This window comes from Choristoneura fumiferana, chromosome 15 (genome assembly GCF_025370935.1).
Source record: "Choristoneura fumiferana chromosome 15, NRCan_CFum_1, whole genome shotgun sequence".
NCBI lineage: Eukaryota > Metazoa > Arthropoda > Insecta > Lepidoptera > Tortricidae > Choristoneura > Choristoneura fumiferana.
This window is the reverse complement of record NC_133486.1, coordinates 8955757-9011247: the sequence shown is the minus strand read 5'-3', so window position 1 is coordinate 9011247 and position 55491 is coordinate 8955757. Positions and strand designations below refer to the sequence as shown.

General features: G+C 38.6%; 3 protein-coding genes across 6 annotated transcripts; 1 reads left to right on the top strand and 2 right to left on the bottom strand.

Annotated features, from left to right (window-relative positions):
- The first annotated feature begins 870 nt into the window (after nt 1-870).
- LOC141435661 (pyruvate dehydrogenase E1 component subunit alpha, mitochondrial-like) lies at nt 871-6129 on the top strand. The gene is given in 6 exon segments (XM_074098399.1): nt 871-1029; nt 1303-1401; nt 2336-2378; nt 2381-2514; nt 4787-5005; nt 5622-6129. Coding segments are annotated over 6 exon segments (795 nt in total). The 5' UTR covers nt 871-873; the 3' UTR covers nt 5766-6129.
- A 4251-nt stretch (nt 6130-10380) lies between these two features.
- On the bottom strand, nt 10381-42510 carry Mdr49 (Multi drug resistance 49). Of its 3 annotated transcripts, none has more exons than XM_074098392.1 (26): nt 36126-36237; nt 32120-32299; nt 31791-31833; nt 30693-30886; nt 29436-29580; nt 28461-28561; nt 28077-28248; nt 27855-27979; nt 27580-27769; nt 27176-27397; nt 26565-26806; nt 26280-26367; nt 25482-25690; nt 24837-25006; nt 23749-24008; nt 23154-23305; nt 22311-22425; nt 21689-21938; nt 20985-21108; nt 18507-18578; nt 17203-17365; nt 16351-16545; nt 15651-15860; nt 14762-14908; nt 14218-14326; nt 10381-12258 (listed from the first exon to the last, which is right to left on the bottom strand). In XM_074098392.1, exons 1-26 carry the CDS (start codon nt 36149-36151, stop codon nt 12125-12127), a joined length of 4038 nt encoding a protein of 1345 aa, XP_073954493.1. In that variant the 5' UTR covers nt 36152-36237; the 3' UTR covers nt 10381-12124. The 3 variants fall into 3 exon arrangements, with proteins under 3 accessions (XP_073954493.1, XP_073954494.1, XP_073954495.1); XM_074098393.1 differs by lacking the exon at nt 36126-36237 and adding an exon at nt 42331-42510 and having other exon boundaries at nt 10382-12258; XM_074098394.1 differs by lacking the exon at nt 36126-36237 and adding an exon at nt 32851-32977 and having other exon boundaries at nt 10382-12258.
- Nucleotides 42511-49075: 6565 nt separating this feature from the next.
- Nucleotides 49076-54786, bottom strand: Ndfip (Nedd4 family interacting protein). Of its 2 annotated transcripts, none has more exons than XM_074098213.1 (5): nt 54724-54786; nt 52983-53119; nt 52032-52164; nt 51184-51369; nt 49076-50083 (listed from the first exon to the last, which is right to left on the bottom strand). In XM_074098213.1, the coding sequence occupies exons 1-5, from the start codon at nt 54770-54772 to the stop codon at nt 49980-49982; spliced, it is 609 nt and encodes a 202-aa protein (XP_073954314.1). In that variant the 5' UTR covers nt 54773-54786; the 3' UTR covers nt 49076-49979. The 2 variants fall into 2 exon arrangements, with proteins under 2 accessions (XP_073954314.1, XP_073954315.1); XM_074098214.1 differs by having other exon boundaries at nt 54730-54785.
- Between the last annotated feature and the right edge of the window lie 705 nt (nt 54787-55491).

Genomic DNA, 55491 nt, shown 5'->3' with positions numbered 1-55491 from the left:
TCCACAACCTTCGACAAATCCAAGATCCCAACAGAAGTAAAAGTAACCAGACAGGAGGCTCTAGAGCTGTATGAAACATGGTCCCTAATCAGACGAATGGAGACAGAAGCTGGCTAATCTGTACAAAGCTAAGAAGATCTATGGGTTCTGCCACCTCTACGTCGGGACAGAAGCAGTCGGTACCGGCATCGTCGCTGCCATGAAGCCGACGGATAATCTGATTACATCTTATAGATGCCCACGGTATAATCCAGTGCTCTTAGACTAGAGAAAGATCATCATAATGATGATTATTCTCCTCCTATTCAATAGGATGTAGTTTAGACTGAGATGATGATCTCAGTCTAAACTACATCCTATTGAATAGGTCAATCGTACAGCTTATGGTAAATTGCAAATGTTTATTGTTTATTTATTATTTTGTAGTAGTGTGTTGTGTACCTAAATATGTTGATGTTAGTACTCTTTAAGTAAATTAAATATTTTCTGTCCTTTTATCTTTCCATTGCTCTGTAGTGTCTATTCTTGTTTCTGATGTGAGATGACCTATTATATCAGTTGTTCAAAAACAAATTGTAAGAGATACCTCCCAGGGATAAACTTGCCTTTGTCCATCTCTTTCTCTTATTAACTGTTGATTTCATGAGTTTTATGTACAGTGACCTGCATAACCCCATTAATACATAGGTATTTAGTTATCTGCCACAACGGGGCGTGCAAAAATATCAGAAAAGTTATTCTGTCGGCCCTAGAAATACAGTCGTAGGTAATTTACATAGATAGGTACGTGCTTTCTTGTGTCAGATAAATGGTACTGGTAGCTGTACAATAAAGAGTTATACAATACAATCCATTACCGTCTCAGGCTTCGCGATGATGTTTCAAAGGCAGCAAGGCAAAGACGGGCCGCGTCTGGTGCTGTCTGAGCTCACAGGCAAGGCCGACGGTCTTATGGGGGGCAAGGGGGGCTCTATGCATCTCTACGTGCCGCCGCATTTCTACGGTGGCCAGGGTATCGTCGGTGGGCAGGTATGGACAGAATACTGTATTTCAGTTGTGGCGACTTAGATATCAAATAGATACTTAAAGAATTATAGATGAACTGCTACAGCGGTTAAGTTTCTCAACTCGGATGAATCAATTTAATTAAATTTTTCGTTAATTTGTAACACCAACGCTTGCTTCATGGACGAGCGTTAGTAATAGCACAGAATAAATAATAATAGGTACTACGTAGAATAGTAACACACATTACGTGGTGTGTAAAATAAATAATGTTGATATGGTCGTTTATTTATTTAGGTGCCTCTTGGTGTTGGTTTGGGCTTTGGCCACATGTACACTGACGATTGCGGAGTCTGCTTTGCGCTGTACGGCGACGGAGCGGCCAATCAGGGGCAGGTACGAAACATACCTGTGTTACCTGTGTAGTGAATCCTAGCGCCATCTAGTGAACAAATATAGAAACTAAAACATCTTGCATCGCTCCATCGAATTTTCTCAACTCGGACGCATATTATATAGTACATGTTCCGACTCTCATCTTTAGGACTTCGATCCTCATGCATAACAACTGCATGGAGTGCCTTCTATCATGACCTACCTACACCAACACCCCACACATAATTTATTCCTGAATAAAAAAATCGTTAAGTTATTTTATTGTGTATTCGAATAATAATTCCAATAATATTTTATTCGAATGATGTTCATGCCTGCTTGACAGTAACTGTGCTGTGTTTAGCTTGAATGATTTTGGCGCAATATCGCTAGATGGCGTTAGTATCGTGAGGTCCGTTTGACGTACGGCGATACTAACGCCACCACCAACGACCACGAAAGGGGCTCAGGAATGTGGGATGGCAGCCAGCAAGATGGACGGACGATTTGGTGCGAGCGGCTGGGAAGGACTGGATGCGGAAAACTCAGGACCGCACATAATGGTCTAAAATGGAAGAGACTTACTCAGCATTGGGTAGATCAAGGTTGAAGAAGAAGAAGATACTAACGCCATCTATCCATATTTCACCTGTCAAGTAGCCCTCATATCATTGACAAGACAAAAAGTATGGGATACCGAAGTGATCATGATCAAAGAAACTTACAAAAACATACTACTTACTTTTACTTACTTTGATTTTGTATGTAATCTTATTTAATGTGTTTTGTGGCAATACATAAAAAAAGAAAGTAAGAAAAACATTTATTGCTCATAAAAAAGAACCACATATCAATGAGAAGGTACATGCTCAGCTACCTAAATGTTTTTTTTTCTCTTTCTTTCAAAAACAAAGTAGGTATATGTACCTTATGCTTGCCTACTAATTAATTTCAGGTACACGAGTCCTTCAACATAGCATCGTTGCTAAAAATACCCGTGTATTCGTATGCGAGAACAATTACTATGGCATGGGCACGGCATCGGAACGCTCTTCGTCCAGCACCAACTATTTCCAGGCTGGTAGAGTCATTCCTGGCATCAGGGCAGACGGCATGGACGTCATTACTGTCAGAGTAAGATTCAATGTCGCAAATACACACAGTGCATGTAACCCAAGCAACTTAGAAAAGTTGGAATACCCCGACATTATCATTTTAAAGTTCAATATCTCACAAACGGCTGAATCAATTTAATAAATAAATAAATATAAATATTATGGCACACTTGACACCAATACGGTATTTGACTATTTTGTATATGTTTTATAAATTAAAACTACACAATGCCTGTTATCGAATAGAAAAATAATTTTTAAGCTACCTTTCCAAATAACAAAGTTATAAAGGTTTCAAATTCAAGATTAGACAGAGAAAGACATACTGGCATGTGACGTCACACGCCAGTACCGCCATACTTGCTGCATAGAGAAAAGCGTTTGAGAAAAAGACAGGTATATAGATTTTTCAAAAAATCACTATAAATCTAATCTGCAATCCCCCTGGTGTTGCAGGTGTCTATGGGCGGTGGTGATCTCTTATCATCAGGAGACCCACTTGCTCGTTTGCCATCCAGTTGAATAAAAAAAAAATTTTTTTTCAACCGATTTAAATTTTCTCTTCGCTAAACTCTATCTGTATATCTATATTTGCATAATAATATTAAGATATGGCAAAATCAGGAGTTGTCAAATACCGTATTGTACCTAGTCCCAAACGTGTCCCAAACTAAGCAAAGCTATGGATACTAGGCAATGGATAAACATACTTATATAGATAAATACATACTTAAATATTAAACATCCATGACCCGAAAACAAACATTCGTCTTATTCATGCAAATATCTGACCCGGCTGAGAATCGAACCCGGGACCTCAAGCTTCGTAGTCAGGTTCTCTTACCACTTGGCCACCCGGTAGTCTATAGCTAAAAACATCGACATCTATGTACCTTACGGCACTAGACTGCCTGTTTGGAGCAAAACGCGCGGCGCATCAATCGTCAATATTACTTTGACTCAACCCCTGTCACGCACGTCAACAAACTATAGTGAACTGTTCACAAAACCGCGCTGTGAACTAATTTTGTTTGCCGTTTTGACGTAAGGAACATGCAGTCTAGTACATAGCTAATAGTAATGGCTAAAAACATTCGCGAGCTTTCACATAAAAAAGAACCGCATTGATATCGGTCCTTGCGGTACAGTCACCAGCATTAATACGAGTATCTGCCACAGCGGAGCGTGCAAAAATATCTGACACGTCCTTCCGGCCCTGGAAATAGAGTCGTATCCGATATTTATGCACGCTTGTTGTGTCAGATATTGATGCTGGTGACTGTACTATCCTTTACCTACCCACGGCTTTGCCCAGGTGCACAATTAATTAGGTCCGATTCCGATAGAGTTGAATTGTACGTCTAAATCCAGAATTAAACTTAATCCCGACGGGAATTCACAAAAATTGTGGTTTAAATTTTAATTTCTACTTGTAATTTTTATGGTTTTATTTAAAATATATGTACCTATGTATAATGAACAACTCCTAAAACAAATATTTACTACTTGACTAACTAATATTATATAAAAAAACAATTAAAAAACTAAAACTAAATACAAACTAAACTAATATAACAAAGTGAAAATCTCGTCTAGATTTTCTGCTTTTCTGTCTCAGGCAATGATCCCAAGATCCCACTGGCCGCATTACCTCGCTGAACTGTTATTCCTAATCTTTGCGAGTTGTAAGTCCCAGCCCTGGGGTCTAAACCATACGAGATGACAGATATTTAAAAAAAATGTTGGTGTCTTCTGACCATGGTCCCATTGTCTCAAAAGCAAGCGCCGTAAACTCATGATAGTTTGATTAAAGCAAGTATTTGCGTCGCTTGTTTATCTGAGCTTGTTCAGCAGCCGTCCCAGCTTTGAGCGCGGTGCTTTGGATGTGAGACGCGGCAAGACTGTCGACACACGTCGCGTCCCACTTATGCGCTGAGAATCTAATGCTAAAGATGATGCTGATGATGGAGATGAGCTGGGGTGCGGTTAAAGTGCGACCTGTAGTTATCGACCCGGATTGAATAACAATAATGTACGACCTGATACTTCAAACACTCATGACATTGTTAGAAGGGTTGACTAACAGACCTCAAATGGGTTCACTTGATTATTACGAAGTCGTCCACTAACCGCACCCAAAAGCTGTAGGTAGTCAACATGGCATTTCTTAAATCAAATAAACAGTGTGAGTCCTTGTGACCGGGTTACTACAGCATAGTAATTAGCATCGGATATGTATTTATGGTGATTTCTATGTCTCAATCATGTTTGTTATTGCATTTCATTTGCAGGAGATAGCAAAGGTAGCATCAGACTACAGCCGTTCCGGACAAGGCCCTATGATAGTAGAGATGCAGACCTACCGGTATTACGGGCACTCGATGTCGGACCCTGGAGTGAGCTACAGAACCCGAGAGGAGGTCCAGGCGGTCAGGAAGACCAAGGACCCCCTGAACAAGCTGAAGAAAATAATAGTCGAAAATAAACTGGCAACGGATGAGGAGATCGAGGTAATGCCTTAGGACTTATGATTTTTTTGTGTTGTTACATTATTATTTGGGGTGCCAGAAGATTAAATTGATTCAAGGTACCAGTACCAATATTTGACACTTAGCGTGCATAAATAGTGATACGACTACTTCTGGACATACCCGCCATTGCCATCCGTCCTGTGGCCAGTGGCGTAGCTAGGTGGTCAATGGCCCCGGTGCATAGAGAAAGAATTCACCCCCTCTTCCAACGTACATAGCTTGAACTTATATATTGGCCTTCAAAGTTATAGATAGGAATAAGAATAGGATACAGTGAGTAGAACTTATCCCTAGCAGGCTCGAGGGTCAAGCCTGCTCACAAGATTTTTTTTCCTCTCTTTTTCTTTTATGCTCCTCTCTTTTCAATTTAAAGCTTAGATTAGAGGGCCCCTTGAGCTCCGGGGCACCTGGCCCTACGATAGCTACGCCACTGCCTGTGGCACCCACTCTGTGGCATTTTTAGCCTATCGCAGTGGATGCATTCGGCTGACGTGGCCAGCCCAGTGCCACTTCAACCTGGCAGTCTTTTTACATGTCTTTAGGCGTCGGTTGTTGACGTTAAACATGTTTTATAAATATTTGGCCCATTTTGTAGGAAATAAACAAGAAAGCAAAGGCGGCATGCGCTGAAGCGAAGAAGGCCGCCGAGGCAGGCTCCGAGCCCGACGCGAAGGAACTCTATACACATCTCTACGTGAAATACCTCGAGCAGCCGAGGAAACGCACCTGCGTTGGATAGTATCTCCAGATTTTATCTATTACCTTGAATAAAATGGTCCAAATTTAATTTTATCGGTCACAAGGCAAAAAGTCTAAAAGTTTCGTTATTTGAACAGTGTTCGACGTGAAAAGTTAACTTAAAATTTCCTTGTTTTTGAAAGATCGTAGTGCAACGGTTTTTGAGTTAGTGATCAAGGAATGGCAACGAAAGTGTTTTTTTTATTGAATTGTTTTTTTTTGTTTTTTTTTTCTGTAATTGTTGTGATTATTATTATTTTCTACTTTGATAATATTAGGTATATTGTTTATAAAATGCAAATGAAAAAAAATTTAATGTAGGTAATGTTTTTATATACTTCGCCTTTTATTTTGTTATATCTTTTACAGTGCAAACTGTTTGAAAATAAAAACAATATGAATTTGTACCTATTGTTTATTTTTTTACTAGCCTTTACTTAACTTTACATGTATGTAGGACTTAGGACAAATCATTGTAAGTGCTACCATACTCGTACATGTAAATCCGCTGATAGTACGATAAACTGGTGTAATCTGGTGGTCGGTGGCAGGACGGAACTTCTCAAATGGTTAGGCTGCGTTCCTCAAGTGATTTATTTGTTTATTTATTTATTTGTCGACAAAAAATTACAGCATTACAGCTGAAACACTAATGCGCTGTTAAATTCAAATTATAAAAAAGTAATTGGTGTGTTATAGTTTCTAAACGAACTGTCACTTTGAAAAAAGTGAGTTCGACAGCTCACTCTCACATTCGGTCCCTCCCAGCCGACACACGCATTAATATATAAAACTTATTAAAATATCACGAAAACAAGAAAATAAAACAACATCTGAAGACTGAACACAATCTTTTATTGAAAATACTACAATAGGTACACAAAAAGACATATAAAATACACAAAAAACACATACAAAAAATAAACTAATTAGGGATTTTTTAAAGTTGTCTTCGTCGCTACCGTAAAACGACGGTGTGGGAGTATGTGTTGTGAGGAATGTGCTTGTCATGATGTCCTAACCTCGCACAGCCAAGCTCTAGTCTAGTGGAAACAGTTGAGCGGAGCGAGGATAGGTAAATAAAGCGTTTCTATTGGTTCATGAAAAACAAATTCTTCGCGACGCACCCTCGCACATCTCTGGTTGAAACGCAGCCTTATAACGACATTGACTTGAAAAATCGGCACGGAAAAGTTGTTTCCTGGATGACAAGTAGGTACAGTGGGGGTAGGAAAACCTTCGTCAGTTATTAAATTGATTCTCTTTCAAAGTCATAGACTCTTAGTACGTTTTGAAACAAAGTACTAAGTAGACAAAGTTAGCAAAAAGTATAGTTCGCTTCGGGCGATATCATGAATATAGTTTTAACGCATTCACTGCCACCGACGCATATATGCGTATTCGGAACTTTACCCAGTGCCGCTGTCATAATCATAATTATTCATACATCTTTAACGCACATGTGCGTCGGTGGCACCTGTGGAAGTTAGGTGGCAGTGAATGCGTTGTTACGTGGGCGTCAAAGCGAGGCCCACGACGTGCAACTGGACTTTGTGGAATATATATATAGGAATTTAAATAAAACTCGGTGAATATGTATATGTTATTTATTAGTAGATATACCTATTTAACAGAATAGTACTACTACAAAACGAACAATTACAAAAATACATCGACATCACAAATCAATATTTGAGCACAACGTCTATGGAACTATGTTATTCGTCTATCAACAGAGGTTGTTCTCTTATTGCTACTAGAAAAATGCATACAATTATTGGTGAAACAGAATGAAACTGAATATTGTCTTGTACAATTTCATTTTGAGTAATTTATTTTTCTTGATACACATGGTTCACATTTTTCGAATAAGCAAAGCATAAGCCAAATAGCACAAATTTATACATTGGTCCAGTTGGCTCTATCATGCAACTTACACCAACTCTGCAATACATTAGCCCAATATTTACTTCTACATTGCTAAAATTGGGATTATTCGCGCTATTTCCTCTGGCTGCTCCTCCGATGGAACCATCGCGTTTTTTTCGCACTAATTCCTTCACAAGACTTGAAACAAGAACTGTTTTGAACATGAAACTATCGTGAGACTCACTCATATTAAATTATATGAAACATGTCGAGCTAAACTCGATTTAAGACGTGAGTTATCTGTTACAATATAATTTAAACAAGAACTGTATTTTTTTTTCGCCTTTGTTCCTTTCGCATTAACAACTTTTTATCTTCAGTTCGTGCAAAGGAACAAAGGCGAGAAATTAAACGCAGTTCTTCCTTCAAGTCAAGTGAAGGAACTAGAGCAAAAAAGAAACGCAAAAGGACCATCAAAAGAAGGAAGAAACAAAAAAGAAGGATCATCGAAGGGACAAACAAAGGAACTGCCGCGAATAATCCTAAAATCGTATAAACTATAGAACTGAAATTGTACAAAACAAACAAAATGTAATGTTGACAGAATGAAACCTAAGGTATTGACGGATCCGTACATCAAAATACACGTTATTTACAATTTATAAAACATATCCATACATTAATATCTAAGTATACACGTTATGAAAAGCTATATAAAACACTGGTTAAGTAAGCAAGAACTCTAGTAGGTAAACAATTTTATACATTTTCGGCTAATTTTTTAGGACAGCGCTAGTTTAATACAATTTAGAAAAAAAATATATAAACAGAGCCACAAGTCGTCAAGCCGATTAATCAGAGCTTGTTGCAATAAATGGTGTTATAATTTGTTCAAATCAATTATTTATATTTTAATTATTTAGTGGTAACTTGCAATCAAAATCTATCATTACATTAAAAACGAAACAATACCATTAAAGCACACACGATATACCTACCTAGTCAAATAATTTTTGCGGTGCTTTGGAGCAATTGGTTAGAAATTCTACAGATAATTAAAAAAAGGTACTTAAAGGGAATGGTACAAGGAATGTCGGGTAGGTTGGAATAGGAACACAATATTTTTTGATAATAGCTACTTTAGGAAAATATACAGGAATTAGTAGAAATAACGACTCGCATGAATAGCTCAAAAATTTGAGCACGCAAGCTCCTACTCTGTGTATTTCTGGTTCTAGTGGGTTCAATAACAAATCGTCTTCATTTAGCTTTTAGTGCATTCGAACTTACGTAAGGGACAGACAGGGTTAAGTTATGATATTATTATGTTATTAATGGGACACGAGGTTCATTCTTCTTATATCATTCCAAAATGGACAATTACTTGAAGACTCAAAATGCCTTGCTTTTGTTTAGTCTCGCGTGATAGCGAGTGACCTAAGAATAAAAAGGTTGCAACTTGAAGGTTATTAAAATGACTAAAGACTCTATCCATTGGCGTATTTAGGGTTATTTTTCAGGGGGGAGGGGGGGGGGTCTGTCCTGGTTTTTTTATTATAGAATTTCGAATCGGTAGCCCAACATCATGTGGTGGGCACTAGATCATACTGGGGTGGGCACGGCCCACTCGTCCCCCTCGCCTATATTATGACTCTATCAAGTCTAAAATAACTTAAATTAGGGGTAAGTATTAATAAATGTTACGTGGAACCTATACACTATTTATTAGGTCACATTGTGGCACTCGCGTAGTTTTATAAAGGCACAATAGATGGCGCTTAACGTATTAGTGATGCAAGTCAGTGTGTCGTAATCGTACTAACCTTTCTTTGGTTCAGAAATGACGGATTATTTCATTCTAATAGGTAACTTGGTTGTACTCGTAAAGTGCCAATAATTTTTCGGTGGATAAGTTATACAGAAATGACTACGTAAATAAAAAGGTTATTTTATGAAAAAGGTTATTGTACAAAATTAGATAGGTAGAGACTATTTTCGGACCACTTCTATTGAACTTAGATAAGGCAATTTAATACTTAAGGATCACTAGCGAAGAAGCGTTTTCTTGAATATGGGACGTAGTTCTGCAAACAGGAACCAACCCACACCTGCCCCCAAAGTTTAGATAAGTATGCAACAAGTTACTAAAATGCACCTTCTATCAACTCGATAGAGTGCATTTCAGTAACTTGTTGCATATACTTTTTTCAACTTTGGGGGGAGGTGTGGGTTGGTTCCTGTTTGCAGAACTACGTCCTACATTGTAAATCGCTATGTATGTATTGTCTACAGCATAAGTCTTAACAGTCGAAATTAAAAAAGAATCGAGTACCTACTCGAATACGCGAATTTATTGACAAAAGTATAAGCACGAGCGTGTTGAAATATTTCTAGACTGTTTCCCAGTTCAAATACTTTTGCTACTAAAATAAAGTGTCTTCATTATTTACTAGTTGCTGCCAGCGACTCCGTCCGCGTAGAATTCGTTTAACGCTTTCCCGCGGGTACTACCTATGCAATTTTCCGGGATGAAAACTGGACGCTGTTTTGCAAACATTACTAACATAGTTATAGAATGACATTGTATGCTAACAAAACTATGGATTCTTGGTGATCTGAATCAAACGATTTTATTTATTATTATTTATTAGCAATACTGAGTCAACCCACTGTCATTTTGCAATACAATATTCAATTGTCAACTAAAATTATTTTCTAAGGGTTGAAATTGTATTGCAGAATTAATCAGGGTTGACACACTATTGCATAACAGCGTCCAACTACCCTATGGTCTTCCCCGGGATTCAAAATATCTGTATACTTACTGAGTTTCATCTAAATCGGTACAGCAGTTTAGACGTGAAGAGGCAACAAACGATCAGACTTACAATTTTTCGCATTGTAGGATCAAAATTTAAAACCAGTTGACGAACCTTTCGTTTTTTGGCACTTTCAGTTTCTGGCCAAGGCTAAGGAACCGGTAAATTAATGATTACAGATTACCCTTATTATGTCAATCCCTGGCAAACTTTGTACCTCAAATGAGCTATATGCCACTAAAATAAAGTTTACTTTAGCTTTTTAAGTACAGGTGAGTACCTGGTAAAAGTATTAAGGAAAATGGTTGTTGATTAAAAAGATTGTACAGCAACGAAATATTTGGTTACCAAATTATAGGTAGCGTTGCGTGTTTTTTTACAGTTACATTTACGGCCGTATTCACTTGGAACTATATAGATAGAAGCAAGAGGTTAGAAGGACTCTCATACTGAATTTATACCAGAGGGCTTATTATCTAACGAACTCTGAATCACTATCGTTTTCACCTCTTCTTTAGTAAGATGAGGATAGATAGAGATGGTAGGTAAATGAGCATTTCTAAAAAAGTTTGTACATTTGATTTGCGACTCCGATTTGGGCAAAAATTTGCAGGTAGATAGAGTGAACGATACTGAGTTTAAATAACATAGTCTCCCGAAATGTCCCAATTAATTTGTATGGAAAGTTCCTTTTTTTACCGCAAATCCATAGAGTTTTGGTAACAAAAAAGGAAATTTCCATACAAACCAATTGGGACATTTTGAGAGACTATGTTATTACGACTCAGTATCGTTCACTCTACATACCTGCAAATTTTTATCAAAATCAGAGTCGCAAATCAAATGTAAGTACAAACTTTTCTAGAAATGCTCAAATACGATCACGAGTACAAAAACATTACACTACTGGTGAGAAGCTTATCACATTCCACGACGCTTTTTCTCTGTTCATTACATGTGCTGCGAGATAACCACTGTGCGGCTATAGCGTCTAAATCCATTAATTTCTGGCCTACCCTCATCTTATGCCGTGTGGCAGAAAGAAGTGGTTGTGGTACCAAGTGTTTTAGAGAATAAAGTCTCTGGTCAACGCTTCGTTGCCCGCCCCGCTGTACAGTCAGCAACAAAGATATGAATACAGCCAAAGTGCAAAAATAAGTATACACGGCCTTAATGTTCAGGCAATAAAGTCCTGTATACATATTTTTGGCACTTCAAACGTATGTATATTTTTGTTGCTGACTGTATACACTGGCGTCTACTGGAGAGTCTTTCCAACTTCTTTCGTCTATTCCCTGGTATTTATAGGGTAGTGGCTGCTGTCCGCCACTCCTTCTGCGCAGGAACTTTATATTTTTCCGGGATAAAAAGTATCCTGTGGCCTTCCGAGGGGTTTGACCATAAACCACTATATCCATACCAAATTTCGTCTTAATCAGTTGAGCGGTTTAAGTGCGAAGAGCTAACAGATAGATAGTTATTTACTTTAGCATTTATAAATTAGGTTGGACAAGGATTTTGTAAGGCTTTTATAATACTCATGTTAGATAGGGAATAAGTAGGTGCTAATGTTAGATAGGGATAAAGATAGCAACAAACGAAACTTCCAGACGAAGTCGCGGGTAATAGCTAGTCTATCCATTTCCACATATAATCTTGTTGGATACTGCCACTACGACTCGTGTTCTTCAGCCTGTAAGTTCTCGTCGCTTTCTTCGACGAAGCCACACTGTAGTTCGTACAGCCTGGCGTAGATGCCTTTCAGCTTTATGAGCTCCTTGTGTGTTCCTGTCTCGGCTACCACGCCTAAGGAACAAACAATAAATACAGTTATAATTCCACCAACGCACCTCACGCCGAATGTCTAAGGGCCAGTACAGACGGACTGACCGTTTCGAACTCAACTAGAGTTCATCCTCAGATTTTTTCGTTCGTTAGTGTAACTTCTGGTATAGGTAAAAAACTTAAGAAGATGGTCTGTTGTATATGTTGTAGTGCACAGAATTGATATGGGACATCGGTCTTTGGAAAGAGTCTCGGCTAATTTCGGGTTCGTAGATCGTTGTCACACACTACTTATGTGACGATTGTCAGTCGTTGTACAGGTGCAATAGAGTAGGTACGGACGTATTTCTAGATGAAAATATATAATAAAGAGTTGTTGAAACCGCCTAAAACTTTAAATTGTACGATGGCATCTTTAGGAAAAAGAGGGCACTATCCTTTTTCTAGTAGTTCCAATTGCAACAGCTCTCTATAGATATTCGAAATTTACGTAAACTAATTAAGTCCATAAAGGTGCAGTATTTATCTATACTAATCTATACTATTTTTACGTTTGTTACGAATTTACTCAAAAACTACTGGACCGATTTGAAAAATTCTTTCACTATTAGAATGCTAAATTATTCCAAAATGCCATAGGCTATATTTATTAATAGAAAAAATAGGGTTCCGTACTAAAACTACAATAATGTAACTCAAAGTGTAAAAAAAGCTGCCATAAAACATCTTTCATCGCATGCGCTGTAGAAACTATTGATTATAGAACAAAAAATGTTTTACGATATTAAAGAATACATCAAGATCTACAAAAAACTTAGCGATACTATATGTTCAACTATTGTAGTTATGTCACTATAACTACTTTTTTACATTTTAAAAGTTGACAGAAATGACGATTAAAATCAGACCATGTTATTCATACCTTTGTATTAATCCTTATCCAAATAAATAATTTCATATTCAAGACGGTTTCAATACCTGTAGATTACTTTTTGAATTATTCAAATCGGACATTTCATTCAAAAGATATTACGAAATTAAAAATATCAATCTAACTAAAAAAGGCATTTACTCTACGTTGACGCGCCCCGGCTTCGTGCGTGTCGGGTGTTGATTTTGGGAAATTGAGCTGAAAAATGTGTGTGAAGTGCCCTTGATTAGAGACCTTTTTAGAGATCTGTGCCCAAAGGGTAATAAAAACGGGACCCTATTACTAAGACTCCACTGTCCGTCTGTCTGTCTGTCACTAAGAGGCAGTATCTCATGAATCTTGATAGCTAGACAGTTGAATGTGTATTTCTATTGCCGCTATAACAACTAATACTAAAAACAGAACAAAATAAATGTTTAAGGGGGGCTCCCATAGGTACAACAAACGTGTTTTTTTTGCTCGATATTAATAACGGCAACAGGTACTTAGTTGCTTGAAATATTCACGGAATATTTATTTGTATAAATGTACTTACTTTAAACATAAATAATTAATTTCAAATAAAATAAATATTTATGGTGGGCTCCCATACAGCAAACCTGTTTTTTTTTTGCTGTTTTATGCTAATGTCTTATTTAGTATAGGTACGGAACCCTTTATATGAGAGTCCGACTCGCACTTGGCCGTTTTTTTTTTTACTTTGCCCGTGCGAAGCCGGGGCGGGTCGCTAGTCTAGTTTGATATAAAACGTCACTTATCCGAAGACCGATGTGCAATCTTTATCACCGGGTACTGTACCTATACGGACACGTTACTACTACGTACAACAGGTCATCTTCTTAAGGTTTTTTACCTATAGCATGATGAACGGTTTCTGATATAAGGCTATAATAATAATAATAATAATAATGGTGAACGATTGTGTTGTTCTAATGATGATTTGTTGCATAGATGTAGCTATCATAAGGTCGTGAGCCAAGTACCTACCTAATTGTAAGTAGTTTGTTAGTTCGTAAAATATGTGTCCTGAAAGCATGGTGGAAACTAACCTTTATCAATGACCACAATCATATCCGCGTTTTGGATGGTCGCGAGCCGATGCGCGATGATGAGACAGGTGCGGCCCTCGCTGGCGCGGTCCAGGGCTTCTTGCACCACCTGCAGAAAGGGGGGTTACAAGTTCAGTCAGACCATATCGAAAACACAATCTGAGACATGGATGCACAGAGAAACCAGAAATAGAGACCAGCGCTAGGAAACGAACTCAGGTCCTCAGCAATCCGTGCTGCGTGCTATAACCCCTACACCACCCCTATAGCCCCTCGCACTCCTGCAACACACCCGTAATTCAGCTTAAGTTATGGATGTTCATGGGCGGTGGTGATTGCTATCCATCACGTGACCCGCCTGCTCGATGGCCCCCTATCATATATTACAAAAAAATGTTCACGGAGCCACAGATCGATATAGATCAGGTCTGTGTACGGAGCAGATATATACTGAACCTGACACACTGGGTAAATTTTGTGTATGACTTTGCATAAATGAAAGGGCTAGACTGCCGATTTACCTCACTAGAGGTACTGTACTGACCTTTTCGCTGTGCGTGTCGAGCGCGGAGGTCGCTTCGTCCAACAGCAGCACGCGCGGGTTGCGCACGAGCGCGCGCGCGATGGCTATGCGCTGCTTCTGTCCGCCCGATAGCTGTGACGCGCGCGCGCCTATACGCGTCTCGTAGCCCTGCACAAACAATAAAAGTAGATTTAGTATTAGTACAGTCAGCAGCAGAAGGAGATGAGCAGTTGTCGTGCTCAAAGTGATCTAAACAAAACACTCTCTTATTACTTTGACAGTAGAGTCGTACACGTCGTAAAGTAGATAATAATATTCCATTTTCATAAATTTTCATATACGAAGTTGAGTAAGATCCCCGTCGATATCGAGGCATGGAAACGGCAGTGACGGGTACGGACGGGTCTAACGCGCTGACGTTCGCGATCGCATTCACCATCTCTTTCTACCCTCTTGTTCTACCGAGTGATGGAAAGAAGAGGTGAAAGCGATTGTGATTCCAAGTGTATTAGACAATAACGCCTCGTATTTTACAGGGGTAATAGATAGCATGGTCCCCAACCGCTGCAGTGGCAATTTTTGGTGGTGCTTGCTTAGTTACCATCAGTTGATTCACCTCACTTGCTCACTTGCGTGTTTTCCACCCTGTTTCCTACGTCAATAAAAGCAGTTTCGCTCGCCGCGAACACGGGCTCATCAGAAATAAGCAAGACTAAACTGACCTTCCCATTGAGTTCCATCATGGGATGGCCATCGAAACAGGCAGACTGAAGAGAAGCTGGCGGAACGTCTTGGACGCATATCAAGTAGTGGCAGGAGCATGCTCTCGATGGGGACGAATGACAGAAAAAAAGGAGAGGCCTTTGCCCAGCAGTGGGACACTTTAACAGGCTAACAAAAAAAAACTGACCTTCGGCAAAGCAGCGATGAACGAATGTACATTAGCTTCTTTGGCTGCCGTCACGATTTGCTCGATGGGCACCGTCCGGGTGTTATCCCCGTACGCGATATTCTCGGCTATGGTCCGGTCGAAGAGAACTGGCTCCTGGGACACGATGCCCAGGTTGCGCCGGAGTGTGGTGAGTCGCAGGTCGCCCGTTATGCTGTAGTCGTCCATGTACTGGGGGAGAAATAGTGAATGTATGATCGCATAGAAATAATGAGAGAAACAGAAAGGTTTTGAAAGAAAGACAACATTTATTGGTGACATTATAAGAGGCAGAAAAAATGAGTCCTAGCCTCGTAAGATCCACGTCAAATAAGGATTTTTAGAATTTGAAACTTACTTATACCAATCAGTTAGGACGTTGGGGTTTTGGAGGATAGGAACAAATTGTCCCAAGAGTCCCAACTCAGCATAGTGCCGATCTTATGGCTGGTATAGTCTTCCGTTGGGGCATATGTAACCACTAAAATGGGGCTATGTAAAATCAATGTAGCCACTGTCACAAGTCCCTTTTAGTGAATTTGCACGGTTTGTACCCCATAAAATAATAATTTTAATAAGTAACAAGCTACACTAAAAATTTTACTGATCAATAAATCAATGCACGTCTGCACGTCAGCTTTTTTTTCGGTTATACGAGTGAACCCTTGTGTTTCGCACTTACCACCATGCCATCCTCGGGGTCATAAAGCCGCTGCAGCAGCTGTATGAGGGTCGACTTCCCGCAGCCGCTGGGGCCGACCAGCGCGACCCGTTTCCCGTCCGGGATCTCCAGGGACAACCCCCGGAGTACTTCCACTTCCTGCCGCGTCGGGTAGCGGAATTTCACGTTCTTGTATTGGAGTTTGCCTTTGGCGACCTGTTTCGTGAATGGAATTGGAATTAAGTAGCATTCGTATTCATAATGAGGCCATCATCATAATCTCAGCCTATGTACGTCCCACTGCACTGCAGGGCAAAGGCCTCCTCTCACAACGAGAGGACTTGGACCGTAGTTCCGGATTGGCTATTGTAATTTGTTAACCTGAAGCGCAAAATATACACGGGACGGCAGCAGGTCGAGAGCGGGTCGGGTCGTCGGGAGTGCGGCAGGTCTATTTACCTGCCAATGAGCCCGCCGCGGAGAGAGTAATGCTTGGAGTTTCTTTACGCGATAGAATCCGGAATACGGAAATTCATCGACATAGCTGTAAAAATATGCAAGTTGAAGTGGCAATGGGCGGGCCACATCGCTCGAAGAACAGATACCGTTGGGGTAGAAAAGTTCTAGAGTGGCGAACCGGAAGACGAAGCGTTGGCAGGCCTCCCACTAGGTGGACTGACGACATCGTGAGAATTGCGGGTGGATGCAAGTGGCGAGTTGCCGTTCATTGTGGCGTTCTAAGGGGGAGGCCTTTGTTCAGCAGTGGACGTCTTCTGATTGATGAGGATGAGCCCGCCGCACTCCCGACCCGCCCCGCACCCATCCTGCGAGTGTTTTGCGCTTAAATCATCAGTATAAAATAAAAACACTCACGTAGTTTTCTTGCACGGCGGGCGCATGCGTGCTTTCGATGAGCGGCTTGCGCTCGAGTTGCATGAAGACCCGGCCGGCGGCGGACACGGCCGCGCCGAAGTTGGGCGCGAACGCCAGCGCTTGGCCCATCATCCACGCGCCGAACACCAGCGCCTCCGAGACCCTGACACCAAAGTATCAATCACCATCATCATATCAGCCGAAGGACATCCACTGTTGGATATGGGCGGGCAAGCATCGTTATCATTATCCGTGTTAAGTATGGTTGGCAAAAAAATAAATACACATGTAAACAGTAAACACACATAGCAAACGAAATAGTATATATGTCGGCGGCCGATCGTAAAATCCGCCAGATCACGAAATTCCTAGGCATATCGTGAAATGCCGCCATTTCATGAATTGGCTAAGGGACATCCGCGATATCGTTCAAAACTCACCGTTTAGCGATTTGCCTAGTGACGTTTAGGCAGATCATGAAATTCCTTGGCATATCATGAAGCGCCGCCATTTCATGATTTGGCCAGTTTAGGCAGATCATGAAATTCCTAGGCATATCATGAAACGCCGCCATATCGGTTCTGGCACTTCGCCGGCCGCTGCCGCGGCACGCTCGCTTCGCTCGCTCGGCTCGTGCGTCGTGATCACAATTAATACTAACCACTCCTCGCTTCGCTCGTCGTACCTAAATTTTTCTATATTTTTCTATATAAATAAATAACAACTAGTGAATACTTCATTTATCAACAAAATACTAACCTCTAAAATACGGGCAGACGTCCATGGTTCTTTCATATTGTGCACAGAATCCGTTTGATTCACATAAAAAGAACGGAGCTGATGTTCAAAAGCTTCTTTTGCACTTATATTTTGAATTCAATCACTAGTTTCGGTTAAGGATCATTTTGTTGCGACGCCGACATTTTTCACGCGCTAAACAAACACGACCGGTCAGCTGGTCACGGCCGCCATTGCATACACAGCGCCACCAGTGGCCAAAAAAGAAACTATTTTACGATGTGCCCGGTATAGAGCTAGGAATATCGTCGAATGCGTTGCTCTAATCGATCTGCCGTATTATTTCTCAGGCACATCGTGATATGCCTGGCCAACGTTTAGGCATATCATGAAATGGCGGCGTTTCACGATATGCCTAGGAATTTCGTGATCTGGCGGATTTTACGATCGGCCGCCGACATATACATGCACATCTTTTGAGAAACCGAACATTTTGGGAAAGTTGCAATCTTGAGCCCAATTATCAAATAAGTAGGTACTTTGTAGACATTTTTTTTATAACTCACTTGATAACATTCTTGTACTCCACCTCCTTGTTAGCGACTAGATTACCTCCGTACCACAAAGACACTGCGTACCTGTTACAATAAGACATTATACATCATAAGTTTCATAACCCAACCTTGTTCGGTTTCGGAACGTTCCACCCTTTTCCCAAAATACCCTTTCCTAAATCCTACGGTCGATACGGTACGCCAAAAGACCCATTTCTCATAGCGTCCGTATACCATACCCATAAGACCCGTTTCTCTTCTCGTAGCATCCGTATGCCATAAGATCCGTTTATTTTATTTTTTATAATAGTCATATTAACCTCACGGTGGGGTGAATGTAACTATTACTGCTCTCGTGGAACAATAATAGTTATTTATGATACAAGTGCGGAAAGTAGGCAATTCCCAACGAGTGGCGGAGAACTTGAAACACGAGCGAAGCGAGTGTTTTGAGCCGGCACGAGTTGGGAATTTCCTACTTTTGACACGTATATCATACAACGTTTTACAATGCATTAAGCGAGGAAAAAAATCGAGGCAGTGACTACATCATTTATTTGCCATACTCCTTTTACTACAGTAGCAGGCAGTAGATATACATACCGATATGCACGCCAAACCAAAATCGTTACCGTATACACTTTATTAAACCAACTTTCATAACAATCATTGACTCAGAAGATTAGAACAGCTACAGCTACTAATGATAGGTAAAGGAGACTTTGTTTTAGTATCGTGATTTTTTATGATTAATTATTAGCCCTTTTTGCTTGACATTTTCCACACTTATATTGGCTAGTCCTTATCTACTGCACGCTCCTATATAATGCTAAATATCAGTGCAACCCGTGAATAAATCCGTGTAATAGTTAATTATCATCAAGTATATGTATTATGTATCTAATCTACCAGCTGTTAACAAAAAGTTACCGTAAATCTGAGATTTTTAGCTTTGGAACTGTAAATTAATCAAAATGGTTCACTAATTCTAATAGATAAAAGCAAATAAATAAGAATAAGACATACCGGTAGATGTTATAAATATCCATGTGTGTAGAAGTAGATTATTCTATCAATTTAAGATGTTTATTAACTTAGTTATGTATATTATAGTTCACATATTTTGTTCAGCATTGAGTTTGTCACTGACAATATGTGCTTCGTGAAGGACGTAAGGCGGCGTAAAGTCAGATATAAATTCATCATTAAACTCTTCATTTTAATTTACTCATCAAAAATTAATTCACCGGACTGAACTTATGGACATTACTTTGGCGGGGTTTCATGACAGGCGCGAACGGGTAACCATGATTGGTTCGTGCTACGTCGTGCGCGCGCACTGGAAGCTCATTGGTTAACTTTCGAGTGCGCGCGCTTGACGTCGCACGGTCCGAATTGGACTCAAATTTATTTCCTTTTTTTTCATAACTTTAGACGGAATTAAAATACGAGTTTACATGAAAAAAAAACTAACGTTCTCTTTTCTGTCGTGATTAATCTGTATTATCTTATCAGTAAATATTCAGTTGGTTGCATCAAACGTTTCTTATTTGTTCAAAGCCTAACTATAACGACTCTTTAGACTTATTTTTTTAACAATAGTTTGGACATAATTTGGCAATTTAAAAAGTTACTTTACCGCACAAGTGCGGTAAGTAAAATCCATACAACTTTACTGCACACTTGTGGATGCGTGCAGGAATCACTAATTTCTATGGATATGTTGACCCACGTCAAGAGGCACTTTCCGAGCACGTGCATTGTAAAATAAATTATTGGAAAACCTAAGCCTGTTTGTAGTCTAATTGAAGTAGAAATCGTTCATTGAAATTTTGTATAGCTCATGGTAGAGGGTGGCAAAGTTATTATAAGTACTATGTTTTATAGTTGCTTTACACAAACGCGGAACTTGAACCACGGATATTGATGAGGAATGTCTCATCAATGTGATGATGAAAGTTACGCTGATGAATCAGCTTTTGAATTTCTGGAGTCAAGAGTTTAATAGGGTTTTGGGATGCTAAGTACTACAAAAATTCGAAAACCGAAGTTCGTATCGTACCGTCCGTCTCACTCTCGTATTAAACAATATAAGTTTCAGCGCCAGTCAGCGGGACGGCATGATACGAAGTTCGAATTTTGCACTTAGGGCCAGATTATATTAAATGAATTCACCCATCAATCGTAAGACGTCCACTGTTATATGTCCATAACGGCCTCCCCCATAGACCTTCAGCTACTTCAGTTGGAAACGGCCTGTCTTCCCCGTGAATTGATCTTCAATTCACGCTGTCTCTGTTCATTTAATTTCATTTCATTTGTACTATGTACGAAATGCACGCATGTGTAAGCAAGCCCCCTGTTACGTATTTGTGACAGACATTTTTTTATCTGTGAAATGTGTTGCCAGCGCTATCTTTTTTAATTTGCCGCTATGATGCCATGATTCGCTGGTCAGGTCACCCTTTCCCTCCATAGCCCCGTGCTTACCCGGCCACAGGTGCCGTCTGCCCGAAAGAGAAGACGCATCCGCGCCAGCGCAAGCTATTGCGCGCAGTCTTGCGGGCCTCGGTACCAGCTTTGATGTAGCGGTTGATTATGCCTTCCTCGCCGCCTGGAAACATATTTCCTTACATCAGTAACAACAAGAAAAAAACACAAATAATCTAATCTACAGTTCTTTTTTATATTTGTTCCGATCAAAAGCAAAGTTATGCACCGCTCATTGTAACGTTTGAATTACAATTTTTATTTCTACGTAATAAGAGAAAAAGCTCTATCCATGCAAGAAGGGGAAAAAGCGCTTTTCCACACAGATTTCGAAGAAGAAAGAGAAAGAAAGAGAAAAGTATTATGTGTGCAAGATAAAAGAAGAAGATACAAGGGGTACAAAGCACTTCGATATTTGGAAAAAAGCTGAGTTCCAGGAGGTTAAACGGACAATGCATCACTGATACGAGTATGTCGCATAAGACAACAGGAATTAAACAGAGATATGGCAGATAATAATGGTTATGGCAGATAATAATGGTTTCTTGAACTTATGTTTCCAATTTTAGTTTGCAAATGGCTCTCAAGTCGCCATAAATGTCTCTTGGCTTACCTAAAAGTGACCCTTGAGACAGACTAGTAACCCAAAAAACATTTATAGGCAAAAAAGAGAATGAATATTACTTCCTATTGATATTACTTACAGAATGCCGACACAGTTCTGATATTCGTGATGGCCTCAGTGGCTATCGTCGTGGCTCTATGCGATGCCTTCAACACTTTGCTGGCTCCTTCAGTCAGCACCCGTCCTTCAAGTACCACAGCGCCGATGACCATAGGCACGGAGACCAGAGAGACCAGGGTCATTTGCCAAGTGAAGTAGAGGGAGAGGGCGATGCCGATCAAGATCGTGGCGCTCGCCTGCATTAGAGCGCCGATTCGGGTACCTGTGGCCTGAGGATCAGTGAAAAGGATGTTATGCCCCTCCTCAAGGCGTCTTCAAATTCTTCCAAAATATTTCAGCATGTACTCCTGTGTTTTCGAGCTCTTTTTAATTGTGGTTAACAAACGTTTCAATATTGATGTTCATTGTTTACCGCATCAAACCTACACAATGTAAAAGAATTCGATGAAAAACTATTACAGCCAGGGGCATACAGTCAAACTAACCGAATAACCTCCTAAACTATTCAAGAAGACTTTGAATCCCTGTAACAAGTCCTAACCAACATTCTCGCAAAAACATCATTCAAGATGAAAGTACAAAAAAAAGTAAAGGAAGAAATTTAAAGGCTATGGCTAAACTAAACTGTTTCAATTTCTCACCCCTTGCACTGCTGCGGCGTCAGCAGCCAGCCTAGAGCAAAGCGCGCCAACACCGTTTTGAGGATCGTCGAACCATCCAATCTCCTGCCGTAGCATAGCTCGAAAAGCAGCCACCCTTTTGGAAAATAAAATGGAAAATAAAAACAAGGAAACAGAAGGCTGAATTAGTACTTAATGTATTTTCCTACTTTAGAATAGAATGGACTCTTCCCGTGGATGTTGTAAAAGGCGACTCAGGGTCTTAACGTGGGAGTGTGTAGTAGCGCTCTCTATAGTCAACTACGAACTAGCTACGATCTCCAGAATTTCAGTGTCGAAGGTCGTTGCCTTGGAAACTATCACATTATTTTTACAAGAAAGTCGTCATGAAGGTTCACTAATGATCCTCCCCAGCAATTTGTATGGAAAGATATTTTTTATTAACTGGATCTTTAGATTAGAAGTTTGATTTAAGGGGTAGTAGACCTTTCTACTCGTATCTATCTATTCTATATACCTATATGAATCACCGAAATGTATGTATGCCCATAACTTCCGATCGACTGCACCGAATCGGAAAATTCTTTTTTTGTTATATTCGTTATTATGGCGACAAGGTTTGTGCTAATCAAAATTTAAAACAAAAGACTGGAACGGGGGCGAAGCCGCGCGCAACAGCTAGTTTGATGTTTGATATAAATTTTAGCTTTAAATGTGAGTACCTCCACGAGTTCCTGAGGAAGTGTCTTGACAGACGGACGAACGGACAGCAAATGATCCTGTAAGGGTCCGTTTTTGCCAATTGAGGTTATTGAATCCTAAAAAGGTTGAAGTTCTCAATCTGATTGTTCCTTTTTTAATTACCGTAGTCGAGCGGTCAACCGCACGCCGGTCAAGTTGAAAATAAAGATTTGGAAGAAGATTCCAAAACCCGTCAGTAGACCCACGGCAAGAAACAGCACTGCGATGAAGTTGGTCTCGCCGCGGACCCAGTCTTCGTCCTTGCTTTGTAACAACTAGGGCATAAAATAATTTTCTGTTAAAAATTACGTTTTTAATACAAACAAATTACTGAATGTAGGCACTTTTTGTTGGCTGTGATTGCGACGTCATCCAACTTACAGGTCGATTCACAAGGGTCATTGCTAGCCCAGAGACCTTTTGTCTAACGCACTCGATAGTTTACACTATTTCTTTCTACCACACTGTATGAGATGGGGGTAAAAAGAGATAGTAAATGCAATAGCAAGCGCCAGAGCATTAGACAACAATACAACACAGGCACAACAATATACGGGCAAAGGCAGGTTTCGATTTAATTTTTTAACCTTGGACAAATGCAGGCGGCAATAAACGGCCATATCAACTCAATCTATGTACGTTGTGTTTCACAATCTGAATGGCAATAAATGGATTAAAACGACATAGCTATAGCTATTAATTATAACTAATGACTTACACCGTAAGTTTCACCGAAAAGTATAGCGAACATTGGAAAAGAAGAGCCCACAGCAATAGCCGCGATTATGCCAACCACCATTAAATATTTCTCAGGTTCGCACAGCTTCAATATCTGCCATGTGGAGGGTTTGAACTCCTTTGGTTCTTTGTCTTCCTCTACCACGCTTTCTTCAGAGCCCGACGACTCTATGGAGGCCGTACTTTGAATGGATTCTACTGATACTAGTTTCTTGAGTTTTGGCCTGTGCATTTTCGCATCTGGAAAAAAATAATTCATCTACGATTTATGTTGAAAGGCGATAAACTTGTACTTGCCATGCCATCCATCGTGCGCGAGAAATCTAATTTTAAGCATCTCTTTAATTTTCTTTCTCGTAATGCTATTAATATTATCAATGTTTAAAGTTAGTTGTAATGTTGTAAATGGGACGTATTCGTGCGTTTTGATGATGTAGATACGTGAAACGCTGACTTAGATAGTTTGAAAATGTCGTCAATCAACTAGAAACTGTAGGACGACTCATCCTACAGTTTCTAGTTGATTTTCATATTTGTGCCAATGTGAATGACTTAGCTAAAGCTAAACACAATGTGTGTATGTGTGTGTGTGTGTGTGTAAACATAATGTCGCAATTCAATTTAGTTTTTTATTGCTGCTTGCTGGACTGATTTTTAAGGGTTGCTTTTGTTTGATTTAGGTTCCTAAGTACTTCGAAGACTAGCAATTAGGCAGAGGGAACATATCGTCACTACTTAAAAAAACTCGTAAGTACCTCAAAATAGATATTTTTTTTTCGACTTTATGAACATTATGTCAAGGTTACATTTTGTTGACATATTGATTTTAGATACGAGATTTTTTCAAAGTAGTGACATGACGATATGTACTATGACGTCTATGACATCACATGACACGGCACCCATAGAAAGTCCATACTAAATTTAATTTTTCTAGAAAGAGGTGGAATACAAATTTCATCCGTCATTCATTTAATTTGCCGCTAGAACATTGTAACAGGGACCTTCTTTTCGGCTCTCTATAATTATTCAGAGAAAAAGTTATTCAGCGCTTAGCAACACACTTACGTTTGACCATATCAACATTAGACGAAGGCGGTGCGATGCTGGGCTCATTTTCCAACACGAGCTGATAGTACCTGCCCTTCATTTTGAGTAGTTCCTCGTGAGTGCCCTCTTCAATCACTTCGCCTTTGTCGATGAAAACTATTCTGTTTGCATTGAGGACTGTAGCTAATCTGAAAAGTTACCCCAAGGTTATTGAAGAGAAGAAGCATAGCGAACTTCAAAAGGCAATCATCAAACTATTCGGCCCAAAAAGTATGAGCATGTTTGGGGGAGATAACTCTTTTTAGGATATAGTAGAAAAAAAAGCCGTGAAATAAAGATGCCCAGCGTAAAAAACATACATAGATGTCAAAGTCAAAGTATTTTATTTGTTAAACAGGTAAGGTATAACTCGCGTTAATTTGTTATCTATTCTGAAAATGACAACATTTAAATTGTCTACCTACGCAAGATGACGGGCCTTGAGTAAGTCCTAAATTTATTAGATCGTGACGTGACTACGGCGACTGTACATGAGGTTCGAATGCATTTTCATTGAAGTGTAGCAGTAAATAAATACATGTTTCCTAGCATCATTGAATCTCGTTGATACAATAAACTGTACTCAAGCCGTTTACGAATAAACTTATCTTACTAGGTATCTACCTGTGGCTCACCATGATGGTGGTACGTCCGTGCGCGGCTGCGTCCAGGGCCCTTTGCACCTTTGCCTCGCTGTGGGAGTCCAGAGCAGATGTAGCCTCGTCAAGAAGCAGGATCTTGGGTCTCCTCACCAGCGCTCTTGCTATAGCTATCCTTTGTTTCTGACCTCCTGATAACTGGGCACCTCTTTCGCCTATTAAAGTGTTGTAGCCCTGTAAAGGGACACGATTTTGCTATGGATTGTTTTTTTTGACTAGCTCGCTCACTTTATTTGACATCCAAACTCAAACTCAAACTCTCAACATTTATTGACATAAAAAAACATACTCACAACAAAAACACAGTAAAACATAAATAGAGAGAAAAATTTGAAAAAAACATAAATATAAAGAAGAGTAGAAAAAAAGAAATTAGTGCTGAGTGTGTGAGTGATGTGACAGCCAAATGCTGCTGACTGTGACAGCTCAGCATGTGCGCTGTAGCCCTGGTGTGTGATGCACTCAGCAGCATGTGCTGTAGCCCTGTAACCAGCTTCAGCGCTGGAGCTGGTGAGTGTGCACCCACGTAACTGAACGCGTAATTATTGCGGGAAAAGAAAAAACAATATATATATTATATATAAAAAAACCGCGGGAACTTGGAACTTTCTCGGGATTGAAATAATAATGTATTATCGGAGATAGAGGAACTTTCACTTGGTGAAAAAACTTTTAAATTGATTATAGGTACTGTTTTGGTGAGAAGGGAGTAGAGTTTGACTGACATTTATTGACACATTACCAGAAAATTGTAGTTACTCACTTCCGGCAGATTCTTGATAAAGTTATGACAATATGCTTGTTTCGCTGCTACATATATTTCCTCATCAGTACAAGATGGATTACTCATTCTATAAGAAAAAGAATATCAAATTTTCAAACGTTCACGTACAGCTCTAAAAAGCAATCCACAAAAAAGCGTTTAGAACCTGCATTGTGACCCACTGTAGAAACTTTTCACAAAAAAAAATCATAGTGTCGTCGGATTGCTTGATAAGGACGTTCTATGGTAGGTCAGGAAACAAATAATTCTAGTACACCACATCACCTGATATTCTCCATAATAGTTCCAGCAAATAGCACAGGCTCCTGGCCCACCACGGCAATATGATTCCTGAGATGCCTGACATTGATTTCTTTCAGATCTTTGCCAGAAGCAAGCACTGTCCCTGCGTCGGGGTCATACATCCGCTGCAAGAGCTGCAGGACGGTGGACTTGCCACAACCACTTGGCCCAACCAGCGCTACTGTCTCGTTACAGTTTATCTTCAGGCATATGCTGTTTAGGACCTAATCAACATCAACAACTTGGTATATTGTGCTTCATTTATTGTTAAACATAGCGACAATTTCATTCATATTAGTTACCTACAGTATTTTTTCGAATACTCGTACTCGTATGTTCGTTATTTATCTTGCTCTCTCTAGCTTCAGTAAATTTCAGTAAGCTAGTTAAGAAAGCAAGATAAATACGACCTTTTCCGGCAAATTACGACGGTAAAACATTATTCATACATACATTTAAGATGGACACCAGTCAAAAAATAATAGCATCTGTTTTTTTTTCAATAAGGTCTAAGATGCTGGAAATTCTTACATTATCTTCTGTGATGTATTTCAAAGATGTAATGTCTAACTTCTAACTTAAACTTGACTCACCATAACATCATTTCTCGCTGGATACCTAAAGCAAACGTCTTTAAGTTCCAAATCTCCGTCTAATACTGGTTTAGTGCCTTCAGTCGAAAGGCTGTCAATGGTAGGCTTTCTGTCAAGAACTTCAAAGATGGCACCAGCTGATGCTCGCGCGTTTGATATAGCTTCAAGATGAGGGGAAGTCAGGCCTACATTCTGTGCCCCTTGTAGTATACTGAAGAATATCTAGAAATTGTAATAGACTTCTTGAACATTACATAATGCGTATAAGGGCTTCATAAATTCAAGGTAAAGGGAGCTTTTAAACCTTGAAAGACCATAAATAAACTTCAGCTGCAGAAGTTAACAGAAGGTAATATATATTTGTCTAGAACTGTGTCCGTGGAGATATAAAACATGTCACTTACTATCATGAGAACAGCAGGCGTATACACAGGCGTAATTTCATGTCTGCTCTCCAAGATCAGACCAACACCATACCAAAAAGCCAAAGCATAAGTCGCGTATATGATGAGCCACATCACACCACTTCCTATCCCGGAATACATTCCTTTTTTACTGCCAGTCTTTTTAGCTGGACTAAGGCGGACTTCATATCTGGAAAAAGAGCCGTGTCAAATCCTAAATTCATTATCTAACAAATGAGAACAGCTGTACTGTTTTTATTTAAGTGTTTCCATACCTTTGTATTTCTTTCTCTTCCCCTCCAAATGCAACTACAGTCCGAATTGAAGACAACACCTCCTCGGCTATCACGCCGGCTATACTGTATGCTTTCAGTTCTTGCGTTGTCAACGACGATTGGACCTGCATGTGTAAACAAATCATCAACGTAAACTGGAATTTTCTTTTACTGATATTTCTGCAACAATTGTTAGATAATCTTACAAGACAAAATGGATACCTTAGCGACTACAGCAGTGGTTGCTATAATAACAGGAGTACAAGCCAGAATGACCAGTGTTAACTCCCAACCGTAGTACAGTGATATGAAGATGGCCGTGACGAAAGACATTACCAGGTAAACAAGCATAGGGACCTTCTCACCTATGCCTTCACGGTACTTCTCCACGTCACTGGAAAAGAGAAAGTGTTCGAAATCTCATACAATTTAGTAAACTGACTATTGAAATGCTATCTTCAAATTGACCATTGAAATAGTTAATTTAAAGAATTTTTAATCCCTTATGTATGATATGCATCTTTCACACGGTGCGTGCCAGGAAAGTCGCGATTCAATTTATACTACTCTCAAATAAAAGAACAGTAGGTACAAATAATAACTTACTCGGAAACTTTGGTGGCAAAGTTCATGGTTGTGTTCAAGTCGTACCACCCGATATCTTGGCGAAGTACTGCTCTCAAAAACCTCTCCTTTACCCTTTCAATCTGTTCAAATAACAATAAGTACAAATTAACGATTTAAAGACATTCCATCCATTCCTAGTAACTTCAATCTCATGCAAAAATCTATTCGCCGAGAGTTGTTCAGTACTATGAAAACGTGTCGGAATTGCGACTGTCGCTAAATTATCGCAAACTGTATGACGGGCGTCGCTATCGATGTGCGCACCGAGTGTCGTGGTACAGTCGCCATCAGGTACTTCGGAGCGGCCAAGGTGGTCAAAAATATTAGCACATGCACTCTATTATTAAGGTATTAGAGTTCATGTTTCGATAATTTTGATCACCTTGGCCGCTCCGATATATCTGATGGCGACTGTACCAGAAACACGCGGCGTTCATAATGCCATTCCGTTCTGGTATGCGCTTCGTGTGTCGTTGGGGTGTTTCGTGTTGTTTTCTGTTCACCCGCCCACCCGCGCGTTGGACAAGAACAGTGTGCATTATACCACGAAAATCAAAGTGCGCGGTAATAAACGAAATCCGTCATAGTTAAGTGACAGCCGCTATTCCGAAACGTTATCATCATCATCATCATGAGCCGGAAGAAGTCTACTGCTGAACAAAGGCCTCTTAGAACGCCACAACGAACGACAACTCGCCACTTGCATCCACCGGTTGCCCGCAACGCTCACGATGTCGTCATAGTCCACCTAGTGGGAGCCCTGCCAATGCTTCGCCTTCCGGCTCGTGATCGCCTCTCGAGGACCTTTCAAAAGTTATCATAATACTTATCAATTCCCGGCGAATAAACTTTAGTTAATTGATTACACGTACGAGTATATGGTCTAAATTACGAGTATATACTATGTGTTTGAAAGAAGCTTAGACTAAGTATTGGTATGCTTGCTGTAAGTACCTGTTTGAGGGCCACATAATTGAACAAGTCAACGCTAATGGCACCAGCAATGAACTGCAGCAGTGAAAATGTGGCACAGCCAATGCCGAACGCCTGCGAGTCACGGATTAACGCTAGACGGTTCTCTTCTGCGCTTGCGTTTGTTCTGCGTTGGAAATACAACAATAAGAGGTGATACAAAACGATTGAAAGTTCTAATTGAAAAAAGATATCAGTGGTGGCATGAACAGTGGCATTGGAATCGCTAGGGAACCCAAAGTGTGAGAGAAGCGTGAGGATATGTCAACATGACGCCTCGCAAAAATCTTTGATTTCATACTATTTAATCCAGTGGCAATCGAGTTGTTAATGCGCCATACCACCGAGGCACATTTCAAAGATGGGCAGTTAGCTGAAATTCTAGAATAACACATAGTATAGCGCGGCAACACTTTTCTAATGCCGGGCCGTCCGGACTGGACGAATCTTTCGCCGCGCCCCAGCAGCCAATCTCGGCTAAGCGTGGTGTACCACGCGTGGACGCACCAATAATACGCTCCCGCTGCCCCCGCGCAGTACGACCGATGCCGCGTTACGATGTGTGACCTTTTTCTATAAGCTCGTCCGTATTCAATTATTCCGATACGAATCTAATAAGATTATGTTTATTACTTGTGATAATGCTGTATAAAATCATGAAAACTATCATTTGATGTGCGTATTGCGTTTTCTTCTCTTCACATGCCTGCGCTCACGAACCACCTTGTAAACAAGCTAGCCGGTGCTACAATAGGCTAATTTTTATCTTGATATTACCACGGGATCGGGATAGGCTAAATCTCCAAATCTCAACCCCTAAGTTTTCGCTAGAGAAATTTTAGCTGGACGTTCTTCATACGACGCAAATAAAGACTATGATGTAATTTTTGGTAGAATTTTTGAGAATTCCATGCGAATTTAGTGAAATTCGATTGTCAGATCTATCAGCGCGGCGAGCTCGTTTTAGTGCAACGCGTGCGCGTGAGACGGGTCTCTGCTCTATGAAACCTTATGAAACAGCACGACGTGCGGACGCTAAGCCGTGCACCCACGTGATTTAGCGGAGGCCCTTAGATTTGACAATCGAATTTCGCTAAATGGTGACCATATTGTCTAACGCTCTGACGTTCGTGATCGAATTCGCCATCTCGCTCTACCCTCATCTTACACCGTGAAACAGAAAGAAGTGGTGAAAATAAGCTAAGGCTAGTTCTCCAAAAAATATCAAAGAACACTCACAGTATCTTACCGCCGCCGAACAATTCGACGGACCAAGTCTTGCTGGACGTCCCCGTCATCACTGTCCGGTCGATCAGCAGCGACGTGAACTCGCCGTAAATGATTACTCCGAGAGGCACGAACAGGCCGTTTATGCTGGCCATTATCACGCCGATGAACAGCAGAATAAACTCCCATGGTTCCGCGAACCTGAACTATGGGTAACGGGTTACTTATATTCATTTTAATGAACAGCAGAATAAACTCCCATGGTTTCGCGAACCTGAACTATTGTTGGATACTGATGGTCCCAAGGGAAGATCAAATGCCATGCTTCAATAGTGTAAGCTGATTTTATTCTGAGGAACAGTCAGCGCCTAACGTCCTTTCTAGGTTATTTATTAGTTTTTGTTTTATTATGAGAGGGAGGAAAACGAACAACAGGGCCATCTGATGGGAAATGATCCCCACCGTCCATGAGTACCAGCTACTCAAGGAAAGTCATTGGTCCGTTGCCGGCTTTTTAACCGACTCAAAAAAAGGAGGAGGTTCCCAATTCGAGTGTATGTTTTTTTTGTATGTTTGTTACGCGAAAACGCCGCCAATTGTGGGCCAAATTTCAAAAATCTTTTTTAGTTCTAAAGGGCATACTTCCGAGGTGGTCCCATTGACACCAAGTCAGGATCTGATAATGGGATCTTAGAGAAATCAAGGGCAACCCTCGAATTGTTAAAGCACATCTATAGCGATTTTGGCATTTTTAACATCAAGTCAAGTATAATTACATTCAGAAAGTATCATTTGGTGAACTGTTATAAAATTATATAACTATGCAGTGTTTGAGCTTAATGGAATCGTTGTGAGATGCACTTTGGCTACAAATCACGAAAAAGTATGAAAAAAAATATTTTCAAGGTTTTTGAAGTTGGTTCCATTTTTGTTAAAAAAAAAAAGAATTTATTCTATGGGATCAAGGTATTCTATGGGAGTGTGGTGCTAAACCGTTCGGACCGGCCCATTCGTACTGCAGCCAGCAAGTGGTTACAGTATGGCTCTACAATAATGGAGACCATAGCCTAACCTGATTATAGTATAGATGAAAAACCTTAAAATACTTACAAGCTTCCGTACGGAAACAGCAGTACCTAGATTATCTGGATCTCTGAAAAGAATAAAGAAAACATTATAATTTTTTATTCCTGTTTTCTGAAGATCAATTCAGGCCTTAGTGGCTTAGACCTATAAAGCAGATGGTAGTTGAGTAGGTCTCTGAGTTTTTCGGACTTTATGTGTGAAATTATTTACTTACTTCCGTCTTCTTATCTTAGAACTTTGAGCGCTTTCTCAGCTAAGTAAGCCGATTACTTACTTAGCTAGCGTATAAATTTTGATACAAGCCAAAAAGGCCAAGCCTATGCGTTCTCCCGTCTAGTTAGCTTAGAACTTACCCTTCTTTGAGCGCTTTCTCAGCTAAGTAAGCAGATTGCTGAGCTAGCGCACTGATGGTAAGCGAATTCTGACGGAAGCCGAGAGCGAGTCCGGCGCCTTGCCCGCTCAGGCGCCGCGTCGGCGTGAACTTACTGACGCTTTTTATCGAATCATCGCGTTTCATTCTCGGGTCAACCGATCTGAAAAAAAAGAGAAATTCAAACGAGTTTTTTTTTTACTGTAGGTGGCAAATGGCCATCTCTTTAGAGTTGCCTGGACCAGTGGTTATCCTTTGCTTTGCATTCCTTGTTGCACAATCAGAACATCTTAATCCTGTGGGTAAATTTGTAGCTTCTTCTGGGAGTGTAAAGCTTTTCTTTGGAGGAAGAAATCTAATTAAAAGTACAAGTATAGCGTACTGTTAGGGAAATATGGTATTTGATTGTTTATTATTTATAAAACTTAACAATGCGTGTTAGTGAACGGGAAAACAAAATTTAAGCTACCTTTACATATACTAGAGTCACGAGTTCATGTTGAAAATCAACATTAGAAAGTGACGCCATACGCAAGTAGCATACTTTGATACTGTATAGAGAAGCTTTTTAGAAAGAGATACATGGATTTTTCAAAATATCAGTTGTAAATTAAATTATCAACCGAATTAACTTTTTTACACAGAAAAATGAGAATGACTGAAATATTCAGATATAAGTTATAATAATTTATAATAGAGCAGACTAATACTAACCGTATGTCCTTTTTATAAATTTGAGTTGGTGAATTCAAGCAAGTTTATCCATAGCTTAACTTTACTTAATTCATATATGTTATTTCACCTTATCGTTATTACTATTACTTAAGTTTTATCACTAAAATTCATTTCAATTCTTTAAGGGACAGCTCCATCGATACTATCGATGAATTCGGCAATGCCGAGGTTGGAAAATAAACTACCGGTAAGCCTATTAACTATAATAAAAATTGCAAAATATTTCCTCGCTTTAACTTTTGATAGACTTGACAGTTGACAGTAGAAGAATGCGTCTATGACTATTATTTCTACTTGATAACTATCAAAGAGATAGATATGTGTAGGTTGGATTAACTTAATTTTGTGGTTCTGTAAGGGTTCTGTAGAGGCACATCAAAGAGTATTAGTACCTATAGAGAAATGGCACATTTATCTTGAAGATGCAAACGGTGTGTAAACTTTAAGCTGTAAATAACAGTTTCAAATTTTGGTGGTGTGGGGCTGCGCCCGTGTGGGCAATGAGTGTACGACGGCTCTTGGTTATGGAATATTGATGTATTTAATATTGAGAGCTTATATACTAGTCTTAATTACGTACAAGTAGAGGGGGTAGGATTAATATGTATTCAGTGAAACAGTATGCTTACAGACTGCTTCGAGGTATTGGATGAGCCGATACTTATTGCTAACGGCATTCCAGATCACCTTGGTCTCTGGGAAACCTACCACAGTCAGTTACCTAACACATCTTTTCAATTAATTGAGACAATAATTTGGAAATATATCCTAAAATAACTGCTATGAGAAGACGTGGACGCTGCCTGAATTTTTTGAGTGATTTTAACTACTGTATTTATTTTTATAATAAAGCTTTATTTAAATTCCTGTCCTTCTACCTCTTCCAAAACATACTCTAAGGGGCTGTTTCACCACCTATTGATTAGTCTTAACTGACGGTTAAATGTGATGCCGTCTCCGTCTATTCGAACAAAACAAATAGAGACGGCCAGCACGGACATTTAACCGTCAGTTAAGACTAATCAATGGGTGGTGAAACAGTGAAATCTTTTAAAGTGCAATCTGCCAGCCTGTGGAATCGGTTACCGACCTCCAGCAGGCAATCTCCCACCGTAGGATCTTCCAGGGAGGGCTTGAGAAGGATGTGGCTTACACCTTCTCCTTAAATATTTGAGGACATTACTTTGTTTTATATTCACATGTATAGTTTGTATTATGGTTACATATATATATATGTATACTATATAATATATATTGTAGTTTATGTATTATACTGTTTAAAAGACTGTATGTATAATAGCATAGCTTCCGCTATTTTTGACTCTTACTAACTCTTTGTCGGACCCTTACTGATTACTCCTCTCATCTAATCAAACTCGTTTTGGCTTTTTTGCGCATCGACTACGTGCACTCTTGCTGAATCAGGAGCTCATTAATGGGTACATATAGGTAATTACAATCCGTAGCAATGTCTAATATACTTCATTGTTCAAGGTTTTAATTATTTCACTTGTAACAATTTGCCCACATTTCAAAAATAAATGTTCGTCCTATCCCCACTTTATTCTGTGATGATGTTGAAGTCGTGGACCGATGACTTGACTCTACAAGTGCACGACAAATATTTACATATTTCAAGTACCTACCCACTTACAGTTGAATGTGCTTTGGCTAACATTAGCTTTAAAGTGTTACCGTGTTCTTATCTGTCATTGCTTCTATTGTTTTATAGCGACAAGTAAATAAAGATGACTAGATATCAATTTTATTGCTTCGTGTTCGGACATAATTTAGGAAGGAAAGTAAGGAGTACGAGTATAAGGCTAGTGTCATAAAAAAACTAATTAATCCATCAGTTAGAATAGTTAGATTGTCACATAATATTGGACACATATTTTTTCTTTGGCAACACGAGGAATTAGAGGTGAGACGTATTTACTGGAATAGGTTTTGGCTTGGACGCGTGAGTACGCGTTCCCGCCCGCGATTCTTTTAGCGTACGAGTATTTAGGAGTACGGCGGCTGACAACGTTCCGCCAACTTGAAAACTAGCATTTATGTACACTTTTTAATTGAAAATTTTATAAAAATTGCTGACAATCCTAAGCCTGTATAAAGTATGAAGGGAAGTTTTTAGTCGGTATTTAATATTAGTCAAAATTAAAAAAAATATGAAGTGTGAAGACTGAACTGTGACGTGGAATTCGGTAGTTCGATTTTCGTAAAACTAAAACTAGTACGCGTATACCTACGCAATTACGGAAGCGCATTTACGGGAATCATTTTGTTTACGCAATGAGTCAATTGAGTTAAGTACTCGTAGATACTCGTGGACCTAGTCTTTGGATCTAGTCTTTTTGTGGACGCGTACTCGCAAGACTCAGTCCGCGTTTTGCCTAGTACGTCTCACCTCTACGAGGAATCATCATCATCATCATCATCATCATGTCAGCCAAAAGACGTCCACTGCTGGACATAGGCCTCCCCCAAGGCTCTCCATTCAGACCGGTTTTGTGCTTTCCGCATCCACCGCGATCCCGCGATCTTAACCAAGTCGTCGCTCCAACGACTACGAGGAATAAAACGTGATAAACAAAAAATTATGAAGATGTAGCCAGTTAAAGATCCGCCTGACTTCACGCTGTACGACACTTTAGCACGGCGTACTCTACGAGTATGTACTTATAGTCTAATAGGTACATGCAGTACGATATCTGGAGAGAAATAAGGTAAACGTTCGAGTGCTGGACACGCTAATGCCCAATAGACGACACCCTGCTGTCATCTCTATTGCTAATGACAGAAGATTAAGGATGCCACTCGTACGTTTACCTTACGAAGAGCAGAAAGGAGACTGCATAGTTCGCTCTAGTAAAGCGTCAGAAAGTAATTATTTTTGGTAGGTACTTAGTACCTACATGTACTACACAAGCACATGTTACCTACTTAGTACCAAAATCAAGTTCAAGTCAAAATACCACAAACAGGACTTAGTAGTAAACTACAGTACAGTCAGTCGTGGTCAGTCTACTCGTGACCACGGCCACTATAAAGTGGTCGAAACGTCGAGGTAAATATTGCTCGTGTGTTTCAGCGTGATAAGTCCGGTTATACCAAAATCTAATTTTCGATTTAATCCCTAGATTCTAGGGCCTAGAACATACTAAGTATGTGTCGAGTTAGCACTCGTATGCTAATAAAAAAGTATTGCATTTCCTACGGAAAGTCGAATGGATTTGTCATGCTTTAATTACCTGTGATGGCAGGCGTTAATGCCCATGCGATTTCTTGATGAAGTATTAGCCGATTAAACTTCAGTTCTGGGCGTCTTGTTGGATACGGTTTACTACCACTGATAAAGGGTTCCGCACGTGCGAATAATAGCTGAGCTGATCGATTTAAGTAGCAGTTGACTTCTAAAGCAAAGCGAGCAAGATGAGATATACTTCATCCTTCTCAGATACATCATTATTAGTATCTCGCTCTCTTTCTCTCTCATGCCATAACTTATCTCTTCGCTTTTACATTATTTTAGCAAGAAAGAGTTTTCACGTGTAGAAGAAGAAAATAATTGATTTATAACAGCAGTGACACATGCACTTGTGATGGATGCAGGATGCGACTACGACTGCACATACAATTGGATATACTCGTAACCGCGAGGCTTCCAGCGCTTGCAACTAGTCATGAGAAATAAAGAAAATTTTTAACAAAAATGTAAAGCCTCGGGGCTGTAGTCCGAATAACCTTCCCTAAATCCAGCCCTGAATGTAGTCACTAAGGCACTTGTCTCACCGCCAGCGAGGAAACGATTGGCTATCGACTATTTTCTCGCTCAAGAAACGAACAAAAGATATAAGATCCTGTGTGAGTAAAAGAGATACATATATTAATAGTTGATCGCTGGCTGTTCACACTATCGGCGAGAACTCGCTCTTACATCTTTTGTGGCAGCGACAAGAGCTATAAAACTCGCTGAGCTATAGACACTCGCTCAGCGAGTCAGCTTGGCGCCGCCCGCACGAGCGAGTCGAGTGGAGCGAGTAATCGCCTGTCGCACGCGAACACTCGCTTACAGCCGAGCGACAAAACTTACTCTCGCTTCTCGCTGCTCGCCCACTCGTTTCCAGTTACTCGCTCTACTCGCTTCTCGCTCATCGTCGGCGGTGGGACAAGTGCCTAATATCACTATGGATGAATGTACATACATCAAAAGGGTCATTATCAGAGCGTATGTTCCTAATAGTTTTCGTGGACACTTTTCTGTAAAAAAATTAACAAAAAAGTAAAACCGACTCCAAAAAAAAAAAATGGAACCGACTACAAAACCCTTGAAAACATTTTTCTAGGTACCTACTAGCTCGAAGTCGGTGCCTCAGCACGAGCCAGCAGGAGTGGAACAATAGTCGTCTACCTCACCTGCATGAGTGGTTTCCTATTCGTAGGTGGTTTCAATCACTCCTGCTGGGTCGTGCTGACTCACCGACTTCGAGCTAGTAGGTACAGGTACCTAGAAAAATGTTTTCAAGGGTTTTTGTAGTCGGTTCCATTTTATGTTTTTATTCTATTTTATTGGAGTCGTTTTTACTTTCTTGTTAATAATTTTCTTAATTTCTCACTTTTTAGTGATTCGTAGCCAAAGTACATCTCACAACGATTCCAATAAGCCAAAACACGGTTATGTTACACGATTTGGTACATTTAAGGATTTTAAACATTTCACTTATCTATCATTGTAGTAGGTACAAACTAGACTAGTGTATTTCAATACAGAAATGTAAATGTTTAGATAGTTTAATGGGGAATTTCAATATTTAAGACACCAATTGACGTTCTTTATTTACATTTAGTTAAATACGTAACCAAACCAAGTATAGATGTATTTATCCGGAAATACAAACGATGGGAGCGAATTCCATTCCCTAGGTCTCTAGCAGTTCGAATCTGTGTGTGGGTTGAGGTTCACTGTTGATCCTCAACCTACGACCGCTCTGTCAAGTGTGTGTCTTAGAAGACTAACATAACCCGTAACTCATCGATTTAGTTCAAGGGCCAGACCGACGTGAATTAGCTAGTTTATAATGGGACATTGTCACTAGCCAAGTGCAATTGCCAGACGGTTATTCTTGTAATTAAATGCGGGCAGACAAACTCACTAGCTATTCAATACTGCATTAGAAGTTCTTATATATTCAGCATTAAGATTAGATTTAGTGAATCTATGCGGTGTCTGGGAGTATATTGATAGACGGTGGCGTATGTTAGTGCTGGTCAGGTGTTGTTGCGTAACTTATTGACGCAGGTGGCGGCATATTTTGTGCTATGTTGGGCGGTGCAGTCGATCAAGTTTTACCTCTAGTTGAATTACCCGTTTGCATACAGCAAGGCTGTTCATGTTGGTGAGCTTTTTCGAGATGAATCTACCGCGAGGCCTTTTGGGATTCTTGAGAAACTTTTTTTGACCAAATATTTAAGTCCCATTTACACTATGTGAGAACTTAGGTACTTGCAAGTTTTACTACATTTCGGTATTAGTATTTGTGTGATAACTAGTTAAATTCATTGTCCCTTAATAGTCTGCGATGTAATGCAACGTGTACGCAAGTTCTTGAATGGTCTAAATGGGGCTTTACGGGTCGAAAAATCAATTGCCAACCTTTTATCTTGGTATTTCGCGGTTATACGTGCGATATTATTTACTTATTTACTTATATCATTTTCTTATTAGACAATGCAATATTAGTTATGTTTGTTACGATACTTACCTTTGTGACAAGAGAAATTCATGCTCGACGAAAAATGCATTAGACACATATTAGTCAACGACGGACGGATGTCGTAATTTGGTGACGTCACGGTCGGCGCGTCGGCACCCCGGGGCCTTCAACCCCAGTAACCTCTCTATTCGTTATTGGAGCTAGATTGGGAAAAAACGATGACTTAGGCTTCAGTGCGCGCTAATAGGGAATATGCATGGAACCCAATTTTTTCCTTAAATAACTTGATAAGGTACAAAACTGAAAACTAAAAAACTAATGACAAAACCAAATCCAATCGATAACTATGCGTTGAAAAATATATAAAAACTAGCTTTTGCCCGCGGCTCCGCTCGCGTGGTATTCGGTTATCGCGCTGTTCCCTCGGGAACTGTGCATTTTTCCGGGGTAAAAAGCCTATGTCACTCTCGGGCCCACAAACTATATCTATGCCAAAAATCACGTCGATCCGTCGCTCCGTTACGGCGTGAAAGACGGACAAACACACAAACACACTTTCGCATTTATAATATTAGTAAGTACATGGATACGAGTGAATTAAGTCGGCATTCCATCATATTCTAGAAAAGTGAAATTTGATAAGTAAGTATGGGTTATTTCTATGGCCATCGTGTTATGTGACGTGATAGTTCATGTCGGATCTCTCTGTCTAATTCACGAAGTAAAACGTCCATATTTTTAAGATATTGAAAAAAAAATCTAACACTACTCGGTTTGTCAAACAATAATTGTACTCGTAATTACAAATAAAAAAGATTCGCGCTGTTATCGTTCATCCACCATACCTCTCATATTTCGTTTTCTAGAATTTTTTTACCGTACAACGGCAAAACTACTAGACACTGACAAAATTGTCCTCCGATGGACAGAGCCATATTTTTTTAAAGAAACAACAAATAAAAAATATGCTTGCATGTTTCCTACTGAGTGAACTGGGCTATGTGTAACACATATCTATTTATAAATAAAAATAAATCGTAAGTAAAATGTGTTCCTAAGCGTAAAACTCGGGAACGGCTGGACTTATTTCGCTAATTCTTTCTTTGTTGTGTTCGTTATTGTCAGGAGAACGTTTTTATGGAAGAACATTAAAAAAAATTACAACGGGGGCGAAGCCGCGGAAAACAGCTAGTAGGTATATATATAATAACAGTAAAACTATTGCAATCACTTATGTTAATCCGAATTTAATTTGTCCGAAAATGCTCCGTGTTAGTTACAGTTTTTCGACGACAGTGTTCGTTATTTGTTCGTTTCACCTTTTGACGATACTATCTATAATTATACTATATTTGCCGTAAAAATGTTTTAAGTAAGTAGTACCTAGTTCATTTTCCACTTGCCCGAGGTTTCCTCAAATAGTCGTTTTTAAGTAGGTATACCAATTGCGTTTTGCGTTAAGTAGGAATACAAATTTAAAAGTGCTGGTTGATAGTGTTAGGTGAGGTCAGACTGTCGTCAGGCGCGAAGCGCCATAACCACTAAGAATAGGAACTTCACAAAGCATATAATAATTTAACTAAGTACCTATTTAGTAAGATTGTTAAAAGTCTAAGTTGTTCTACTATGAGCCTAGTAACAGTGCCCGAGTTTATTCCTTTACTTGTTGAGTCCAACACTTAATTCGCTCATAAATCTTTAGTACCAAGTTCGTACGGCGTCGAGACGACGCCAGTACATAAGAGTATTATTTACATAAACACCTATACAGACAAGCTTTTCTCCATTTTAATCTCCTTTGGTTAGATATTCTCCTCACGCCCCATTTGTATTCTACAATATCTGCTATAACGTCCTGGATTGTTAAAAGTGTATATATCTAAATTTATAATAAGCTACGCAAGAATTTTACTCATATGTTAAATTAATTAATAAATCTCTCATGGTTACGAAGTATAAAAAATTACAATAAATAAAATATGATTTACTAGAGTTACGTCAACTCGCTACGTGGAGGAATGCTACGGTTACAGATACGCTAGAACTGTAGACATTGCTACGCGGCGCCTACGTAGCGACGTAGCGTTAGAAACATAGCAATAGTTAAAATAGTTACTTACTGTTATGCAAGGGTGGAAAGTTACAACTGTTCGATGCAAGTACAGCTTATATTGAAATACGAATGATCCAAAAGAAAAATATTGAGCGTAGTCGAGTGTTTCAAGGCACGAAATGCTAAATAACTATTACAGTCAAGCGGGACACAATTGTTCAACTCACCACAGCGAGAAAAACAGAAGATGGAAGGAAATAAGTTGAACATAATATAAATTAGTTTTTGACTAAGTATTCAACATTTATTAACTGCCTGCTTGTGCAAGCACAAGCTTAGCCTCTGTTATATCTAATGAGTAAAATGAAGCATTCAGAAAATTAAGAATTGGTAAAATTAAGACTTTTCATAAAGAAGAGTTTGTCTCAATAATAATTGTCAAAAATTTCACATGTAGATAATTAAGAATGATATCTTCTATCAGATAACTAAAAATCGGTATCAGAGTCTTCTGCCATTTTTACAGAAAAGTGTCCACGAAAACTATGAGGAACATACGCTCTGATGATGACCCTTTTGATGTATGTATATGTACATTCATCCATAGTGATATTAGTGACTGCATTCAGGGCCGGATTTAGAGGAGGGTATTCGGACTACAGCCCCGAGACCTCCAAAAGGGAGGAGGCCCCCGCAGTAAAAAAAAAGTCAACGGGTTTAGCAACTGTTCAGTTTTTATAACATTCTTGTTGCCCCAATGCCTCCAGACCTCTAAATCCGGCACTAACCGGATTTAACAAAATTAGCGGCTTTTCTATTCAACGAGCAAAAAGTAGACGACTGGTTGGTACTTATGTATCGTATCTAATGCTTAAAACTGAGAAATATTGCCAGTAAGAATATTGCAATGAAACAGAGACTTCTTTAATTTTAATTAAAGCGCTGAAAATTAAAGCTCGCGATTTTAGGTTTTTTATTAAAGCTAGTTTAATCTAAAAGTATATGGTTTCTTAGGTATAGGATAGGATATTGTACTTTGAAATGACAATATCGGAGGATTTTAGTCTTTTATAAGTTATTTAAGGTACTCTTTTAGTTAAGTGAAATAAATGAATAAAGAATATAACAAGCAAAAACAACGGATCACTTCCAGTAAAATGTTGCAGGTATGAAAAGTAATCTGGTTCCGAAACGAAGTGAAATTATAAGGCCGAATACAATTAACTAATATAATAAGTATACTTACTTGAGGCACTTCAACTTACGCAAAGGATGTACTCGTATTTCAATCTAGGTGTCGGGGCAGATATTTGTATGAAAAAAAAAGAATGTTTGTTCTCGGGTCTTGCATGTGTAATATGTATTTAAGTATGTATCTATCTATATAATTATATTTATCCGTTGCTTAGTACCCATAACACAAGCTTTGCTAAGTTTACTTTGGGACTAGGTCAATTGGTGTGAATTGTCCCCTGATATTTATTATTTATTTATTAACTTGAGAACCTCAGTTGGTTCAGTTATCGAATTCGAACAAATCGGTGTCTAGAATAGTTTCATAATTCTCCACCCCAAACAGTGCAAACATTGGGAAAACCTAAAAGGGGTCTCGCGTTCCACGCGTAGGTAATGCCTACCGAGAATTGGCAGCATGCCAGCTTTGAAAATTGACTGTAACTTTACGCTTACCTAATATCTTGTAGAAATTATTATCACAACACTTAAAACTGTTTATATTTACACTTTCAAAGTTAACTTTCGTCATAAGGATTTGTGTTGGCTTGCGCTGAAAAGCGCGGGAAAATCCAATATGGCCGATAGCGCGCGTGGTTCGATCAGCTGTTGGCAACGGACTGACGGAATTTTGGCACTGCGTACAGCCGGACTGCAGATATTGTGCATTTTATTGTTATGCTACGATTAAATAGAGTTTTGGGCCTGGAATCATGTGGTTCCAGCTTGAAGCTAAAGATAAAAATATATTGAATGTTGAAGTGTTGTTACGTTTTGATATACTCGTAAGTAGTTATTTACTTTTTCATCTTCGGAACTGATATAAATGCTCTACCTACAGACGGCGACGATTTGTCGTGCACCTTCTGCATTTTGCATTGTTTTATGGTGTTTTAGTGTCCATTTTGGCTGATTTTTAGTGTTATTTTAGGATTCCAATAGGAAAGGATTCCGGTAGGAATAAGTAAACAGAAAACATATAGATAACATCTCTTTGTTTGAGGTATAGGTAGAGTCATTCACGATGACGCGTGCCGTGGTTTTTATTACAATGTCATTAATGGCTAATTATGACAAAATCACGCGTCTTCGTGGATGTCACTAGGTTTAAAGCTATGTAAATTACCTACTACTTAAATCAGGAGCAAATCAAAACTAAGTTTGCTAACTAATTCCGGTCATGAAATTCGGCTAGAAGCAAGGTCTCATGGTACAAAAAATCCGAAAATCGACAATTTGAACTTAAGTACCTAGTTATCACAGTTACTTACATACAATTCTTTTTTGCGATTGGTAACTTAATGGATCATGCATTCTTAATGGATTAAGGATCATGGGTTGACATCAGAGCTCGCACCTCTAAATTTTTCGAAAAATTTACCACAAGCTTTAGGAAAACATCGTTAGGAAGCCTGCACAACCTGCGAAGCATCTCAATCGTGAGGTGAATTTGAAGTTCCTAGTCCGCACCAGGCCTGCGTGGCAACAACGGTCCACGCCCTCTCATTCTGAAACATCTGTGTTCAGCAGTGGGACGTATATAGGGTAGGATGATGAACTTTAAGTAGGTAGTTTAAGAATCTGCCACGTTATAATATGGCAATGTCCATTTTTTGCACAATTCAAAAACATCAAGGAGTTCCAAGTTTAATAGTATATTGTGTCTAAAGGGCGGTAAATAAGGAATAACGAACGAGAGATGAGTCGATGTTCGTAATTCTAGTACCGCCCGTGCGACACAATGTTTTTCATCACATTTGCTAGTAAAATCTTATATTTGTAAAAGAAAAAATACTTATAATTCTTCTAAATATTGGCGATACCTTTATTGGCTGCGCTCTTGGTAGCGCCGCTCTCGCCCCTCCCCCTCCCGCATCATGCGCCCGACGTGCGTGTGCATTTTTTGGTCCTTACCGTTGGTACTTAACGTTACCCACTTAACGGTACTTGATGACCCAATACACATGATTATAACGTTAAAAAAACCGGCCAAGAGCGTATCGGACACGCCCAAAATAGGATTCCGTAGCCATTACGGAAAAAATAAGTAATATTTTTCTAAGGATTTCGTATTTTATACGGAATCTTCCAAGTTTAGGTATATTTTATACCTTACGCTGCTATTTACTCTTAAACTACTAATAATTCTGAAGCAAACTTAGCCGTTATAGCTTTACTTGAAAGTTTGATATATTTACTACCATTCGAAATTTTTTCAAATTTCTCCACCCACCGGTTTAGATTTTAGAGGAGGCGGGGGGACGCACGATTTTAATGAAAATTAGCACTTTAAAGTTGAATATTTTGCAAACAAATCACTGAATCAAAAAATCGTTTTAGCAACCCTCTAATGATTTTAAAAGACCTATCCAACGACACCCCACACTGTAAGGTTGGATGAGAAAAAAATATCACCCCCACTTTACGTCTATGGGAGGTACAAAAAAACATTTTTTTTTGAAATTTTTATTGTACTTTTTTGTCGGCATAGTTTACATACATATTCGTGCAAAGTTACAGCTTTTTTAACATTGATAGTCCCTGAGCAAAGCCGCGGACGGACGGACAGACAGACAGACAGACAGACTTTAAACCTAAAATTGCTAAAAGTGAAGCGGTAACGTTTCGAGTGCTCTGCCTACCCCGTTTGGGAATACAGGCGTGATGTTTGTGTATGTGTGTGAAATTTTTCGATTCGGTAGCCAGCGCCATCAGGCTTGTGGTTCAGCACTACCCGAGTAAAAAAGTTTGAATTCCGTGATTTTATTAAATTCCCAAAGTTCACATCGTGGTATTGATTTATAATTGCATGAAGAACACCCGTAGGCTATTTTTTAGAAAGTTGTCCAGGGGACGTAAACATGGCAACGAGGTACATACAAGCAAGACTTGATCGACCCATTTAATAATATTATGTAGTAGGATTTCTAACTGATTTAAATTTCTACTGATACTTTAAGTTCTTACCGGTAGGATTAATAATAGAAAGGACAGGTTATAGGCTAAAATTAGGGAATTATTGCAGTCAATTCTGAGAAGTCAATAGAAAAACGCGTATCGTCAAATAAAACTTTATTCCTTACAAAGTGGATACGACCAACATTTTAACAATACAAAATGAAGCAGTACCGCAAACTATTTACAGAGGCTGTAGAACTACACACTATACTTACACAAAGAAAGGAATTGACGTGTAAAAGATAACACTTAGACATTTGGAAAAGCGCACAGTTATATTTCTAAAACGTGACTAAAATGTGAGCGTTCAACCTTTGCATTCTCTTTCACTCATTCGAGACTTATCTAAACTAGCCTGTTGCCATTGACTTTGTCCGCGTTGAATTTGTTTATCCCTATCCCGCGGGAACTATTTATGCAATTTTCCGGGATAAAAACTATCCGTATACCAATTTTCATCTAAATCCGATCAGCTGTTTAAGAGATGTGATGTACAGATTCAATTATTAAATGTAGTGCGCTGGCAACGGTGGCGCTCCCTTCGCACTTCCGACCTGTCATCGGTGGCGAGTGAGCGTCTGCTTGAGCCAGATCGTATCTACTCTCAAAGTTTGGTTTTTATTTTTGGACATGACATGATGAGGTAACAAACAAACAGTTTTACAAACTTTGGCATTAAATTTATAATATTAGTGGGATGGGATTTGATTTATATTTGAATTTGACGAGTCGCTGAGAGGCTTTGAGGGCCAAATTTGAACTTCGTATCTTGCCGTCCCGCTGACGCTCATTATTATTTAATACGAGAGTGAGAGGGACGGTACGATACGAACTTCAATTTTCGAATTTTGTAGCAGCCCCTTTGTGTGGCAAACGCTTTTGATTTTGATTGAGAGAAAACATGTCATATAATATTAGTTAGGTAGTCAAATTATTCTGGAATATTAGACCAGATGGTTAAGTTAGTTTTGACTGATTGCAAGCAAGGCTTTTTCATACGATTTTATTTATTTTAAATGTTCACCCCTTTGACACTTGTAGTTAGACTTTTTACATCGATTAACGTATGGAAAATTTCACAACTTTAATTAATAAGATACATTGAAAAATATTTACACGGATGCTGTCAAACTAACCCAACTACTTACCTTCTCAAATATTACGAAATAATTTGACTTTGTATATTTATTGCTCTGCTGAATTTAGGAAGTATGAAGATATTTTAACTGGTAACTTACAAATAATGTAAAGTCATTTGATTCGCATTGAATTCAACAAGTATAAATAATATTAAGGTAAAATAAAATAACATTTTTAAATTTGCTAATTTGGTCCTTCGAACCAGATAAATAAAACAAGTCACAGTAATTTCAAATTGCTTTTCAAAAGTTGGATATTACTAAATTCCGGGTGCAATGCAAAATTTTATAAACATCATGGATTTTTTTGATGAATTCAGACACTAAAAATAAAATAAATCATAACATAACTTATCTAAATTTCAATTACACCCTATTGTGATTCTACACATTATTGCACTAAAATTTATTCATAAAATTCTTGAACACCTGAAACAAACAGATTTTTAGGATAATGTTGATTCCCAAAAAAAGGCTCCCAAAATAAAACTGAATCACGTACCAAGGTAGAACCTTTTCATAATCAATTTCGCTACGATTTCTTTGGCAGATGTATGGAATGCCAATATAACATAGTAGCCCAAAGGTTTCACCCTGTTACGTGATTCAGTATACGTTACCGTTGATTATTTGATTGCTAGTAACTCCGCAATATAACAGAACTAAATAGGGCTTAAGCAGATTCCTTCATATATTTTTTTCTAACATCTGGTAGCATGGTGTACGGTTGTGTTGCTCTGAAGATGAACTCTAGTAGAGTTCTGGTTGTAGTGTGGTGGTGGTGGTGATTGATGGGTTTGTGTGATTTGTGTGTGTTCTTACAGTGGAGGAGTGGAGTGGAGTGGGAGGGTGGAGTGGTGGAGGAACTGCATGAACACGCATATCTTGCATACACTTAGCTATCATAAGTTCGCGGGTGAGCAAAGAAATTCTTTTAGTTAATTGATATGGACCCCCGAAAAGTAACGCCTGATTCAATAAATTATAATTAAGTATTTCGGGTTATTCCACTCTATTTAAGACCAGCAAAAACCCCTTCATAGCAAAAACTTGTTTGTCGTCTAAAAATAATAATCTTGTAGGTTAAATTACTACCTATGACGAAGAAATGTAAAAAACACGCAGTGGGTTTTACACGGTGTGTAAAAAGTGTATTTTTTGGGCTTTAGCTTAATAGATAGTTTTTGCAATGAGTGGAAAAATTCAAATGTGCAGTTTTTGCCCATTAAAAACTAACTTTACTTGACCTTTTAATGCTTGGCGGTGTTGCGGTTGTTAATTACCATGGGGATAAAAGTACTGGCGTTACTGTTCGATGCTTTAAGGTTGTTATTAGGCTGCATTTCTTAGGTTGCATTACGAGGAATATGTTTTTCGTGAACCAATAGAAACGCTTCATTTACCTATCCTCGCACAGCACTGCTCTATTGGAAACAGCTGAGCGGAGCAAAAAACAGGTAAACGAAGAGTTCCTATTGGTTCATGAAAAATACATTACTCGCACATCTCTGGTGGAAACGCAGCTTACAAATATAAGTTAAAATAAAATGTCTATACTTATGGCATATTAGGCAAAACTCTGCGCAGGGGGCGACACTAGAGCAAACAGCCATGACAACGACACTTCTCTTTATATTTTGTCGCCATGACAGATCATGACCAAAGATACAGTCAAGTGCAAAAATATGTATCTATTCTAACCACTCAAAAATATGTTACCACGGCCTTATTGCGTCGGAATAAGAGTCGGTGGTACATATTTTTTAAACGTTGAAAAGTTCATATTTTTACACTTGACTTATAGAAATCACGATATTATTATATTTATTCTGCCCTCCTAAGCCAAAAGGCGCTATCTCAAAAAAAAAACACGTGTTATTAATACCATTGTGTAGCTTAAAACATTCTGCATGACATGGTGTAAATGAAAGAAAAGCATTTTTTTTTTCAAAAAAATAATTGAAATAAATATGTTACTATGGCATTAAAGATACTCAAAAAAACTGTTTTCGGTTTTGTGATAGTGCTGCACTCTGACGGCAGAAAATTGGAGTAATATTCCATATTAGTTTCAGTATCCATCATACAGCGGTACGTTTTTTATTTTGGCATTTGAATAATAATAAAGATAGATGTGAAATCGTCACTACTTTTACAAAACCTCGTATCTCAAAATCTATATTTTTTCTGAGTGAACTTTATGAGCATTACTTCAAGGTTTAATTTTGTTGAACTATTGATTTGAGATACGAGATTATTTCAAAGTAGTGACGAACTGGTACTCATTTAATACAATAATTGACTTGGCGCTTCGGGTGTCGTCGTATTCCGATCGAGACCCGACTTTTCGCGAAGGAAAACCATTCTACAGCAACTGTGGTTATGTTGATAGACACGAGCATTAGAACATTTCGTTACTACTTTAAAAAAAACTAGTACATCAAATAGATATTTATTTCCGAGTGAACTTTATGAACATTACGTTAAGGTTCAATTTTGTTGACATATTGATTTTAGATACGAGATTATTTTAAAGTAGTGACGATTTCCAACTTTTCCATGTGTCACTATGAAAATAAGTAGAAAAAGACGTGGCTTAAAATTAAATAAACAGTTTAGATTACTTATGAGATTGATTAAATTTAAATATGATCTTTAGATTAAAATACCACAAACGGGACTTATCACGCTAAACACGCAAGCCTACTCGTGACCACGGCCACTGTAATGTGGTCGAAACGTCGAGGTAAATATTACTCGTTTGAAAATCACGAAAGTTTTAAACATTATATGATCTTTAGATGTAGGACACGTGTTTAAGAATCTATGATACATTTTTATGTGTCATTTCCTACCTAGCGAGTGTTGGCGTCAAACAAAGATACACTTGTTTAGTTGCATGACAAATCTAACGTAAATTAATTAAAAACATGAATAAACTTCTTTAACTGACGGAATCGATTGATGTGATGACCGTCGAGTATTATTAAGGATCATAAAACACACTTTTTAAAAGCGTACTCTTTATCAACATACAGTCAAGGAAACTGAATCATGTACTAGTGGAATTTTTAACCGACTTCAAAAAAGGAGGAGGTTCTATGTTCCGATGTTTGTATTTTTTTTTTCGTAATCTATTTCGCTATAATTTCTTTGGCAAATGTATGGGATGTCAGCATGACATTAGTAGCACAAAGGTTTCGTCGACTGTACGCTTGCCTAATAAATATAGTATTCCAAATTGTATACTTTCCAATATATTCACTTTGCAAAATGTATATTTTCCAGAAACATACAGTATTTTTAAGAATTACTCTTTTTTAAATAGTGCTTTTTCAAGATAGTGAGATTTCTAAAGAATAGTTTGGGAATGTGCACATTTCGTAAGCTGCTTTACGATAAGCCTTCTCGTACTTATATGAAATCTCGTATTTCATAAAACTTTTTTTTACTCACTCAAATACATCTGATAAAATAGTGTACAACCAACTCATAAAGCAGAAAGCAGAGTCTAAACGTTTAAAGTATTTCATTAATCCTTACCTACAACAAAGTTTTATTTCATTACAAATCAAAACTTACAATCGTGAATTTTCATCACCATCCTCTTTTAAAACATTTGAATAAAAAACTGCCTGTTTCACTTGTTTCAATTATTCACACCTGAAAACATATAAAAGTTTATAGTTTTCACAATTTCAGTACAAGCGTAAAAATAATTGAACGCATGTGATACAGTCAGTTAAAATTTCATTTATTCGGATGTTATAAATATAATTCGCACCACATTTTGACAGCAATTTAAAATACAAATCGGACTAGTGTTATACTGACAAGTGACAACTCTCAAAAGTAGTGTGAAAGATAGTGTCAAATTAAACTATTCAATTACACACTCCATCTGATTCTTCCATCAAACTGACCGTGGGAGGCGCCGGCATCGGCACCGCCCAAGGTCGATACATCCGTCCTTGTCGCGCTAGGCGTATTGCTGCGGGTGCGAGAAGGCTAGTAGAAGAATAGCAGGCGTTCCTGAGCCGTGCCTGAGAGTAGACGCCAGCCGCGTTTGATGTTCAGGTACTGGATGATTGCACGTACACAGATTAAGATGCCTGAAAGAAAACACAAATATTAATAGGGAACATTACTTTGTGTCCCAAAAATGTATACTTCGTTGAGTCTTTTGCTGGATTCTTCTCAATAGATGTTTTTCGGAACCGGTGGTAGGTTTTTTTTGACATTCATAAGTGCTTGTTTATGGTTATTAAGGAAATTAATGATGCTTTATTATATTATTATTATTAAGTGCTTGTTATAGTCTTAATGGAATAAAAGTATTTTGAGTTAGGATTGGATTTTTTTACACCTTCAGTTGCTACTAGTTTCAAATGTGGCCAGTTTGTAACATTTTTGTAACTTTTGAGGTAATAATATGATGTCTGCCGGGCTCCCACATCTGAGTTTTTCGAAATTCATGTGCAAAACTACATTTGAAATTTACCATGACCTTTACAGTGAAGGAAAACATCTTGAGGAAACCTGGAAAAACTTACGAAGTAATTCAATGGTGTGTGTGAAGTTACCAATGCGCACAGGGCCTGCGTGGGAATTACGGCCCAAGCCCTCTCATTCTGAGAGGCGGCCTGTGCCCAGCAGTAATTCAGCCTATTCAGTGACGAGAATAATACGAATGTTTATTCTCGAGTCTCGGGACTTGGGTCTTGGTCGTTGAGCAGGACATATAAAGGGTGGCTCATTTAGATCGGTCAGTATGGAAAAGTCTGAAACTATAAGACCGTAACGAAGATCTGTTCTTAGGAACTAATTCATCAATTTTAATAACAAGAAAAACTACATTCATACATTTAAAAAAAACTTGAACTCAAGTCGGGTATCAAACCCGGACGTTTTGAAAAATAAAACTTACATTATTAAAGAATATGAAACAATGCAATTTAATCATTCTAGATATTGTGTTTCATAGTAACATTAATTGCTTATGTATGACCTACACTATCGATATTCAAATAGTAAATAATGTAAGTTTTTTTATGTTTCAATGCAGTTTTTCTTGTTACTAAAATCAATGACATGGTTCCTGAGAACAGATCTTCGTATGTCTTATAGTTTCACTTTCCTATACTGACCGGTCTAAACGAGCCACCCTGTATAGGCTGGGATGATGATGATGATGAATAAGATGGTTAATCACCAAAAGCCATGATGAGCCACCAGAGCCACGAGTTCTCGTGGCTGGCGAGCTCGGTGGAATGTTTGACGATGAGCGTCCACTTAGCCAGCGACAGTCCGAAGCCGGCCAGCGCGCCGTAGCGGGAGGCCACTGTGTGGCAGAAACACATCAGCAGGAGGAACCCGATCCAGTTGAACAGGAATGCCACTGGGGAAGATAAAATAAGTTTCTATAAGCATCTTATTTAGCTGGCAACGCTCAATGCAAGTAAGTATAGTGCTACGAGAGTTGAAGTCAATGATTACACACAGCTAAATGAAGAACTGCTTGCATAAAAAGGAGAATAAATGAAATGAATGACATGTTCTTGTGTGCGTGACCTCAAATCTGGTGGCACTACCTATATGTAGCCTATGTAGGTCTCCTTACTTAAGACCTAGATGTGGGTCTAGGCTAGGTGTGGTTTACTGCTAGTAATTAATTAGCTTAACTCTTGATTATTTTTTACACAGAAAGAATTAGACCACTAGTTTCTTAGAGAAATTAACTTCATTTGACCTGTAGATTGTCCCCATAAAGTTAACGGATATCATAAATAACACGGTGTATAAGCAAAAAATTCCACTGCTTCATCATATATCATATCTGATTGGGCTGAAATTTAGCAAAGTTACGCAAGTCCCGTAACAATGCAATAATCTGGTAGCAAAATCCTGGTGATCTGGCCAAGATTGTCTTCTCATAACGAAACTCTTTCGGAACTCGATTTACCGGTGGGTTTTCATGCATGCTACCTTGCCGCAGGGTCGCATTCCCTTTGAGTAAGATCAGCATCAATCAGCAGAATAGGGGGACTGCTGCACACTTACCGAAGAATGAAGTGAGGAACATGATGTCTGTCCCGAGCAAACTGTTCTCGGGGTCTAGTGGCTCGCCACCCTCCGTCGGTTCGACCGTCACGAACGCCGCAAATGTGGGGTGGTGTGGCGGTGGACCTTGCATCTGTAAAAAACGCATTTGAAATTTTAGATTTACAGCAATGTTAGTGCTTATCCCTCTTTTCCATCAATAAGACCTTCCTGGACTGTTGGCAAGGAAATCATTTAGGCATCAATCTGAGGTACTATCGAACAAATCGAATCCTGCGTGACCCACAGTGGAACCTTTTTGTAAAATAAGTTATAGTGACATCACATTGCTTGACCAAGAAATTCATTATATTGTCTTATTGTGAGAAAGTTCTATGGTGGGTCAGGAATCAAATAGATTGACTGTACCTATTTATATTTATTATATTTATGCTATGCTTGGATACCTAATGTAAGAAAATCACTCTTGTAGAGCAGCGATGTTAAAGGTTCACGTAAGTGAGGGGTCGAAATGTGGACGTTGTCAAGAAACAGCGCATGGAAAGGTCTAATCTATTAGCTAGATGTGTTGATAAAACAGTTTATTTGATATAACATAGCTATTTCAACAAGGAATTATTCATTATTATTCATGATTAACCGTTAGAGACAGAGTAGCCAAACACCTAGGGGCCCCGCGTCGACTAGACGCTCCGCGTGCGTATTAAAGAAATTTAAAATGTTTCATAAAGTGAAAATTTAATTGGATTTTTTTAAAATATCCTATCCTTTCTAAAAATAAAATAAAAACTATAGGTTATTTTTTTTGGTGCATCTCAACTTTACAGTAAAAGAGCTGATGCACTTCAAATGGTTGAAAAGGGACCCTGAGTATTGCTGATCATTACAGACATAACATCCTCATTGAATTCTGCTTTGCGATTATAAAACAAATATTGCATTGGTTCTTACCTGTGGCATTCCCTCTCCTTCCATTTGTTTCTCACGCTGTACCTCCTCATAGGTGGGCAGCTTAGAGTTAGCAGCCACATCGTAAGGAGGAGGCGCTGAGAAATCAGCTTGTGGTGGTGGTATGTCTTGTATGTTGTCTGGAAGTACATAAAAATGGTTTTAATTTTTCAATAACATTATTCTCTATTTCACTGTCTTTATGGATCTCTTTTGGCTAGTGACTTTTGACTTATTGTCCAAAGACATATTTTTAAATGATTAATAAGTTCCCATGTTAACTAGTGTGATAGTGTGTCAATGGCCACATAATATTTCGACTGCTGCAACATACAGTACCAAATCTGCAAATTTTTTATTTTTTTATTTTTATTGTGCCATTTGTAAGCGAATTAATTGTATAAAATGACCTCTTGTAAATAACGTATGTAGTATAACTTAGGGTATCGCAGTTTTGTGACAAATTTAACTTTAGACCACATAAAATATAGTTCATTAGTATTATTTATAAGATAGCAGCATTTAGGTTAATTGTTATTTCACCTACTACCAACTTCTAGCCTGTTCAATGACATAATAAATTAAACAACCATACTTTAAAACATATTGCTCATATACAATTTTTTATTCGATTATCTAAAATCAATATGTTGAATAATGATATTCATAAATTGTAGTAAAGAGGTATTTATATTAAAGACATTATTAATACAAAAATTCAGAGTTCCAATGATTATTGTCTAAAATAAAAATATAAAATGATCATTAGGATGTAAAATTGTATAAGAAAATTTTCGATGCTTCAATAATCGAATTTGCAATTTTATATGAGCTTTGGCGCACCACTTGAGAACATTGTTTTTTTTATGTCAGGCTCGTGCACTAAGGCTTGCCTACATCTCAGATGGGGATGTATCTGAATATTGAAATGAATATTATTATAAATATCTAATGTTTAAAAGTCGACAGTCAATATCAAAGTAGCTTAGGTTGGGTTCATTATTTTGACTGTCAATATTTTAACTATTGATATTTCAATTTTCAATATTCAGATACATGCCCTCTCTGACTAGGTAGGTAGGTAGTCCTAGTAATTAGACAATCCTGCGGAAATTAAGTTAATATAGCACCACACCACCAGTATAGATAAACAACAGTGTAGACGTGAACATACGTCTCAGTTTAATTAATTACAATTTACGTTATTGTCACCACAATTGGCTATCAAGGAGGTAATTAACCTCACATGACAGTAGTCACATGCATGACAACCATGCGTGAGTCATCAAAACAATGTATTATCAATCTGTGATTGGAAGTGTGTGAGATTGCAGAACAATGGTATTTTCAGTACATACAGTTACATATACTGTTAAGTATACCTATGTGTTTTGTATGATAAGATTATACTTTGCCTTGTTGAGTAGAGCAACAATAATATGTAACATTACTACTACTATTATTACATAATTATTTACATAATATATATTATTAACACTACTTGTTAACCTAAGATAAAATAGATATCAAATATTACAAGAAACTAAGTGGAAAATTACAGTTCCATACAAAACTACTTCCTGCCATTGATTATCACAAGGTATAACTAAAAATGTTATCTAACACGAAGTTGACATTGTTACCAAACCAGTGACTCATAATGTGTATGCAAACAATACTTTCAAATTAACGTTATCATGATGTTGGCAATAAAAATATTGATAAGGAAAATAAATTAACTTACTCATACCAATGAAAGGCGGAGGCATATTGGAGTCTATTGACGTAGGCATATTACTCTCAGATGCGCCGGCGGGCATATGTTTTTCCCACGAGGATGATTCTGTGAAATATAACCATTTCACTTCGCTTAAAACGCAAATAAGTTACATAAATAAACGAGTACACAATCACACTTTGCTTATGACCACGTACATTTTACTTTCGTCGAACATACAGTATTTATTTCTTACAGTTAGACTCGAAATGTTTAAATGCACTTTACGAATTTAAAATAAATCATAAAGCATTGATCGAAAAACACGAAGATTATAATTTTATCAATCACAAACGGACGTACTAATGTACTAAACACTCAGTGTAGTGTCGTTCAAATCGTAGCATTTGCTTGGCTTGAGTTTGGGTTTGAGTTTCACATAAAGCTAGAACAGCATCATAAACAATAAAATTTGAATCGAAAATAAAGAAAACATAAGATTGACTTATGTTTTATATTGCTTGAGAGGTCACCTTTTTTACTATAATGTAAAATTAAAAGGTAATGAAATGATAAACACTGGCTGTGCAAATTGGACAAAGAGACATTTATTATGAACGTGTCGTTTAAAACGTCAATACATATTGTTTTACTCTGGGGTGCTACTACGAAATGCGAAAATCTACGTTTGTATCATACCGTCCTCTACTCTCGTATGAAATATAAATAACAGAGACGCAGTGTTACCAGACACCCGCTTTTCCGCTTTTCTCGCGTTTTTGCCACTGGCCCGCT

Bases quoted from the DNA above. Each gene is read 5' to 3' on its own strand.
- Mdr49 (XM_074098392.1), bottom strand. From the start codon at position 36,151: ATGGGCATTAACGCCTGCCATCACAG. The intron at 26,807-27,175 runs GTGAGTCAAGTT...GATGTTGATTAG, and splicing joins CAGCGAGAAATGATGTTATG to GTCCTAAACAGCATATGCCT. The intron at 21,109-21,688 runs GTAAGTAATATC...ATATGTTTCCAG, and splicing joins CAGAACTGTGTCGGCATTCT to GCGGCGAGGAAGGCATAATC.
- Ndfip (XM_074098213.1), bottom strand. From the start codon at position 54,772: ATGCCTACGTCAATAGACTCCAATATGCCTCCGCCTTTCATTGGTATG. The intron at 53,120-54,723 runs GTAAGTTAATTT...ATGTACTTCCAG, and splicing joins TCCGCCTTTCATTGGTATGA to ACAACATACAAGACATACCA. The intron at 51,370-52,031 runs GTAAGTGTGCAG...TATCTTCCCCAG, and splicing joins GTTCCTCACTTCATTCTTCG to TGGCATTCCTGTTCAACTGG.